The sequence below is a fragment of the Mixophyes fleayi genome, chromosome 7 (genome assembly GCF_038048845.1).
Source record: "Mixophyes fleayi isolate aMixFle1 chromosome 7, aMixFle1.hap1, whole genome shotgun sequence".
In the NCBI taxonomy this organism is placed as follows: Eukaryota; Metazoa; Chordata; class Amphibia; order Anura; family Limnodynastidae; genus Mixophyes; species Mixophyes fleayi.
This window is the reverse complement of record NC_134408.1, coordinates 33,836,371-33,908,459: the sequence shown is the minus strand read 5'-3', so window position 1 is coordinate 33,908,459 and position 72,089 is coordinate 33,836,371. Positions and strand designations below refer to the sequence as shown.

Here is a 72,089-nt window from a genome sequence, read left to right as displayed (position 1 = left end):
CCTCCTATATCTAATTAACTTGATAATTGAAACTGGCAGGTCAGCATAGCAAGACAGCGATATCTCGGATACTGGCAATTGCCCCACTCATACTTTGCTGGAACCTGTATATTATTATATAGTACATGGATTTATTTTTGTCCTCAAAGCAAAATGAAAGCTTTGATTGTAGTACTTAAATAAGTAAAATCGTAATACACTGTCATATAATAAATTCATATGAATGGTGCATTTATTACTTTTCTTAGTGTTTCAACATTAGTGTACAGTATGTCAACTCTCTCCATGATGGATGTCTTCATTGTGGAGTAGTGACAAGATGGCGTCTATCATGGTCACTAATGTGACAGGACCTTTGTCAGTCTTACCAAAGAGTTTACAAGTAATAACCAATAATATGAAGGGTGAGAGGTGCATTTCCATGAGAAGTCTGTAAACCATGAAATATCCTTTTAAAAATCCATCATTGGAAACAAGGAAACTCTATGGCAGTGTTGGCTATCCTGTGACAGGTGTTGTGAAACTACAAGTCCCAGCATACCCTTCCAGCAATAAGCTGCTATATATTGGCAAAGCATGCTGGGACTTGTAGTTTCACAAACACCTGGAGTGTCAGAGGTTAGCCGACACTGCTCTATGGAAAAGGATATATTTCCTAGGCTTCCTATTGAATATCTCTACCTGTCCATTTGCGATGAATGCTGTTTTGGTCATAGAGAGCAAAATGCGTCATGGTGGACCATCAGTGATCTGGATAATAGTTATAAAAGAGCTTGGGGGAAGATTTACTAGGAAAAATCTCTTTTTTGGTGTTATTTTCGCTCAAATTTATTATCCTGCGGTTTGGAGGGTGAAAAGCCAAACCACATGTAATGTGTGGGGGATTGATGAGTCCTATATCGCATGCAGTTTAGTGTAAACCATCTGGTAAAACCTAATGTAAAAGATTGGGCCTTACCCTAGGTTATAAGAAAGGGTTTAAAAAAAAAAAGAAAACTCCCTCACTATCTATAATAGTGTCCCCTTTAATATTTTATTAATACATTTCTTTCTATTCTTAGTATGGAAAAAGAAAATCGGGCAGAGATACCTAAGGTGGTATTGTAGAAAGAAAACAAAGTTTCAGCAATTTGTCCTTTAGTAAACCTGTGGGTTTAAAAACCGCCAAAGTAAACTCACTTTAGTAAATTTCCCTCTTGGTATAGGACAGTGACGGCTAACCTGTGACACTCCAGGTGTTGTGAAACTACAAGCCCCAGCATACTTTGCCAGTAGATAACTAGCTGATAGCTAGCAGAGCATGCTGGGACTTGTAGTTCCACAACACCTGAAGTGTCACAGGTTAGCCATCACTGGTATAGGAGATCACTCAAAAGAGTGATGGCCAATCCCTTGATAAGCTTGAAAACAATTCTCATTCAGACAATACAACGGTAAGTATGTCTGTGGCAGAATTTTTATCTGAAAGAGTGGTTGTATGACAGAAGGCTACTGTGTGTAGGCATGATTTGCCTGTATGTATGTACGACACTGCAGAAGCCTTGTGGCGCCTTTTAAATAAAAGATAGTAATGATAATAATTTTATTTCAGCAGTACCTTATTCTACATACTACCTCATTGATGAGCAACAGGCAGCCCAGAGTGCCTTCACTTACATCCCTCTGCTTTCTCCAGCTTTAGGCTCCTGCTCTGACTGTTATTGCTAGATGATGCTCAGCATCTCATATAGCATTATCGGTGCAACTGCTTCTATAACACCTGACCGCACCCCACAAGACATCTAAGGAGGTCGAAGAAGGAGGGAAGTATAGATAGCACAACAGTATCTCCTTCCTACCATGTGAGAGACCGTGATTTCTGATTGCTGACTGACTGACGAACATGAAAAGTGCACTTTTTGGGCAGGGTCATATTAATTAGTGATAATTAGTTGTTAATTAATAGTCATTAGCTGTTAATTAGTAGTGGGTGGTCACTAATTGTCCTAGTGCGGGGTGGGTGGATGCTTGTGAGGGAGTCAGTGTCATGTGGAGAGTTTGAGTGACACATGGGAAAGTCTGAAGGGAATTTTGGACTATATGTGGGATCTTAAGGCACAAGGGGCGTTAGGAGACAAGGGGTGTTGCTTTCTTTAATTAAAGATATTGTTTTAACTATTAAAGAGAGGTAAGGGTAATGAGTGGTCCTTTTAAGTTTAGAGAGCCACACATGTGGCCCTTGAAGTTTATCAGGTTGTCTATTACTGTTCTAAGTGTGTCAACTTGTGTGTAGCCAAACACATTTAAGGGGCATATTCAATTGTTGCCGTTACACTGAAAATTACGGTAATAGTGCGCATAAATACCGTTATTACGATACCTTTCACGCTGATTTCAGCCCGCGGCTCAGGGAGCTGCGAGCTGAAATCCGACTTAGATTTACCGTACTAACGGTAATACTTTTTACGGCGCGGAAAACGGGAACAATTGAATATGCCCCTATGTGTTTACTCTATGCCCTCTCCAAAGTCAACATTTATGCTTTCACTGATTAAGGGTGTATTCGTACATCCATGTTAACATTAATCATTTGATGTTGAAAAATGTTTATTGTACATTTTAATACGTTTCTTCAAAAAAATACAAAGCTTAAAATAAAACATGCACACATGGCTGGGCTCTGTACTGTGTACTCCACATTTGTTTGATACACAAGATACCACAATATGTTTTGTGTGGGATCGCACACATGGGAATTCACAGTTACATTCACAGTGCAGCGCACAGCACTGAAGTGAGCATAGAATTTACTTGTGACCTCAATTCAGAAAGTAATAAACTAAATGTATTTGCTTATGTGTTCCTGTTCTATTCAAGTGTATTGAGCTTGAACTCTCATAGCCTAAGGAAACACAAACATACGTGTTGTAGGTGGCAACATTATTATATATTGTAAATATAACAATCTGTTCACTTACACTTGGGAGAAACCCTAAGAGTTAATAATAAGTATGTTAAGTAAAATGGCAAACAATGTGCAGTTTATGATCGTAAGCTTGAAAGCGTAGCAAAGGTGATCGTTTCTTCTGAGTCTCAATAGGTACTGGGCAGCTTGTTTGAATAAACAGGATGTGTCTTTTGTCAGCGTGCCATTGTAAATTTACCTTTGTACATTAAGTTCAAAAACAATTATAGTTCACAATAATTTGAAATCCATCGCTCCAGGTAGTAAAAAAAAAAAAGAAATATTGTTACAGACATTTTCTCTCATCAACGGTGATTTACAAAGTGCAGCACGATGGCTGTTTTGTGACATAACGCTCCTGCCTTTGTGTAAATTCCCCCATTATCACCTAGTGCAATAAAAACGACCATTCTGAGGTTGTCAGGGGTTCCTAAAGCCCAACCTTGCCTTTATAATTTTAAAGGGACACATTTTGTACCTTTGAGTTGCATTCTGAGGGAAAGCGCATTATTAGACTCACTAATAAAAACATTCACACACAAATGTCACATATGTAATAAGGACAGTCCTGATGTCCCCTCTCTTGAGTCAATGACAATGGATCAAAAAAAATCAGGAACAAGGTCAAAAACAGCCTGAGGTCAATATCATAACGTCCTAAAGACTAACTCTGAAGACCCTGGAATCGAAAATGTTCTCTTCTCAGGAGTCTAGATGCCCTCAGAACAGCCACAATAGCAATTGAATCATTACAAAAGTCAATGCAAATTGCTACCACGCCAATTGGATTGAGTGGAGCTGCCCAACTGATGGTCAGGATTCAGGCTGCGATGGATGTGACATAGCTGAACATGAGACGGATATACCAACAGATGTCAGCAAACAGATGCTAATGGTACAGCTGTCAAGACTTTCTCTGGACACCCCCACCTCAGCCAGGGCAGTCTTTCCGATTGGGCACGATGGGCAGGTGCCCGGAGGCTCAGCGGACAAGGGGGCCTGAGGCAGGACTCCTGGGAAAAAAAATTACCTTACCTTTTGCAGTCACCGATCCGGCTCCCTTCCTGGTGCCCTCTTCCGTGCTGCACTCGCAGTGAATGTCGGGCGTAATGACATCATCATGCCCGACATTCACTGCAAGCACAGCACGGAGGAGCGCAGCACGGAGGAGCGCAGAACATTGAAAGCGACGAAGAAGAGAAGGGGATCAGGCTCGGAGAACAAGGCAATTGAAAGGTAAGTTAAGGGGGATCTGATTTTTTTTTTTATAGATTTGCTTATTTTATTTTTTTTTACATGTATATATAGGGGCCCCGGTGTACTGCTTTGCCCGGACACCCATAATGTTGTTAAGATGGCCCTGACCTCAGCCAGGAACGGAGCGCTGGGTATTTGGCAGCCAAGTGAGTAACAGGAACACGAATGGTCAGACAGAACCAGGGATCAAAACCAGAATCGTAGTCAGACGTAGTCAGGGATCAGAACTAGAAAGCAGACACAGGATAATACAACACAAGAACCAGGATGCTACTACTAGAACCAAAATGTAATCACTGGCAAAGATAAAGTGTCAGGACAGGCCTTAAATAGTACAGACAAGAAATCAGGCTACTGCAGGTAACACACCTGCAATGCAGCTCAGCCTAATTGAAAGCAGAGAGCCCTCATACACATGGAAATTACATTTAACAGCAGAATCCTAACACAGGCAGGTAGCATACCTTGTTGCAGCTCAAACTAATTCAGCATCATCATCTATTTATGTAGCACAACTAATTCCACAGCACTGTACAGAGAACTCACATCAGTCCCTGTCCCATTGGAGCTTACAGTGTAAATTTCCTAACATACACAGACAGACAGAGAGAGACTAAGGTCAATTTGATAGCAACTAATTAACTTACTAGTATGTTTTTGGAATGTGGGAGGAAACCAGAGCACCTGGAGGAAACCCACGCAAACAGGGGAGAACATACAATCTCCACACAGATAAAACCATGGTCGGGAATCGATCTCATGACTCCAGTGAGGCAGAAGTGCTAACCACTAAGCCCCCATTCTGCCCAATGAAAGCAAGCAACTCTCACACACAGAGAAACAGCAACAGAAACAGATAACAGATGCAACATCCTAACACTTGGTACATGTGTCACATAGCCACACTTTTTCCAATTTAGCCACCAACTTGAGTGGTTAAATTGGACACTGTTGTTCAGCTTTGTATGGACAGTTTAGGTTTCATTCAGGAACATTTTACAACTGGAGGCAGCAGCTAAGTATTCAAGAAAATGGTTAGAGTCTGTGTTTTTGGGGCTGAGTACTGTAACTATCCTTTGTTTTGAATACTTTGCGTAAACGTGTTTTCAGTTTGTTTACAATGTTATTTGATAGTTCAATTGATAGGTCAATATTGACTCTGGTATAGATGTATGCAGTGTGCTTCTAAACACATGTTGCAAAAGTTGTGACATTCTTCCATGTCCAGGCTACAGCTGCTTTAACAAAATATCCTCTACTCCTCTTGCACTGGGCTTTGGCTCCTGAGATTATGACCACCTCCCATCTAGACCTGACTGAAGGCACATAAGGTAAGTATTCATATCACTTTTCTACGTGGTATCATTCTTTCCTGTCTGTGCCATTCCCTACGCCCTTCTTCTATGTGTTCCAGTCTATTTCCGTCCACTGTCTACGCCAGTCTCTCTGCCCTTCCCTTGTCTATGCCAGCCTGTCTGCCCTTCACCCTGTCTGCTCCAGGCTCTCTGTCCTTTCTTGTCTGTGCCAGCCTCTCTGCCCTTCACCCTGTCTGCTCCAGGCTCTCTGCCCTTTCTTGTCTGTGCCAGCCTCTCTGCCCTTCACCCTGTCTGCAACAGTCGCTCTTATAGTGTCTGCTCCAGCCTCTCTAGCCTTCCCTTTGTGTGTGCCAGCCTCTTTGCCCTTTCCCTGTCAGCACCAGCCTCTCCTCTATTGCCTGCAGCAGTGGTCCTCCCCTTCCTCCTTCTGCAAGCTTTCTGCTCTTCACCCTGTCTGTGCCAGCCTCTCTGCCCTTCCCCTGTAAGCACCAGCCTTTCTGACTTCATTGCCTGCAGAAGTAGTGTCACTGTCCTTTCTCTGTCTGTGCTAGTCTCCTCATGTGTGCCTTTCTCCCCTTCTTTGTATATGTGCCTCTGTCTCCCCATCTGTCTACTCTTTCCTCACCGTCTTCTACATTTTGCTGCCACCCATCCACTTTTCCCCTGGGCCCTTCACAAACCACCTTTCCTCTTGCTCTGCACCTTCTCCCACCTCCACCCTCAACTTCCACCTCCCCCTCTTCACCCCTTAACTTCATCTGCTACTGCTAAAGTTTATGATGTAGACCTGGTGGATGGCAATCAGAAGTGACGTGGATAAATGAAGGCACAACAGTATTCAACGCTACATAACCATGTAGCCATGTCTTCCGTAGGCTGACCACGCTCTCTCCCTAACAGTTGTTAATGCCCCTAACATAGCGCAACAATCCCTCGTTGGCAGCGGGCAACCGCTTCACGGTGGAATCCAACTTCTCCCCAAATAAGTTGCTCTATCTAGTCCTGGCAATCCCTGTAATGACCACATTCTCCAAGGGTTTGACTAGCGCCTGAGCGCTAGGACGCTGACAACACCCTTGCATCGCTGCACTTGTCGCAGGTGCGCTCTGCACTCACCCACAGCTGTAATCAGGACATACTTCCCTACACTCCATTCAGTCAAGATGGGAAGTATACCATAATGCACAAGCAGACATGCATGTATGGCCTAATATATTTAAGGGAAGCCACTTGTTAAAGGGTGGAGTATTCCTTTAACTTTTTAAAATGTGTTTCTTAAAGGATTGCTAAATCTAACGTGCAATATGAACCAATATGTACCTTGTAACTTTTATACATTTAAAACAACCTATATCCAAACAGCACACCTCCCAGCAATTGAAATGTCTAAACTGGAACACAGACACGCCCCCTCTGACAGATGTGTGGCAGTGTCACGTAAGGGACATTCGTGTCACAATGGTCATGGTCACAACCTCAAGGGTGCATCTAGATCGTCCATAGATCCCCAACCCCCGCTCTAAAATCATCCTGGGTTCTAGTGCAATCAACACCAGCTCACTATGGTGAGCAGGGACACACCACATTATGTTATTTAACTGTCAATGTATAAACCAAAAAGGTTTGGGCACAAGCACAGTGCTTGCTTTGTGTAGTGTCAGTGGGGCATCGGAGTTTTACCAACTCTACTTGTTTCTTAGTTTCAGTAAGTTTCCTGCTGGTTAGCAGCCATGTTAGATAGGATATTAACATTGTATATGTTTCTGCATATAGCTAAGTGCAAGTTATTGACCTCTGTTAACATAAATCAACTGCCTACCCATCGTGAGGGTCATCATTTTGTGAGCTTAACCAATATGTATGAGAATTACACTAATCAATTCACTAGTAATTAGTGATAGGAAAGGAACTAGGCACAAATGAATTCTCAGAAATATTGGTTATGCTGGCACAGTGGCTGCCTACAGTGTATTCAAGTGATGGGTTCTCTTTAAAGGTTCCGTACATTGTCCTACAATAGATTACTGACCGTGTGCAAAAGCATTCATCTCATATACTTGTACTTTTGATGAATTACTAAAACTGGCATATATATTTGTGAAAGTCAACAGCACAGAGAAGGTTAAGGTACAAGGTATGTGGGTCCAGGCCCTGCCTTGGGGGCCAGCAGTGTCAAATTTTAGATGAGGGAAGGAGACAGTGCAATAGTCCTGGTGCCACAAACTAAATGGCCCATAAGTTGGCTTTGAAACAGGGGCAAATGACTGTGCAGTCACACCCTCCTAGGCTCCGAACAGGCCAGGGAGGAAGGGGGGGCAAGTTGATCCCTCTTTATTTAAGGATATGTAACAAAGTGTCAGTTTTATACAAATAAGTTTATTTACTTTGGCACCATCCTTTGAGCTATAGGAAAACATCTTATGGTTATACAGATTTAGCTGAATTACAGCTCTCTTGATCCTAAACTATATAACAGTAACAGCTGTAGACCGGAGGACAATCCGCGCTTATACATGGCTGATCACGCTTTTCTGCAGCTCCTTACTCTGCCAGTTACAATGCAGAGTTCTGTCCAGCCCCCATAACAGCATTTTGGAGGTTTGGCAAGGAAAGAAAACCACATTTGCACATTGGATGCCTGATTTTCATAACATAATATTATAGACTATTATGGATGAATCACCAACAATAATATTCATTATCCAAACCTATAGTTAGGCAGATTTTACTTTAGAAAAGAATAAAGCCATTAATAGTAGTCCAGATTGGCAGGCGTAGATTCAGGGATTTTCACAAAAGGCACAAACAATCGGAGGGTTTGGAAAACGGAACATTTTGGGAAAAGGGCTGAGCCTCCCATTTTAGAAATGTGTCAAGCCAAACCGTTCCATAGCAACATATTATAATCAAAACATTGGCTTAAGCTTGATTTATAGAGCGTGGATATTTTTGTACTCGTCTGACCAGCCTGTAATGCATAAAAGAGGCCGCGGTCCCCGATATAACGTCACAAAAATGGTGCGGATTAGAAAATTGAATAGTGCTCCGATATCCAACTGCTTTTGTTTGAGGTACATACAGGAGAATGAACTGTAACACATTGATGCCTTATAATACCACATAACGGTACAGGCTCACCCCCATGTTTAATGGGTCTATAGCTGGCCTGGCCAACAGCACTGATATAAGGGTACTTTAGTGGACGAACTCTCCAGGAGAGTGAGAATCTGGGGTTCCTATGTGTATAGGAAAACACTTTGCTCCTCATGTGCACCCTCTTAGGCTCAACTACACCCTCTCACTACTCCTGGTACCAGCTTGTTGGTGATGATCATGAGGATGAATGTGAACACATCATAACACACCTCTTAGAATAAGATTTTTTTCCCCACTTTATTGAAGACAGTGAAGGACACAGTTTTGTTGCAGGAACCCTTTAAAGGGGAGGATTTTAAAGTCAAATATTATTACCTACTTTAAAGGGAAGCTTAACCATAAGCGGATTTGTTGCTCCACCTGTATAACGGGAGTGCACTGTTTTCCTCACAAGGGAATTTTTCACTAATCTTGGTTATGAAGAGGAAGATAATACATTAACAAAAAGCTTATACTCGCCTATCTAAGGTGAGAACATTCACGTGTAGATTATTTTACCTTTGTATATACATTTTGCACTACGCATGCATTTTTTTTCCTTTTTACGATACACAGATCACTGTGTGATTCTAGAACACATGTTACGAACAATTAGGTTTAGTCTAATAAAACAGGTGGTTCTAAAGCAGAAGGAAGTCAGACATTGACGTTTACACTTCTGCACAGTGCACTTATGTACATTTTTCTACCTCCCTGCTGCCACGGGTGCACAGCTGTCAAGCGCAAAGTAGGCGTGTACCAAGGAGTAAATGGATCAAGCGGAGAGTTTGCGTCGGGTTTGAAAATTAAAGGGGTTGCCTGTAGCAACCAATCAGATTCTAACTGCCATTTAGTAGAATGTACTAAATAAATAACTAGATTCTAATTGGCTGCTATAGGCAACATCTCCACTTTTCAAACCCACCGGAAACGCACAGATTGATACTTTTGCCTACACACAGAGGACCGTATTTGCGAAGTACATTTGATAGCAAAAGATACAGTGTGTCAAAGATACAGGTCACATAGACTGTTATACTACACCCACTTCGTACTTTGCTTACACCAGAACACTAAATATAATGTAAAGCATGTTAGGGTTTGGAATAAAATAGATGCTTAATTAGAGTTTATATTACACAACTTTCTGATAAAAGCATTCCTATGATTGAATTGTCTACTTGCCCTGCAATATATTGTGAGGGATTAGGAGGATCTCTTAGCACTCCAAATATTATCACTAAGGCTAATATGTAATTTATTGTATCATGTGCATTTTCATAAAACTCCATTTAGTAAAAGTATTTTTCCATTTTAGGTCTAGACTGGATGTCTATACTAGAGATTCCTAGTTAAAATGTAAAAATATGCCTATATTTCAGAGAGTTTAATAAGATGTATAATAGGGTATTGTTCATCCATCAGAACATTATGAAGATGTAGTTTGTTCAAGATTAGAACTAAGGACCTAAAATGTTCCGCTGGCATTATAATTTGTCGATAAACCTGTCCTGACCTAAAATTATCCCAACTAAATTCTCATGGGAAAAATGGCAACTCTGAGTGATTTTCAGCCAAAAACAGGTGACCCTGGATATTACACAGATGTTTTATTTGAAGATTACATTTTCTAAACCATTTAGAAATGATTAAGGTATTCAAGCATGACCGTGTAACAGCACGATTTTCTGGGAAAAGACGGCATCAGTAGATATGTTTTACATAGAAGAATCACGGGTGGGACACACAGACATCTATTCTCCGTCCCTGAGCAAGCTGCTATGTGCTGGTAACCAGTTTGCAGAGGCAGCTCATCATTTGCGCTACACGATTAAATGCACACCAGATGTGTATAGTATTCACCGGTGACCTTGTCACAAGCACAGGATATTTATGAAATATTTCCTGTCTTTGATCACCCTGCCGTCTGTACCAAATTCACATTTTGCCTCAGTTATATTTCCAAACACCTACCACAAATGAGATGGTATTGGGGGAGAGCTACTTTACATTCCATTTGATCCCATCAAAGCTGGGGGGACCTGCAACATTGTATATTTCATAGTACTGAAGTCATTTAGTAAAACCAAGAAAAAAAAAAAAGAAGCAGGGATTAAATTAAAACCAAGCAGAAAAATCATACTTTTCATGTGAACTTCGAGAAAGAACAAAATTTCTTAGAGGTTATGCTCCCGAAAGATGCCCCCAGAGTTATGCCTCCTTGTCACATCTCTGTCCAAAATCCAAGAAAAAAAATAATTTTTTTGGTCATAAGATCTCTAATGGGACTTCCAAAGGGAATAGAAATAACTTAATCTTCTCCGTGGATTTGACTCATTCTTGGCTCATGTCGACAGACCAAATCCCTAAGCTATGGCTTGTTTGGCTCTGTCTGAGACACTACTGAAATTTCTCACTCCACAAAAGCCTACACCTCACCCCTTCCATAGCCCTTTCATTTGAAGTCATATTAAATCCATATGACGACTCCTGTAGCATGCATAGCTAAAACGGCTTTGCCTATTAAATCGGCAGTTTGCAGGGGGGGCTAGAAGCTGCCCTTATACGACCTGGAACGTATGCTTGCTCTGTGTTACAAGCAAGGGCTTCTTGTCATCTACCCAGCTCCTCTTTTTAACCAAATTGCCAACACTATAATACACAAAACAGGCTCACTTATCAGTAAGGTGGCATTAGTATAAAGGGAAGACCACACTGTATCTAAATATCTCTAATTTAGAAGATATTATTATAAATTTTTATTTATAGGGCGCTACTAAGTGTCCGTAGCGCCGTACAGGGACAAACAAAGTTACAATACGAGGAGAGACAGCACAGTACAGTAAAACAATAAGCACAATAACTCTGAGAGCTCAAAGCACAGCTAAGGGTGGGTGAGGGGAAAGGGGAAGGTCCGCATACGACGGAGCCCAAGAAGGAAAGCACAGATGACAGGGAGACCCCCAGGGGGGAGAGGAGAAAGTGAGAGGGCACGTGGGGGGGGGGGGAGGGAAGAAGGTCCTAGAGGAGGAGGGCAAGGTAGCTGGAGAGCAGAGTTAAAAGTGGTGAAGACAGGAGGAGAGGGTGACCCTGCTCAAAGGAGCGTACAATCTAAGGGGTGGGGTAGACAGAGAGACACGAGGAGAGAAGGAGGAAAGGGTGATAAGGATAAGGGAAGGGGAATGAAGGGGGAAGAGGCATAAGAAAGGTAGGTAATTAAGTGGGAGACTGGAAGGCTTTAAGAAAAAGGTGGGTTTTTAAAGCCCGTTTGAAACTGGACAGATTAGGGGAAGTTCTGATGGAGGAAGGGAGCTTGTTCCAGTGGAGGGGGGCAGCGCGGGCGAAGTCTTGGATAGGTTTGCTTTATTTAATACATTAATTTTGAGTCAGCAGTGAAGTATATGAATAGTCTTCCAGGTTTACCCTTCAAGCTCCAGTCCAACAGTTACAATGGTCATCTGTTCAGACATGTTTGCTGCCTATCGGTCTTTAAAATGAAACTTGTGATCCCCAAATAATACCAAATTGGTATATTTGAGACAAAGAAGCATAAGTTAATAATTAGGAAGGAGTTGCAGCAGAGAAGAGGGAAGGAAGAAAATTATATATATATATATATAATCTCTATCTAGAAAAATATTTTGGAATGAACCGCTAATATACTGTTCAGGAAATTAGAAGATCTTTCTTCACGGTGATCAGTCCATACGGATATATTAGGTATTCAGTGAGGTCCTCCTTCAGAAGACTTTAATGTATTGTACATGCACTCCTGGAATTGATACTATATACACACACACACCGCTTTATAGTTCTAGGGGTAGATTTATCAGACCTTCTAAAATGAAAAAATGGAGGCGTTTCCCATGAAAACCAATCAGATTTAAGCTACCATATTCTAGAATATACTACATAAATGATAACTAGAACCTGATTGGTTGCTATGGGCAACACCTCCACTTGTTTTTATATTTGCTAAATCTACCCATTAGCTCCAATCTGTACTTTTCAGCCATATCTTTCCAGATATTTGTGTTGCCTAGGATACCACAGTACTATGTTGTATCCAGAGGCAGCTTTATGCCCTATCCAAGGTAACTGAAAATAAACTGCCTGAAATTATAAAGACATGCCTGAAAAGAAAAAAAAAGTTTCCAAAAACAAAAAAAATTAAAAAGAAAGTGCAAATGTACATAGTAAAAAAAATAAAAAATAAAAATTACAGAAGCAAGCAAACAAAAATCAAGCTAAGTATAAAAATAAATCACCATTTTGCTTTTCCACCTATAATGTAAGTTTTGATTTGTAATTTATTAGTTAAACTTACGTTTCTGTTACACTATATTTAACCTGTCATACCCACAAATAAAACACAATTTTTTTTTAATTCACTTGCCTACCGGAATGTCTGGAAGATTCCCAAATTTCAGGTTGAGCAGGCCTTTGACCCAGATACCACCCACTTCCCAGTAAAGTAGGAAGGATTTCAATGGCACGAATCACAACATTTTATAGCACCCTCCCCCCCCCCCCCCCCCACCACCTCTGCGCTTGCCACCTGACTTCCCCTACCGATTTTAAAAGTTGGAAAGTATAAATTAAATGCAAATGCATTATTTTCGATACACAAGCAAGAAAGATTTAGATGAATAAACCTGAAAGTATAAGATTTAATGCAGCCTAATGCACAAGAGCCAGTAACAAAATCACTTATATGATATTTTATTTTTGCTGTTTAAAACCTGTGCAATATCATAAAATGCACATTATTTAGAGAGAGGACTATCGCATAAGAAGCGTCCATAATGCTACAACCATACATTCGATCTACATCATTTTAATGGATATACAAAGCCTTTGTTTCATTAGATATTTTTAGACAATAAAACAAAATGAGCATTATTGGCATCCCATTAAAACATAAATATATAAATTACACTTTTATACAGGGTTCCATTGTTTTTCTGTTTACGCAGACAGAGACATTCATGTGCATTACATTATGATTTTTACACTTAATTGCAAAGGAGCAAAACACACAATTTAATACATGTTTTTCCAGTTTTGGCGCTGAATGTATCCTGGTGAATAAATGATTACAAGGTGCGGTCTGAACAAATTAGAGTTTAAAAAAAAACAAAGATCATGGCAGCATTTTCTATTACAATAACCTAAAACGTGGCAATACATAATGGGAATGTATTAAAAAATATAATTATATATATATATATATATATATATATATATATATACTACCAATGCCAAATTACATTCCTCCCTCATGTCATAAAACAATGTTATGAAATGGTAAACTCGATCTCTTGTAGACTCTCTGCTTCAAAGAGAACAGCCATTTTGAACTCATTAGTATTCCCCTCACATAGGTTTTGCTCCTGCATTATAAAGTTGTCTTGATTAAGTTTTCGATGGTATTCCTCCATAAAATATCTGGAGATATGACAAATTGTGCCACAAAATGCAAATTTTTCCTTCAAAGAATATTGTTCATTGGAAATTAAAAATGTGAAAAGCCTAGAACTCTAAATAAAGTTGCAGTTCTTTGAACTCTGGAAAAGGGTCTTCCTGTTTTTCACTGAAAATTGTTTCATCCAAATGCACATAAAATCGAATGAAGTATGACTAATTTATGGAGTACTAATTTATGACCAATTAGTTTGTAGAACTGTGGAGCAAAAGCCAACATAACCAGCTGCACACTGTAGGGTTTTGCTTGGAGAATGGACATGCAAACCGGCATAAGTATGTGTATACTAAATATTATATTTGGCAGCACTGATTTAAATAAAACTGCATTGCCATAGAAAAGATGGCATTGGCCTAAAGTCAAATTAACTTATTATTAAGTCAATACACCAAAGTACATTGCACGGACATGAAATTCAGAAAGATATTTGGGGTGGCAACCTGACCATCAATTAAACTTAATAGGATTATGTTTCGTTGATATACCCCAACTGATATAGATTATTTTGAATACATTTCTTGCTGCTTTCAAGGGGTGGAGGGGCTTGGGGGGAGAATCTAAAAATGATATTATTATATATTTATTGAAAGACATTGCTAACCTATATACTTGTGAGCTACAGCTATTAAAATTATTAAAATTAAAAAATAGCCTGGGCTCTCACATTCCCTTCCCTATTCAGTACAATGGAACTTGGCAGGCTGACAGGACCACTATATATTTTTACAACTTTGGGGGGAATTAAATTGGACGCGTTACGGGTAAAAGTAACGCGGCCTGTGTATTATTACTGTTTTTACGGTAATAATGCGCTTAATTGTCGATATTACGATAGTTTCAACAGCTTGAGCTGCGAACAGAAAGCCGGGTTATAACTACAGTAATAATGTTAATAGTTTTAATGTTGCACCAATCAGGGGGGGAATTGAATTCCCATTTGTGTTTCAAGAATGTTGCATCTTTCTACAAATCAACTAACCCTTCATGCTGCAATAAACTGATAAGTTCTTTTTAGATAAAACTCCACCCACTTTCTGCCCAAATCGTTGGGAGGTATGGTAAGGGAATGTGGATATTGGGGGGGGGGGGGGAGATAAACAAAATAAACATTGAGCTACCAAGATTAGTCTATAAGTGTGGTTAAAAAGTGAAAAGTGAATTGAGTTAATGTTGGAGATAGAACATTTAAAAAGTAAGCCCAAACAGAGGGCCAAATAACTAGGCAGCCATCCCTTGCAACCACAAATTGACCGATTGGGAAATCTCAGATATCTGTTAACTTTAAAGCAGCAGGAGGACATAGGATATCACAGGCCAAGTGCTAGAAACGCATAGGCAACAGATATTTAGCTATATTTGTATGATATGGTGCTACAAAAATATGACCACACAATACATTTTTTTTGGTTCAAGAAAACATAGTAGGCTTTTCGTACTCGTATAAAAATGTTAATTTCAGATAAAAATACAAACTTCAACTTTACAAAAAAAAAAACAAACAAAAAAAAACCAACAAAAAACACATTTCTGTTGAATACACATAAGCAAACATTTGTTTTTTTTACCAAAAATAAAGAATTTAGGATTTGTTCAAATACCTGTAGCAAAAATTTATCTTGCTACTATGACACTGTACAATGCACATACAAGAATAAAATGTCCTTTTCACACTTTCAGAATGCGAAAATGTAGTGTATGATAAAATAAAAAAATAAAAAAAAAATAAAATAAAAAAAATCGCAAAAAATAAAATAAAATAGAAAAATAAAATAAAATATTAGCATTATTAGGCAACTGGCACAAATCTGACGTTGCACAGATATCCCATGATTTATTAATATACAATATTTTATTTAAAACTTAAATTATGCAGATACAATGGGAACAAAGTTTGAAATATGGACTAGATATACCTTTATTTTCTTTTTTATTTGGATACAGTTCATTAGCTTTCATCCCACATGATGAAATACTATAAATTTTGTTTGGTATATGTGTTCTCAGCAGTTACTCACCATTCAATAAAAAGAAGCCAGACCTAAAGATCAAGTGGGATGGACGTTAACCGGAAACCAACACACACACACACACACGCATACACACATATATTCGCTCACCATAATTTCACAGATACGTTTTCCACTTTTGGAATAATTTATTCTAGGTATCAAAGCAGAAGTAGTTTTAAAGTCGGGGCATAGTTATATGAATACGTGCATTTTATACATGCATTTCAGGTGTAGTCTAACTCTTTCAAATATGTTGATTGAATTAAAGTGGACCTATCATGGTAAATACTCCTGGGCATTTACACTGCAGGGTATTTTTATGAGAGGTTTTACGCCCCATCAGCTGCTGTTTGTACCATTATTTTCTGCAGTGGCAAGCACCACGTTAAAGTGATTGCTGGATCGTCACTATTTATATAACAGTTGCGCACAGTGCTCAGTCAATAATTTTTTCTTCTTGTGTATTCAGCCTCATCATGAGTACACACACCCCTCACCTCAATTTTCCTGCCATTTATTGGCAGAGATTATGCACTAGATAAAACTTGGGCAACCAGAGGAGAGCTTCCGTTTGTTTACCTCTTCTCTAGATTGACAGAAGCACCATCCGTTCTAGCGCCGCCCTAAGTGGAATCTGGCTACATTAAATACAGGGGTGTAATTTTTTCCAAACTGATGCATATTGGAACACAAGAAAAAGCTACTACCTTCTTATAACAGGATTCCGTAAAAAGCTGCAGTTGGTAGGTCCTCTTTAATATATAATGTTTTGGGAGGAGATATGTATATATAAAAAAAAAAAAAAAAAAAAAAAAGAGCCAATTTTATAGTTTTGTTGACTTTTTTCTTTTTTTTTTTTATTAAAAAGAAAAAAATCAAAACGAGTGAAACATAAAATACTGAAGGAATACTTTTCCTGGACACACAGAGCCCGTAGAAAAATTAGTGACATATGTATTAAATTTTAAATATCACCGGACGCCTACACACACACACACACACTGAAGGCAGCCATTTTGTGGGCTGAACCAATATTCCTGAGAATGCTCCCTATTCACTCACTAGGTACCGGCAGTTCATGTGAAATGGTCACCCTTCGTGAATATTGCTCATAAAGAGTCTCATATATGTTCCAAGCCTCTAGTGAATAGATGGGTTGTTTTTTTAAAAAAAATATTTGTTCGCCCCACAAAATGGCTGCTTCCACTGTGTGTGTGAATGACAGGTGCTTTATAACCTTGTATTGGTTTCATTCAGCCCGATCATTTGTAGGGTATTCGTCTATGGCACGACATATGTCAGTGATGGCTAACCTGTGACAGTCCAGGTGTTGTGAAACTACAAGCCCCAGCATGCTTTGCCAGTAGATAACTAGCCGATAGCTGGCAAAGCATGCTGGGACTTGTAGTTTCACAACACCTGGAGTGTCACAGGTTAGCAAACACTGACATATGCAGTGCTTTCCAGATCCTACTAGCTTGGTAAACCGGACATTATTTATTTTTCTATTTCTGGCAAGCAAGCGCGTATACACACACGCACACAAACACACACACACACACACACACACACCCCCCAACACTATGAAGGTCACTGCTGCAACATGACACAAATCGTGATCAGATTCACAAACTGACCAATATTAGGGCAGGTAAGGTCCTAGAGCTAGGACTGTTCTGCCGTAATTAAATAACCCCCACGATGTGATAATTACTCTATGGAGTAAAATAAACAACGGAAAAATAAGTCCACTTAAGGCTTCCCAGGTTTTTTTTGTGAGGACGATAAACATCAAGGAGCAAGGATTTATTTTATCGAAAGCTTCTGCGTAGACACTTGTTCATCTGATACATTCTTGGCCTTTTATTGTGTGGCAGTGGTCCGTCAAGGAACCATCAATCTGCAACGACATTAGCAGGCACATCACTTGACATAAAGCACCACTGTTTTGATATGAAGTCTCTATTCACTTGCCATGTTCACCGTACTTTTGTTTGTTTTTTTTTTAAACATATCCTTCTTTCATCCAACCCGCCATCTTGTTTTGTTGCAGCGGTCATCTGACAGGGAAGCCTCTCTTCTCTGGAAGTGTGCTACAATACTTGCTTTGATGTCACAATAAACAAATGTATATTGTTCCTTTGTTCTCAGTGTCCTTTGAACCTTTTTTCCTTATTTTTTTTTGTGTTTTTAATCCGATCTTTCCACTCAAGAGAACAAAGAAAAAAAAACAAAACAAAAAACAAAATAAAAAAATAAAACAAAAAACAAAAAACAGTCTATGAAAGCACCATACGCAGAAGATTCAGGAATGTAACAAAGTGTACATCCAAGTCCCAGATGATTCCATGTAGCTTATTTTCACCTTACATCTGAAAGAAAAAAACAGAAGACAAAAAAAATAAAAAATAAAATAAGAAAAAAGTATGCTTTTAGTCCACAATGGGCAAAAATACTGTACTGTCATTTTGGAAATTGCAAGAGATAAAATCAGTTTGTCCACAAAATATAAATGCATTTTCACCTTTACATTGTTCAGTTTTTTTGTTTTTACAAAACTTTATATGCTATATTTTTTAATGTCTTAAAATTGACACACTGTATGTCAAAGGCTAAAGTAAAATTTTGACTATAGACTTAAAACTTACAAAACAAAAACCATTGCCATTAGCAATGTAAAGCAAATGACAATTTGAAACAAACAATATATAGCAGGTTAATGTTAGGTGCTCATGTTAACCCCATAATGCTATTGGTGGTGGTGGGTTGTAGCTGTCTACATTTCATCGAGGAGAAAACCTTTAAAATACTGTGCTATGCTAAAAGCTTAATTCTGTGTCTGAGTCCAGCTTCATACGTCTTTGAACATAAGGGAAATTACTGAGGATAGTTAATGAGGGGGGCAGCCCAGGAGAGAGCATAGTGCAACACAAAGACAAGCAAGTAGCTTATAGCGTTCTACAGGCTCTCTTCTGGTCGAAACAAGACGCAGAGAGACATGCACAAGGCACTATGTAATACATAAAAATATATGCCAACAGCCCCTCTCACCCAGTAACAAGTTCCGTTTTATGAGTGTTGATATGGGATAAATACTTGCCTACCGCTACAAATCTTTCCACAGTTCAAGGGCCAGATTCTCACACTGCTCATCGCATAGCTTAATGTAAATCCATATTTAATTTGGACTTTTGTTATTACTTCTGGCTTAATTAGCATCAAGATCAAATGAATAGGAATAAACCCCCCCCCAAAAACCTTTTATACCTATTAAGATTATGCGCCAAACTCTGTTTAATCACACAGATATATTTCCATACACTTTTGACTGGTAGTCCCTTTTTTTTTGCTCTAAAGCAAATATTTGAACGTTTAGCAACAGAAAGCATTCATTAAAAGATTTGTGCTCTAAAACCTGTGTCGTTTTGTTCAACAATCAGTTCCGCTACTGCTCAGGGAAATACAATGGTTGAAAGGCCAATTGAAGTCCCAAAACACACACAACCAAAAAACTCTTTGTTCTCAGTACAAATGTGTATGTAAGTATCCCCACTACACATAGCAAATTTACCTACCACATACATACCAAAACACCAAATGTCTCCAACGCCTTTTTATATTACAGCTACACTACCACCGACAATATATCTGGACAGCCTCTTCCCTCCTCTGACCAGAGCTCCAACTGCTTTCTAAAGCATAACCTGCAAATCAATTTTATTCACCATTGTAAAATGTCAATGGGGGAAGGAAATGGCAGGAGAGGAGGGGGAGGTTGGTGTTGAGATGACCAATGCACCAATCACAATCTCTCGTCTGTGGCTTGTGATTGGTCCTCCAGCTTGCAAACTCATCCCACCCTCCCCCACGGTTTCTACCCGTGGCTGTGGAAATAGAGCATTCAAAAGCTTACAATAATGATAACTGTGCTGTTATGTGCTACCCTACACAATGGATTCTTGCCAACAATTTCAATTCATAACACAATATGTACCCAATGTATTCATGTATGCCAATTTTACTAGATTACTACAGTATACTCTCTTCAGACCACCACCCTTAACAACGCTACCGTCATTTTCCACCAGACATTCTCTGCATAAAAGCATATTCAAATGTATTAATTCCATTACTTGCTTCTCATTGTAATGCCAACCTCACTGTAATGCCAATTGGTCTGTTTTTTTAATGTTCAAGAGGGCCAATCGACATCAGACTCAAGCAGCTCACTTGTCAACTTTAGCCATCAAGTGCCAATTGGACAGCTCTTTATCTACCCATGTGAAGAAAGATGTGCACCTAAAATGTGGTGTATATAAAATAAATATACTGTAGGTTTCCTTAGCCGTCATCGTCTTATCTTAAAACAGTTGTCCTTATGAAAATTCATTTTAAAAAGGTTAAAAAAAAAAATCTGCAAGCATTGTTTACAAGTAAAAACAAAATGTTTAGAAAGGATAATTAAAACTAGCCAACTGACCTTGCAAATATCATTTGTACACGGGTAAAAATAGGATCATGAAAACAGTAAAGGTGAGTTTCACAAGTATATATTTTGTGGACTGATGGAGCTGAATATTAAGGTAGAACCTTTTCAAACTTCCACCTATAATGTGGCACACATTTCTCCTGCAACAAGAAGATATTTAGACAATCTAGTCATGCACGGTGACCCCCAAAAATCATCCGCAACGATAAATTATGCAGGACACTCCAGATCAGAAAAGCTTAAGCACAAGAAATATAAAAAAAATAAAATAAAAATAAAAATAAACAAACACAAAACCAGGAGGCGAGATAGGGAGACAGCTGAGGAATGCGAGATGCTTACGGTGAGGTGTAGCTTGAAGAAAAAAATACCAGCAGGTAGAATTATCAAAGCCAATCATATATAATCTCTTTGCAGCCTTAAGGTGACAGTGTCAAGATTGAAACAAGTGATTGTGTTGATGTGATACACAGTTGATTAAGAAGTTGGGAAGTTTTTCATTGCTGGTGCTGTTATTTTTTAGCTTGGGGTTCCTACCTGCCGAGGAAAATTATTTCCAGCTGGGTATAAGGTAGGCTTTAGGTTTTTTTCGCTTCCGTTTTTTACCTGTTTCCCTAGGCCTTCCTGTTAATACAAGGGCAGGGCTGGTGAAAAGGCCTAAGGGAGCGTATTTCATTCAGTAATGAGACAAAAGAGATCCACTTAAAAGTGTTTTCCTGAAATAAAACTGGTTAGCTAACCGGCGAACTTGCAACATAGCAGAGACTAAATAAAGTTAGTTTTTCTTTAACAAAAAAAAAAACAAAAAAAGGCTCGTCATTGATATTTAAGAACTCTTGCACAAATAGTTTTCTCGCTTTGCTTAAATGACTGTAGAATACATACTAAATTAATATTTTTTTAAACTGGTCTAATAATGAGTTTAGTAGTACACGGTCTTCAAAACTAGGCTTAATTTAATGTTTATTTTTCTTGCACATATAAAAACAGTTATATTTAGCAATATTCAGTAAGTCAAGCATACCAGAGTATGATGAAACTATACATTAATGTACAGGAATAAAATATTTAAAATGCACAGGGTGGTATTACTCGACGTGTATTTTTTTGGGGGGAGAATTAAAATAATTATAGTTATGGGGTCCATCATGCTATTTGACAACTAAATAAAAGTTCATACAACTTTTTGCAAATATTTCATGAGTTTAGAACTGAAAGGGAGGAGGACTGCTTTGCAATCCAAGCAACCAAATGTTTTCTTTCATTTTGTAAACTGTATTTTGCATTGTATTGATTTTATTTACATACTTGCCCACTCTCCCGGAACGTCCGGGAGACTCCCGCATTTCGCAAGAGTCTCACGGACTCCCGGGAGAGTGTGGCAATCTCCCGCATCTGGCAGAATTCTGCCCACTTCCTAGTGAAGTGGGTAGAATTGGGGCCAAAACGCAGCGATTCGGCCGCGCCCCCTGCTGTCATTACGTCACAGGCAGTTTGGAGCCCCGCCCCCGTCACTCCCACCGCTCACGGAATCCAACTTCAACAAGTTGGCAAGTATGGTTTTATACACACACATTTGTGAATGTGAATTTTCATAGTCAGTCAATTTGTAGTTTAGGCAGTGGTCCTCTAAATATGGCATATGATAGTCAACCAATGGTACATTTGTAATCCGTATGGTCAGACATTATAGCTTCAATCCTTTTGCTTGTAGAATTGATTTTTTTTATATACAAGTGTTCTCCCTAGTATGCATAGAATGACCACCACAAGATGTGTTTGATTGACGCAAGTCAAACAATACCAATGTTAAGATAATGGAGCTGACTGTTCCTCAGCAGTGTGATAAATGGTGATAGCAGTCAGTACTGCTTACAGAAATAACCTGGACAAAAAAAAACAAACAAAAAAAAAAACCAGGTACTGAACAAGATAGACTATTGTGTTCCATAATTTCACAAACATAACATTATCTGAATGTAAGCAGAGCAATGCAAAACACAATTATAAAGCAATGCTTTATTAGCTATTGATATGATAACACAAAACTTTCAAAAGGAAATGGCAGAGAAAAGTCGAGTGAAAATAACTTCTAGCGCACCAAGCACTTTATTTTTTATTATATTATATCTTCCAACTAGCCAAATGTACATATAAAGAGAAGAAGGTATACTTCTATTTGAGTTGCAGGAATTTTCATACCTTCTACTTTCCATTTACTACTTGCAGAGGTTGCCTACATAGGCATTATTTTTTTTCTTCCTCTGACCCATAATCCCTTTTACTCCTCACAAGGCCCTCCTGTCAATCTTATTCATGTGTGACAATCCTCTCTATATGATAATATGGTGGTGTGGCTTAGTGAAAGCCGGAGTGTCTGACCTAATTTAGGGTGTAGTACGACAGAATTTTGAGCTGCCCAGGTTTGGAGGACTGAACATATGGCAGAAAAAAAGGCATATAATATTCCGGGGTTAACCAAATTTGCTGATAGCTCTCCCGAAGATCTAAAATAAAGCTGTGTCTAACAAATACAATTTCACTTCTCCTAGACGCAATTAAGCAAAAATAATTTTTTAGCCTGGACTGTCTTTAAAGCACACGTGTCACCTACACAGTTGCTATTTTGTTACTACAGCTGACGAGTTCCCTTAGGAATGTGTGAAATTAATGCCTGAGGGATGTAACTAGGTCCTAGTGAATTCAAGTAAATATTAATATTATATGGATGCATCCAGTGTGATTGGGCGAATGTGCATTTGAATGCTACCGATTGGATATTTTAGAATATTTTAAACCTTAGATATATGGAAATGTTTCCTGTAACCAGTACAAAGCCCATTTGAGGACATCAGTAGTAATGTAGGAATTACGATCTCTTACCAGTTTCCTCTTCTCGATAATCTGAATTAGAATTTGCTGTACAAGTGCATTCCAGGTGCTCCTCTAATCTCACAAGAACTTCTTTTAATTTGGGTTTTTTCCTTACATATTCGACTTTTGCCACCTGTAACAAACATAACCATCATTATTCAACGTTACTTGAAAACGTAACAATTTCCTCAATCAACTCTAAGTCAATGATAAATGACAACAAATCTCCAATATGCAAGTAAACATTTAAAGCATATACAAGTAAAACATTTAAAAATATTAAAAAAAAAAAAATATATATATATATATATATATATATATATATATATATATATATATATATATATATATATATATATATATATATATATATATATATATATATATATATATATATATATATATCTCTACTATATAAATGCCTAGTGGCGTGTGTGAAAAAAAAAACACCAAGCTGCAGCGCCACCTGCTGGGCAGAGTTATACACTGGCCTATATATTTTTTGAAGGAGAAGTGACGGTTAGGAGTGGTTGGTGGTTGCCGGGGGTGACAGTGGGGAGTTTTTAACACCTTAAGTAGCTTGATGAAGGATGTGGCGATGAAGATGAAGGATGAGGTGATGGAGAAAAATGATGAGGTGGTGACATGTGAACAAAACCACGTTAAAAAAGGGCGCTTGCGTCGAGAAGTAATGCTCTTCCCCTGAGGAGGCCTGGGCTAGGCCCAAATGCATGACAAGAACCTTTTTAACACCTTAAGTAGCTTGATTTGACTAGAATGCATGAGTATCATGCACGGGATAATATATATATATATATATATATATTTATTTTATTTATTTATTTTTAGTACACATATACACAGTATTTCAAAGCATCCAAAGGTGAGAACGATCCAATGATCTATTATTAATTGCATGAACATCTGTATTCCAAGATTAACGTTTCCAGGATGAATACAGAGAGGGTGCTGGAAAGTCATCTTAAATCCAACCCCAGCAGCCATTGTCCTACATACTCCTCTAAACCACCTATTGGTCTATCTATCTGTACTGGCTGTCAATCATTTTCTCCTGCTCATCTAACACAGCAATCGGTTTCTCAAAAAAGTCAAAACTCATAAGCCCTCTGTGCAGCCACACAATAACACGGTTGTCTCTGAATATCTCCAAGCAGTCATTATACAGGTCACCTGTCCCAAACATCTCTTCACACTTGACAGATCCTCACAAATATATTCTCAATATCATTAAATGTCACCACACATTACAGTTATTGCAAATCTAGACATGCCAAAAATTTGCCTTCAAAAACCATTTGGTGATCAAGTATAAACCCAAATCTTGCTATAGAAACCATTGTATTTAGTTAATCCCAAGACCAAAACATTAAACAGGTCAACAGAAGTTATTCTATATACAGACAAGCTAATATATTTCTATAAATATCCACGTATTAATTTGTGGAAGCTACCATTTAGCTACAAATATAAAATTATCCAAAAAGACTCTATAGCCACAGGTTTTCAGAGTGGAAAATTTAGTGTGGGGTCATACAGGCACTTTGAACACAAGTTATTTTCCAGCTAGAAAAGAGCTAACATTCATAGAGTTCAAGACTCCCGTGGTGGCATTGTGAAATGGGATCATCCCCCATCAAAAACGCAAAGATATCGCCGCATGCAGAATGGTCAAAGCTCATGAAGAAAAGGTTCCCTCCTATACTACAAAATACCACCTCTGGACAGATTGAGTCCAACATGGGAGTACCTCCTTTTACTCAAGTTTGCAAACCATATTGGTGTCATGCATTTAAAATCTGTGCACAGTGTGACAGAAGCATTAGTAAATGGCATATATGTGCCAAACTGTCTGTCTTATACACTTTCAAACCCCAAGAAGATTGCATATGTTTGGAAAATGCCTCCCAAAGAGTATCTTCAGTGTTAGGAAATTTTGGTAAGAGTCCCTGGGGTGTAAATGGAGAGAGAACGGTGGATGCCATTTACAAGGACAATTCCGGCTCTTCTGTTCTGCTAATCTAACAGCAGACTGGTTAATGGTTGCACCTGTGAGAGGTGTTTTAAAAAGCTGCTGCTAGGCAGTTTCCTCTGTCTCTCAGACCTGGGGCGGTGGTTGGATGCTGCAAACTGTGACCAGTATTTCCTGTATATTTTGTGTTTGTGTGGGACAAAAGGTCCCATACTTGAGAGAGGGTGTTCCTGTGTTTAGTTAGTGCTGTACATGCAAGGTATTTATTTTGAATGGTGTTTTTTTCTGTTTAATAAAATTGTCTGAGGCCAGTTGTACCAGAACCTTGGACTTGAGTGACTTCTCTGCTGCTGTATGCTACCATCTACCCAGGAGATCGTACCTGTTTCCCTAATCCGGTTACAATAGATAAAAACAAAAAAAAAAAGAGCTGTATCCAATCTCAACAAATCAGATGTTTGATTTGATTTTTAAACTGTTGTAAATAGCACCTTTCTGCACCTCTACGTGTGCACCAGCTTCTGCAAACATCTCAACTAAAGTTCTGCAAAGAGGTGGCAGCACTGTGAGCCGACATCCTGTGGGAGTGGGTGCTGTACTCGGATGTTGAATGTGAACTCATTTGCTCCATTATGTAAACCCATTGATAAAAACACTGGCTATTTCTTTTTCTTAAACGCTGACATCATTTCATGATAACAAAATTGGCAGCATGAATAACGCAAATCAGAAAGCAAATCATATTCACCCATTGTTGTTGTTCCTTTCAAATGTTGGTTGTAGAATAATATTGACCATGTGCTATGCCAGAATCCACCGGTATCAATAGATAAACATATTCTATTAAGGAACATTCTGCTACATGGCTCTGACCACACCAATTACAGTATTAGCCAAATGGTGCTACAGGTAAGCTGAAGGCAATCTATAGTTTAGACACAATCCTAGATGTAGTATGTACAATACACTCATCATCACCATTTATATAATGCCACTAATTCCGCAGCGCTGAGGAGAGAACGAGGAGAGAACGAGAACAATTTTTCAGCAGCCAATTAACCTACTAGTATGTTTTTGGAGTGTGGGAGGAAACCAGAGCACCCGAAGGAAACACACGCAAACACGGGGAGAACATACAAACTCCACACAGATAAGACCATGGTCGGGAATCGAACTCATGACCTCAGTGCTGTGAGGCAGAAGTGCTAATCACTAAGCCACCGTGCCGTGCTGCCAACTCTATAGCAGCGATGGGCAACAGGCGGCCCTAGGACCGCATACAGTCCTCCGAGCGATCACCTGCAGCCCCTTCCTGCTTTATTATCAGGAATGTTGATATATTATTGATTTACTCTCTTTGACTGAAAGTATTGTTTAAACTTGCTATTGCTGTTAAATGTTAGCAGCCCTTTTAAAGTGTATCTGGCTGCCTATCACTGCTCTACAGCAAAGTCAAAAATAAATAAATATGCTTTCCAGTAGGAAACATAGGGGTCAATTTATCCAACCTCTCTAAAGGAAAAGTTTAGTTGTTGCCCATACCAACCAGATTCTAGCTATCATTTTCTAGAATATCCTGGATAAATAACTAAAATCGGATTGGTTGCTATGGGCAACACCCCCACTTTTTCTTATAAGAAGGTTGGATAAATCAAACCTTGAAAAAGATCTATGCTTAGATTGAAACACGTTGGATATTTGGTATATATTGAACTACCTTTTGGAGCAACTATACAAGCAAGATTGGATCTAGAAAATATTGGATTCTTTTGTAATATGCGGCTGAAAGGAGAGATTCTGAAGAAAGAGGATACAAGATAAAAAATAAAAAAAAAGAACGTAAAAGACCCTTGATTGAAGTTAGCCACATTACCCTGAATAAGCCTAATCTTGACTGATCTTGGAAGCTAAGCAGGACTGGGTCCAGTCAATACTTGGATGGAGACCATCTGGATATATGATAGAGAGATGTGGTTGATTTATCAATATAAGAAGAAAGAGGATACAAGAGAAGAAAGAACATAAAGTCCCTTTATTGAAGTGGATTGTCGTCTGCCTGTTGATGTAAGCATAACACCTAGGGGGATCATAAAACACTTATCCTTTTAAGATATATGACACGGGAGTGCTTTAAAGATTTTATGGAACTATTTTAATTCACTACATTATATATGTTACATGTGTCTATGGGGAATTTTCCTATATGTTTTTCTGACATTTAGTTTGCACCTTGTATGACACAATTACTGAGCGCCATTGTATGTTCAAAATCTAACCCATGTTCTTGGTCAAAGTGTGGTGGGGCAGATTAGGGGTATAGAAACAAAAATTGGAAACAATAGGGATTGTCTTATGCCCTCTTCCCTGATCCTTTCAACAGTTCCAGGAAGGACAATCATTGATTGCACTGTTCTTTAACTTGATATTGCAAACGGCCACATTTACATTATTTGATCAATTTAAAGTGAAATAAACACACACACACACACACACACACACACACAGCTGAAAACATATTAAAATCATGAATACGAAATCTAGACAGGTCTGGAAAATATATGCACTAGTTTACAAAAATGTAATTATCTGCGGTTTACTACCATGAGAATCCCTCACTCATTATCCTTACTAACAGGTGAATAACAAAACTCAAAAAAAAAAAAAAGAAAACACAAAACAAATAAATGTAAAACAAAAAAATATATATTTTATTTAAAAAAAAGGTTTCCACAGTAGTCTGACAGAAAGTTTTTTCAAACCCAGCTTTCAGTCACTGCCCTTTTTGTCAACAGGACATGGAGCCTGCTTTCATTAGCCCTGCAAACAAAAGTACTATAGTCAGCACCTTAAAAAAAAAAAAAAAATTCAAACTTGAAGGCATTTTCCAAGGCTGTCAGATTTCCATTGAACAAGTCAAAGCTGTCTGTGACAAGTATGAATGCTTTGCAAGAAGGTCAACTTTGGGTCGAAGTAATATGTTTTAGTTTCTTTTATCGTGAGCTCCCTCTGTTAATGCTTTTCAAGACGCTGGGTAAATTTGACTCATCCAGCATGAAAGAACAGCTAATCTGTAAAACTCTACAAGATCAAATGATGATTAAGACCTAGGAGTGAAGATACAGACAGCAGTTCCAGCGGATCTGTAATTACCCAGCCAAGTTTAGGATTGTAGGCTCTGTCTGAATTAAGGACAGATCCTGGAAAGTCCCTTTTCCTAAACTGAGCAACACTGTCTCTATACATAAAGAGGAAAAAAAATCTATTTTACCAATGCTCAGTTTCTCTCTAGTGACCCTTATTCCCCAATACAGAACTATGAGTCATCTTTTTCCTAACGTTTAACCGATCACCATAAAAGGTGTTTTGTTCTAATAATTTGATGCGGTTTGATTTAGAAAAAAGATTTGTCTTTTTTTTTTTTTTTTTTTTTCTTCCTAGTCTTCCAAAGTCAGATTTATCTCTTGGCATTATTTATCCATTTAGATTGATCTATTATTTACTCTTGGAGTTAAAAAAGCAAAAAAAAAAATATAAAAATAAAATAAATAAATAAATAAATGGATATACAAATATGTACACACAGCCGTTTACAACATACTCAAGTATTTGTCAAGAGGAGAAAAGACGAACAAAGTTACAGGTCCAGCCACTAAATACAGCTGGTAACCTGCTGTGCCCACTTATAACACCCTCTAACCTCATCCAAATACCAATAGATAAAGCCCTTTTGTAGAAAGTTATCCTGCTGTTGGTAACTCCTAAGGGTAGCAGGTTGGGAGCAACAATACCAACACAGGAGATCTGGAGAGGGCCTTTGTGCAATTTCTTTTGACAGTTTCATTTTCCATCAGTGTTTGTCATTGCAAAGGACACAGAATTCACAACGCCGGCCAGTCCTCCGCACCCAGTTCTATAAATGTCATCTGGATATTGGCTGCTACTCTAGTATAAATTAGCCACAGAGTATATCTGAATTTAACATCAACAAAGGCACCAGGAAGCTGTACAGCGCTTTATCACAGGTCAGAAAACGTGCAAAATATAACATCTATCACATTCTCTGCAAAACACATCTGTCAAGTGACCTGCAAACCTCATTCTGTGCACATCAAAACAATACAGTACGTGGTTTGCCATAAGTAATACAAGTTGAATCCAGCTTGTGTCGCAGAAAGTCACGATCATTAAGTAGCTCAAGATCTTTGTACATTGCAAGAAGGACCGACTGCAACAGTTGTTAAAAAACATAAATACAATAATTGGCATTATAACCAGCTCGGTTACAGATGCTCTGTTGTCAGCAACCAACTGCTGAAAACTGCAGAGGACAGCAGTCAATAAAGATTAGTGAAGGCAGAAAAAATAATCTACATTTATTACAAGAGGAAGCATATCATTCATGCATTATGGTTATGATATGATCCATGATTTATGGTACAACTAGAGCTGTACCTAAGGGTAGGTAGAGGAGACACCATCCTTTCTGTGGTTAGCATTGCTGTCTAACAGTACCGGGTTCGTTCGGACCAGGGCCCTATCCGTGTGGAGTTTGGTTTTGGATCGTGAGTGGAAACCCCTGACAAAACACTGAGAAAACATTAATTGGCTTCTGGCAAAATTAACCCTAGAGGGGTGGGGGTGGGGGGGGGGGGGGATTTAGGGAAAATAGATTGTGGAATAAACATTGGAAGCCCCACTGGAGCAGGGACTGATGCAAAATGATTAAATAAGCTTGTAAACTGCTTTTTAATATATAGGAGCTACACAAATAACTGTTAAAAAAATTAAGTTTGAATTGGGAGGGGCACACAATTTATTAATTTCAATGCACCTCCCTTTTAAATCGTGTTGCCGGATTGCTCTCAGGACTCTTCCAGCAGCCCTTGCACTTGGCATGGACAAGCTCCTTCTTTTGTCCGGCTAGAAGGATGTATTTCACCCGACGTCTACATGAGGCGTTGTTGGGATTGGGTAGATCTCACATCAGTCTGTACCAATTGACCAGCTGCGCTGTCCAGTGCCATGGAAATACATTAGCCCTGTGAGTAGGGTTGGGAGCACTTATCTCTCCCATTAACAGCAATGCTGTCTGTGTAGAAGCTCGCCGGTACTCCTACTTCCAGAAAGAAGCAGTCTAAGCTTTAGCAACCTATTCAAATTAGTTGCCTTTAAATAAATTAAATGAAAAAGGGTGAAATGAAGGGGTGCACAATTTGGTATGTTTACCTTGGGTGTCAAAGGATCATCTCTGAGTGCTCTAGTCAACACCTAATGGCTTGGCAATAGCAAACGATAATGAAATGGGCTAGTATCCAACTGATTGGTTCTTCAGAATTAGGCTGCTCCCATAATGCATTGTTTGCAGTTACAGATGTGAAAACTAAAAGGGATTCAAGAAGGGTAAAGGGCACAGAGAAGGAAGTCATATAGGAGCTTTCTCCCACCTATGACTCACGGGAAATCTTTTTTTCCCCTAGACTATTCCATCAAATTGGGCAGTCATTCTGAGACTGGATATAGCTGATCACTTCAATATAATTACTTAACCCATACAGTATAAATTACCATAAAACAAAGTTAAAAATAAATAAATGACAAATCATAGAAAGAATGCATAAAAGTCTACAGTCTAAGCAAAAGGAGGACAGTTCTTTAGGGGACTAGAATTAGCTCTTTACAAAAAAAAAAAATCTTCAATGACTATTTTAGCTTACACAGTTAAGACAAATTATTTTGCTACATCATAGGCTTTGAAACAAATTTCATCAAGTCATGTTTCAAATAGCATTGTAAAACTGCTTCCTTTAATTTACATTCAGTGTGGGGTAAAAAAAGGATAATGATACCCGCCTAGAACATACTGTACTTAAAAGGGGATGCCCAATAATGACAAGTCCCACGTGGCTTAATATTACACCCCCTTTACATGTATTCAAGGGTCCAGGAATGCTTATGTGCACATATCTCCAGGCACTGCTGCCTGGAGAACTTGCAAGGAGGGAGCACGCAATTGGATGCACCCAAATCTCTGTTGCTATGCCTCCCCTAATATAAATATAATACTTCCACAAAAAATATACATAATATATAAAATGCATGATAAACAATTAATTCTCTGTAACTTGGCAGAATCAAAGAAACAAAACAAATTATAATTTTTTTTCCTTTAAAAGCTGCATCAAAATATTTACACTACAGAGTGTATGTTTTTCAACTATGCTGTGACAGTGTACATAATGAATTAATTTGCCAAGCCCTGTAAATACGGGTTTCCTTTAAACAGTGATGCAAGCATTCCACACATGTTGGGTTCTGCAACCCACATCTACAAACCAGGAACCATCAAAAGTCCAAGTTTCGAGAACAGGGCAACTAATCTGAAAACCAAAAAATGCCTTTGTGAAGTTAATCATAACCCAAGCTTTGCTGCTCATGAATGTACAATATGATGTGGTATTCTGACTCCATGAGACCCAACTGATGTGGAAATGATGTAGTACCAGAAATATAAATTAGAACGTTTCAAACATTAATCACAGCAGCCATCCAGAATGAAATCTGCATCAAAAGAGCAAGTTTGGCATCATCCCTTCTCATTAGACGTGCAGAGTCACAGACAGGGCATTTACAGAATGAATCATCGCTGGACGGTAGGATGTGCGAGGACATGGAGAGCTAGGGAAATATTCAGAGTCTGGAAAGGTCGATGAGCTAAGTTTGGGTGGCATATAGACCATCTGTAGGGGTAGGAGGAGTAAATATAAAAGCAAGATGTCTGATATGAGCTCATCAGACACACTCCAAAGACAACAAAAAGTTCATTAGAAGGCTTATTTAACAACTTAGTATGATATAGTGTGTGTGTGTGTGTGTGTGTGTGTGTGTGTGTGTGTGTTATACACACACACACAAACAAAATACCTTACTCATAATACAGACGTACGTTCTATACTGACAATGCACAAATGTTGGGGGTAAATTTATCAAGCTGCAGGTTTCAAAAAGTGGAGATGTTACCTATAGCAACCAGATTCTAAATGTCATTTTGTAGAATGTTCTAAATAAGTAACTAGAATCTTATTGGTTGCTATAGGCAAGATCTCCACTTCTTCAAACCCGCAGCTTGATAAATTTACCCCCAGATGTCTACAGACCAAACGGGTTCTTTTGCCATTTTCTTCCAAAGGATTTCAGTATCCGTTCTATATTTAGCTTATCAGTTCATTAGGAACTGATGCCAGCACCGAGGTGTGATGACGTACAGCAAACAGAATGGCAGCCTCATCAACGTATAGGGGAAAGGTCCACTGTAAACACAATGATCCCCCCACCCAAGGAGTGCACAGTATATTACTGCAAAACATGCTGCTCTTTGAAAATTATTGCACCTTGCTCTATTTACGACGCATGGGTCATCCTGGAAAAACGTCAAGCTGCACATAACATTACAATGATTCACAGTCGGAATCACTGGAGATATGAAGATAAAAGGTTATTTCGTATATTCTGTAATATTCTTTGAAACATCCTAATGCATCCCCTGCTCCCTACAAGGGCAGCAGCGTTTATTTATAATACGTCTGTTTAGATATTTAAAGTTACTGAGGGACTCTGTAATTAGACGTTGAAGGAAAAATGAAGGATGTCAACGCCGAGTGGAATATTTAGCTAGATGCCCTTGTCTGGTCAGCAAGTGTTATCATTTATTGATCTCTGGATGTGTGTGCGTGCCTACAGCCAGCTTTCTGTGCTATGATCTCAGTACCTTGTCCCTCTGTTGAAAGAAAAGGCCTCTATTTTAATAAAAAAAAGGAAGTCTTTATAAAACTAGACATTGTGCAAACAGTCGAAAAAGCTCAAATACATTCCAGGAATACTGAGAGCGGTCCACCAGTGTTTAACACTTTCCACCACATCCTGTGTGACCCTCCCGAACAATTTGCTAAATGACGCCACACAAAGCCATCCAAGTACCAAGTCCAGATTTAGAAAACGCTGCTTGTCAACTACACACAGCCCCCCACAAAGGAGGGAGGCATTGCGGTGTAACAGTACACTGTGCTCCATTGTCTAAAATCGGGGGGTGAAGGGGTGAGCTTCCAATTTCAAGTGTAAAATGCCTTTTCTCCTCACATACACTCTGACCTTCTGTCCTTTAACTTTACCAGGATAAATTAGCGGTAGATTGTTCCATTTCCACATATCTGCTCCACCACACACAGATAGATATTAGACGGAGGGCTATTTATCACCAAAAACGTAATTATTCCAAGGTTCGAAAAGCTTCACCTCCAAAAGAATAGCATTAAACAGCCACTAGAGAGTCAGTTAAACAAGTTTATATACTGCAGTAGGGATTTTAAAACAATGAGGGAATTGTTCTGTCAAAACCACGGGAATGCATTTTAAAAAAATACAACAATGAGCAACAAAATAAAAATACAGTTTAAATAATACTGCTGAAAACTAGTATTTTATATAGCAGAAACACATTGGGCTAGATTTACTAAGCTGCGGGTTTGAAAAAGTGGGGATATTGCCTATAGCAACCAATCAGATTCTAGCTATCATTTTGTAGAAGGTAGTAAAGAAATGAAAGCTAGAATCTGATTGGTTGCTATAGGCAACATCCCCACTTTTTCAAACCCGCAGCTTAGTAAATCTAGCCCATTGTGCCTCAACACTAAATAAAAGTTTAATAACTTGACCTTACCCTTTACCTAGTTGACAGAAAGTCCTACCTGGCTCTTATTTTCTACATACACTCTTCACAAGAACGTATCTAACAGCGGCGTGCTCTTCAATGTTTCCTTAGTTGCATGGGGCAACCTTTTCAAATAATGGGAACACAATATACAGATACTGCCTCTATACAATGGCTCACATCTGTAATCACTGGGACTTCCAGAGAGAAAAGCTTTCCTTACCAGGAGCATAAATTCATAGATGTTAGGTGCGTGATCTATGTACCCAGTTTCCCACAACTTGAAAAGCAGGGCTTCCTCTCAACTATAGCTTACCATGGTGGAGGTTTAGCTACGGTTCAGTGTGAACATGTAAGAGAAGTTGTCATAGGGCGCAATAATCCCCGAAAGCTGCATTTCTTGTACAGCTCACAAGCAGTTTGACAACAACAAACATGGAGCAGGTAGACACATTAATAATCCATTTATGTTAAAGAACCTTTACGGTCTAAGCATTTTATACAATATAGATCATTAGATGTACCATTTTCCTTTAAACCAATAAACAGGCAGCATAACTAAGGCACCAATCCAGTATAGGAAGCAAGACAACCAGCATGAGGAAGGTACCGATATAGCAAACCAACATGGCTAGCAAGGTTATAAGCAATGGAAAAGTACCTGTATATCAAGCCAACATAGACGGCAAGACAACTAGCAAGGGAAAGCTACAAAGCTATACTAAACCAACATGAATGTCAAAGCAACCAGAACACAGCAAGCCAACATAGACTGAGAAAATAATACGAGTGAATACGCCAAATAAGCATTGATGCCAAGGGTTCTAGACTAACCAAGGTACTAGAACATATTGTAGAAGGCAATGTTACTAGCAACAAGGAGGCTCTAAGACACCAAATGGACATAGACAGAAAGACTACCAGAAAGGACCAAAGATTAGCACAATTACTCAACACACATGGCAAGGCTGCCATTACGGGCATCAAGCCACTATCAAGGCACCAAGCCATCAATGCACCAAACCAACAGTTGGCCCAGTTAATACACTACTTTTAATATTACAAAACGTGGGAAATAGAATATGAAGGCAAAGCTGGTTTGCTTACCTTAACACTCCGGTGGTGTATCCTTGATGGTTGGCATTTAACACTGCTGGTATTACAGCAGCCTGTGCAACGTTTCACCTCCACACAAGGCGGCCATATCAGAAAGTTTGCAGATGTTGGGTCAATTTGGCTACGAGGTATCTCGTAAATAACAGTCCTTGTTTTGCAGACCGCAGGGACAGCTTCCTCTGTAAGAATGAATAAATAATGGATGAATAGAAATATAAATGTAATAAAAATAAAATCTGCTAAAAAAAAAAATGCATCATTTTATTATAATGCAGTGTAAAAAGAAAAAACATTAACAGCTAATTTATGAATAAATTATGTCAGTTGCACCATACTGCTTTATTGGAAAGAGAGATTAGCATAAAATTGGTCATTTAAAGGATCACTAAACTACAAAATTGTTAATTTTCAAATTGACCCTTGAAGGTAAAATATATTGCTTGGTGCCCATTCCATTAGTGACAGGTGAAGTCGCACTAAAATCTTTAGGAGATGTCTCTAAAGGGATCTGTGACAGGTCAAAAAGCTGAGAAAGCAGTCATTTCAGCTGCTGTGACATCACTTCCCTGCACATGAATCAACAAACCCGCACATTTTGCATTTCTGAAAAGTTTCAGCCACTCTGTGGAAATCATTTATGAACTGCAAAGCGTCCACTGCACAGAGCAAAATCAGTTTGGGCATCTTGTTTGTACAAACGCACCTAGATTTCCAATGAGACACATGGGTTTGTGAGGCAAGATATTTGCAGGGAAGCAGAAGCTTGGACAGATAGAAGGGAGGAGTTGGGCAGAGTGAGGGGCACACAGACATTTGCACTCATCATCATCACTTATTTATATAGCGCCACTGATTCCGCAGCGCTGTACAGAGAACTCATTCACATCAGTCCCTGCCCCATTGGAGCTTACAGTCTAAATTCCCTAACATACACACACATACATAGACTAGGATCAATTTGATAGCAGCCAATTAACCTACCAGTATGTTTTTGGAGTGTGGGAGGAAACCGGAGCACCCGGAGGAAATCTCACGCAAACACTGGGAGAACATACAAACTCCTCACAGATAAGGTCATGGTTGGGAATTAAACTCATGAACCCAGCGTTGTGAGGCAGAAGTGCTAACCACTTAGCCACCGTGCTGCCCACTCAACAAATGGACTTTAATTCTGCAGCAGCCCAGAACTGGTGGTCTTGGGGTTTTTCATCCTATACTTTCAATGGGACCTATTTTGCAATTCCATGTTGCATTTCAGTGGAGAAACGAGTTTCTAGGAGTGCGTTAAGCAATGTATTAACAAGCTTTACACACACACACACACACCAAATTGCCACATGTAACGGACAGTCAAGATGTCCCTTCTCTCTCATGACTAATTTTTGCCATAAATAAAATTTAACTAAGCAGTATTTTAGAAGGAAAAAAAAAAGGAAAACTTAATCCAATGAAAGTGTGGTACTATGAGATTATTCCACCTCTTTGCTTAGCTAAGCGCACTTTTAGCTTGAAGATGCATCTCCCAATAGAGAAGGCATTCACCTTGAAGTGCGCCAGGTTCTACGCTACTGCAGAACCACGGTAATTTGCGGTACGCACTGAGCGCGCATGATAAGCGAGGCACAGCATCTGCTCTGTCTGAACAGGACAACCTGCTGCAAAGGAGTCAGTGAGAAATTTGAACACATTTAGTGAAGTATAAACACTCCAGTTATTTCAAGTATATTATTCAGCTCAGCCTTTGATAGGGTAATATTAAACAGTGGCTTTACTTGATCTTTAAAGTGTAACTAGAGCCTGTGTCACAACAACTGTCCCGGAGTCATCCGGCATGTCTGACAGTAACAGATGAGTAATCTATAAAGATTTAGATTGATTCCACAATCTCTTTGCTGATGCTGTGTGCATGGGTGCAATTCACCCTTATAATAAAATAATGTTTACTTAGCTTCAGTTTACTTTTGGATATCTTCCTATAAAATTAATTTTACCAATATATATTAAAAAAAAAAAAAAAGGGAGGTCTATTGGCAAATGGGTTTAATAAGCACCAGAAAGCCATGTAGTCATTTACTAAATAGTAATAACTAACATCAATAGGACAGCCTGAGTAAAAGCTTAATTGCAGTGAAAAGTTATCCACATACAAACCATTAAAGAACATACTTATCTACTTTTGGGAACTCCCATCCAGGAGATCCTGGAGGGACGATCCAAAGGGCAAGATGGTGCAAATCAGGACTCGCCTGGCAAGGTCGGATAACGCAAATTGCATCATCAGCCATACAACAAGGCGACTTGTTTATCGACAGGTGGCGATTGAAATGTGCATTTCATTTGTAGTTGTCTGCAGGTGCACCTACGTTGTTATCTTCTACGCTTTGGCGCAGGATATCGTTAAATGAAGGGAAGCGTTGAAGCCAAAGCAAATATTGAGCTTTGAAACAAACAACTTCACAAAAATGATCCTATCTGCAAAACATAACTCCGTTTACAGAAACTGCACAACATACCATGTTGTGATGCAATTTTATTTTAATGCAGGGAAAGCACCTCCTGCTTTGGCGTCAAGCACCCAAATACTGGGCAGCTGTATTTTTATACTGTGAATTAGAGCCAGGATGAGCACCCCTCCCAACTGTGAATCTGTCCACACATCTTTACCTTTGCTCCCCTGCAGCGCAACTTGGTTTTATCAAGGTGCAAAACTGCACCATCTAGCTGGATTTACTTGTCACTCTGAATGAGCCCTGTTATGTGCAATATACAACAGCTTTGTTTATTTTTAGGCTTCCCTTGTGCTTTTAACCCCGATCTCGCTCCACACACTTCCCAAGCAACAATGAATCACCAACACACCTGCTAGCAATCCCAGTCATATAATTTGTCAGCATTGTCGTACTAAATATACTCTAAGTGTGGAGGCCGAGTCTATGTGGGGTGTGATAAGAATTCTTCCTGAATTAATCAAGGGTGTCACACCAGACAAGCTAAACAATGATTCGTTAACACAAATAATAAAAGCCAGATTATCTCCAGAGATAAGTGAAAGTCTTGAACAGTAAAAATATTATGAATGGCATAGTTGCCAGTTGTCTCCAGTTTCCATGGGCAGTGCCAGGTTGGAAAGATTTACCCTTTGAAATGTCCCGATACTTCAATATTGACCAACAACACATTAAGATTCCTTTATCTTCATGGTAGATGCAATTCTTACTGGGTATTTTTATTCTGTAGACTGTAAGCTCTCACAAGCATGGCCCGTTCTACCTCTGTACCCCACAGGTGCGGGCTGGCAACATGCAGCCCGGGGGGCGAACAGGTGGCCGCATCACATGACACACGATGCGGCCGCCTGTGCGTTGACGCAGTTGCATCGCGTGTCCGTGAATGCAATATTGAGGTAATATTGCATCCACGGGGGTAGGGGGGTGGGGGGAGGGCGGCCAGCCCGAACAGCAGCCACTCTAACCAGTCCGGGGGACCGATGCCCTCCTGCCCCCTGGCCCAGCCCGCCCCTGGTACCCCGTATGCAACTTGTCAATCAGTCTTGTATGTACCGGCAGGAGACATGTTAGAGGCTGCCAATGCTGCATGTCAGCAGTCAGCGCTCAGCATCAGGGCGCTGCGGGTACATTAAAACTCATTCAGTGTTTTATGTGCCCCCTTACCACTGGCACCCTAAGCCTTGGTTTGCCTAATGGCAGCACCAGGCCTGAATTTAGATGTACACGTTTGGCAGTTAAGTGCCCTGGAAACTATTTTAAAACATTGGCAAGTATAGGAGATCATAAAGGATGCAAATTACTGCTCAGCCTAACACTGCCAAGTGACTTCACTAAGACATGAGGCCTAAAGGACCTAATCAGATTTAACCTATCTTGTAGAATCGGCTGTCCATGTCACACTAATATTGCAGTTTCAGGAACTCCCCTATGCCTCTAAACTTCGAGCGCATTGTCTGCAACCGCCTCACCTGTCACCTCTCAGACAATTCCCTCCTTGACCCTCTCCAATCTGGCTTCCGCCCCCTCTACTCCACTGAAACCGCCCTCACCAATGTAACTAATGATCTCCTCTCTGCTAAATCTAGTGGTCACTTCTCCCTCCTCATCCTCCTGGACCTATCCGCAGCCTTTCACACCATAGACCACCCCCTCCTCTTGCAGACCCTTCACTCTCTCGGTCTCTCTGGCTCTGTCCTCACTTGGTTCACCTCTTACCTCGCCAGCCGCTCTTTCTCTGTTTTCATCTCCGGATCACCCCCCCCCCCCCTCCTCCCTCCCTGTAGGAGTCCCTCAGGGCTCTGTTCTTGGCCCTCTACTCTTCTCACTCTATACTACCTCCCTAGGTGCTCTCATCACTTCATTCGGTCTTCAGTATCACCTATATGCCGATGATATTCAACTTTACATCTCTTCTCCTGATCTTTCCCCCCCACCCCTCCTCTCTCGTGTATCAGACTGCCTCTCTGCCATCTCCTCTTGGATGTCCTCATGCTTTCTCAAAATTAACATTACTAAAACCGAACTCATTGTTTTCCCTCCGTCTAAGTCCCCATCCCATCTGGATCTCTCCATCACTGTCAACAATTCCACTATCTCTTCTGTCCCCCAACTCCGCTGCCTAGGAGTCACCCTCGACTCCTCTCTCTCTTTTGCCCCCCACATTCAATCCTTTGCCCAATCCTGTCGCTTCCAACTTCGCAACATCGCCCGCATCCGGACCTTCCTATCTCATGAGGAAACCAAAACTATTATCCATGCGCTTATCATTTCCCAGCTTGACTACTGCAACCTTCTCCTCACATGCCTCCCCCGCTCTCACCTTGCTCCCCTTCGTTCTATACTCAATGCGGCTGAAAGGCTTATCTTCCTTTCTCGCCGCTCCTCTTCTGCCTCCCCTCTCTGCCTTGCCCTACACTGGCTCCCCTTCCGCTATAAAATCCTTTTTAAGCTTCTTACCCTCACCTACAAGGCTCTCTCCCACTCTACTGCCCCCTATATCTCCAATCTCCTCTCCATCCACACACCCACCCGGTCCCTGCGTTCGGCCAATGACTGTCACCTCTCCTCTGATCATCTCATCCCATTCCAGAATTCAAGACTTCTCCCGAGCTGCCCCCCTGCACTGGAATGACCTCCCACGCTCCATCCATTTGTCCTCTAACTTGTACTCCTTCAAACGGGCACTCAAAACTCATCTCTTACTCAAAACCTACCAGCTTTCCACTTAACCCTCTCTCCATGCTCGCTCTCATCACCTCGCTCCTCCTCAGACTCCGTTTGAGCTAGTCATCTGTTGGCCCTCCCTTTAGGATGTAAGCTCGTATGAGCAGAGCCCACCTTCCTCCTGTCTCCCTACCTTCTCTTCTGCTTCAACTTCAATATATTTGCTTTGCCTGGAGCCTCTGAAGTCTTGGTACTACTTGTTTATTGTTCTGTACGGTTATTCCCTGTACTGTCCACCATTGTTTGTACTGTGTACGTCGCTGCGGAAACCTTGTGGCGCCTTATAAATAAAACAATAATAATAATAATAATAATAATAATAATAATAATAATAATAATAATAGATGTAAATTGAAAAGCCTGATGTAAAGCAACATAATAATGCAGTTATTGGCTCATGACCATTGAAGCAAAGTTACCCAAATCCCAAAGCCAGTTTATATGGTGCCTCATTTAAGTGACCCATCATATATTAAGATGGCGTAGAGATGTAACTGGCTCCTGAATTTTACATATACACATATATATATATATATATATATATATATATATATATATATATATATATATACACATATACACACACACACACACACAATCTCTTTTGGAACTATACGTAACATTGCATAATATAACACTCCGTGGTTCTCTTATTAGACCAGATTTACTAAACCAGATTTCGTAATGTACACAAGTTATGAGAACCAGGGTACGGATGTCATACAACCTTTCATAGCAAACTCGCTCTAAAGTCTTGATTGTGACAGATTGAGACAGGAGATTAGAGTCATATATCATGATACACTAGCGATGTTAATAATATACGTATCCAAATCCTGTAAAATCGCACTTGTATAAATAGGAAGCTCTGATTTTGTTACTTCAGTGTTCATTAGTAAAATGTTGCATTATAAGGAATAAAGCACCATGGATAAAAGGTACATAGCCACAGAAACCTTAAGTAATACAATTAACTAATAATAAACATGTCATAACTGCCCACTATACTTCATGCATTACTACGACCTGAAAGTTACTTGTGTGGGGTTTAATACACATGCCCAGCCTGCAATTCAATTCTCCTAACTCACCGATGCTTCGCTTCCTGCGAATAGGTACAGACCTCTTCTCTTGTACATGTCGGTTGTGATGAAAGTTGTGTGTCTGTGTTTTTAAGTTTCCTCCTGAAAACTCATCAGTTCCTACAAGAGAGGGGGAAAGAGTGAAGGCATTTAGACTTGATGGACAAATTGTCTGTTTAGTCCAAGATCCTCTAAAAACAGTATACAGGTATATTTACATAGCAAACAATAGGGAGGTTATCAAAAGTCTACACAGCCTTATTGAAATTGCAGGCATTTGTGATGTAAAGTATGAACTCAAGATAAAATACATGACATGATTTTCCACATTTAATGAGACCTTGCAACCAACAAAATCCAAGTGAAAAACAAACAAGTTTTAGGAAAAAGCAAAAATTAACCCAGTTTGCATAAGTGTGCACACCCCTACACTGAAATTTGATATCAAATTTTATTAAAAAAAAAAACGAAGAAACCAACAACTTACTGTTATGTCTGCTCACCACTATGTACCCCCCTCCTTTTCTTGTCCCCCTCCTTTTTTCTGTACCCCTCCCCCCATACCAAAAAACCTCTAATAAAAATTATTTTAATTCTGACTTAGGCAGTTGTTGGTTTCTATCATCAAAGTCAACTATGATGCAAGTAGACGTTTTATCACAAACTCAGTTTGTTATGGTTCCTTTAGCTATGTCAAATGCGGTCATTCATTATACAGCCATCATTGTTTGTAGGCTAGTGTTTGTTGCATACAATCTGCTATTTTTGCAGGCAACTTATTTCTCCTGAATTATTTGTACATAAAAAGCTTCGATCACATGGTCATTGCCTCTGTATTCAAAATATCTTATTCTCTTAATCTCTTCTAAGCTAAATGCACTTTGGGTGAGGGAGACTTTGCCAGTAGTTAATTTAGAATAGTTTGGTGGCACGGGACCAAATAGTTTCACTAAAAAAAAATTATGCACTGATGTACTGAATGTTTAGAGAATGGATAAAATATATGACCATTATGTTCTGTCTTGTTCTGTAATGTATCTGAAAAAAGCAACTTGATCATTACCAACAAAATGGTAAAAATGGAGAGGTGCCAAGCAAAAAAAACAGGGGACAGAAATAAAATAAAAAATGAAGGTGATCCTACGTGAAGTGACTGTATTGGCATTCGTTTTAACATCTGCCAAAAAACGCAATTAGATTTTAAAAAGCCCGGAATGAAGCTGCCTTGAATTGATCTATTAGGCTCTGTAGACATAACATGATTGAATTCACAACTCCTCATGTAGACCAACAGAGAATGAAAAATGCCCATTATTTTCATGTTGATCTAATCAAACAGCACTAAAAAAAATTTTTAAACAGAGATAAAAAAAACAAAATATTTAGAGGCCAGATCCACTACTACTCACATTCACCATCTGTGTATGCTCTACAATGACTCATAAATTATATGAAACCTTTATGAATCCTATTACTCTACAATAAAAAAGGTTAATGTTCCACAAACGGCTGCAGGTCGGAAAAATTGTGCAACACGGCGAAGAAAGGCTTCTATCTGGACCATGGAAACAAACAGGGAGCTAAACTGGTACAATTATAGTGTGCCAAATACCATCCAGACAAGAGCACCTGTTTAAGGGCCCAGATATGCCAAAACTATGTATTTAGCTACCTAGAATATGGGGAAATGAACTTGTACACCAGACAGTCTAAAAAGAGTAAAAGAAGAAATAAAAAAAAACGGGTTATTTTAAGTAGTCCTTAATTCTCTTCTGCAATTATGCTCTGGATATAGCACATCCCGACCAAATCTCTTCCTGTCGTTTCATTTTAGCAGCGGATAAAAGTGTCACTTGTTTCCTCGGCTGGTGTTCAAGTTGTTGCATAATAAGGCTTTAATACCAGGTTACGTGGTTTGACATAACTTTGGCGGGTCAGGCCTTACTGAAGACTATTCCAGATCATGTATTTGCCCCGATTTTGGCTGGAAATACAACAACTGTTGTTCTGCCTTCTATTAAAGCACAATTTGTGATTAGCATGTATGCGTCTTTCACGAACACCAATACTACTTTATATGGTTCACAGTAGCGGACCTGAATTTTCCCTAAAGTAGCCTAACTTTCGGTATGCCCACAGATAGCAGATTTGTTTCTTCATTTTCATCAGAGGTTGGTTTGTCAGATACACAGCTTCACCACTAGGAGGCAACGTTAATATCAGCACTGCGAGGGGAACAATTCTCAGAAGAAATGTCAATTGTCGCAGCTTTACAAGTATTCCAAAATAAGGGGTTTCCTGCATGCCCAGAACACCAGGAGGCATTATACGGTTATACAGGGTCTTACATATATTTTAGGAAATAAAAGATAGCTAGAAGTCGCTGGTAAGTTTAAATATGTAACATAATACCAGTTCTTAGTATATCCACAGGATACTTCTTCATGAATAAGTCAAGCAAGTGAAGTTGGAGATGGTAGACATACAACTCTCTCATTCATGATAGTTATGTTAAAGTGCACTCATCACTGACAAACAGTCAGCCATCTTGTGGGCTGAACCATTATTCAAGAGGAAAAAAAATCCTATTTATTTACGAAGAACTAGCAATACCACGGAGGCATGAGACGTTTTGTGTCTCATGTCTCAGTTTTATCACACGAAAAGTTCTGACAGATTTATTATAAGCCAGCTAGCATAAATGGTTGCACTGAATTTCAAATATAAAATTACAAATTGAATGTAGCGCATACAAAAAAGTGTCCCTCTTAATGGGTGATATGTTACTACCCGGATATAAAAATGGGACAATGAAACTAGCGGTTCGGGCAAAGGAAGCAGATATTTTAAACAATGGCTATAGATTGTTAATGGCAGAAAGACCAACAGAAGAACTAATGGCTGCTGAATTTGGTACTATGTAACAGAACAGATATTAACACTAAATGTACACGAGAGGATGAGGTGACAGGAATAGTGTTCACAACGTAAACATTTCACTTAAAAAAAAGGAAAAAAAGTGTACTCCTAAATAGAAGAGGGGAAGAGCATTTAAAAATTGTTAAAACTGGCGACCTCAAATTCATTATGGAAATACAAGGAATGTAGCAAAATATGGAAAGGAGGAAACCAGGTGATGAAAACCTGAAGCTGAAAGATGGATTGCTTGAGATAGCAAGTCTAATCTTAAAATGTTTTCAAGTATCTAAGCAGCAAGAAAGATTCAACTCATAATATTAAGACACAAGAAGATAAAACTAGGACAAATAGCTGTAGAAGTTACAGAGAAACTCTCATCTGTATTCACAAAGCAGGCAACATGTTGTGTGTAGCAATAGCCGTTGTACACAATTGAATGTTACTTGTCTATCACTGGAGAAAGTGTAGTTAAACTAAATACGATTAAGATAGATAGAGCACCTGGGCCAGATGGCATCCACCAGCTTGTGCTAATGAAACTAGGTTTAGCCCATACATAAACACTCTCCCGGAATGTACAGGAGACTGACGAATTCTGGGTAGGTCTCCCGGGCGAGTAGGCCATTCTCCCACATCTGCCCACTTCCTAGTGAAGTGAGCAGTATTTGGAGCCTCCATGACAAATACGATTAGATTTATGAGGAAAATTTCAACCTGTTTCTTCTTAGAGTGATCTATACTGTTCCACAGAACAGCGAGATACAAAATGGATAAGAGTATAAAAACCAGTAAACAATAATAGGACTAGGGGAAAAAATAAGTAAATAGGTTGAGGACTGTTTTAAGGCAAAAAAAAAAAAAAAAAAAAAGAGTATTTATAACTAACATTCATACTGGACTAAAGTTACGGATTGTGCACCAGAGGGATCAGTATTGATTAGTTTTGTCCCTTTTCAATCTTTATATAAATAACTTTGCTGGTGGCACAGAACGTACGATGCCAGTGGCAAAAAAGCTATGAAAAGCACAGAGCAGGAAAGTAACTTGTTGGGAAAAAAAACATAACAAACGGGCCACAAAAAAGCAAACTAAATATAAAGTAGACAAGTGTATAGTTGTGCACATAGGCTGTGTTACTAACTTGCAATGCAATACAATTGGGGAAAACTGAAAAGGAAGACGAGCACAGAGGCTTAGTGGTTAGCACTTCTGCCTCACAGCACTGGGGTCATGAGTTTGATTCCAAATCATGGCCTTATCTGTGTGGAGTTTGCATGTTATCCTCGTGTTTGTGTGGGTTTCCTCCCGGTGCTCGGGTTTCCTCCCACACTCCAAAAACATACTGGTAGGTTAATTGACTGCTATCAAATCGTTCTCTCTCGTTCTCTCCGGAATTAGTGGCACTATATAAATGGTGATGATGAGTGTGTTGTGCTCACAATATGTAGTTGTACACACTACAGCTAGGATTGTGTCTAAACTATAGATTGCCTCACAGCACTGGGGTCATGAGTTTGATTCCAGACCATGGCCTTATCTGTGTGGAGTTTGCATGTTATCCTCGTGTTTGTGTGGGTTTCATCCGGTTACCTCCAACACTCTAAAAACATACTAGTAGGTTAACAGGCTGCTATCAATATTGACCCTAGTCTCTGTGCGACAGGGAATTTAGACTGGAAGTTCCAATGGGGCAGGGACTGATGTGAATAAAAAAAGATTCTCTGTACTGCGCTGTGGAATTAGTGGCGATATATAAATGGTGATGATGGCTAATAGTTGACAGAAAGCAGCACACAGTGCCAGTCAGTGGTAACATAACTAATATATATATATATATATATATATATATATATATATATATATATAGATCTGAGATCAATTCGAAGATGTATCTAATAAATTTTCACCAGGAACCATAGAGAGCAATGGGAGGGACATTATTTTCAAATGTCAAAGTGAAGATTTCACTGTCATCACAGGAAAGGGTTCTTTCCAGTAAGAGCGATTAAGCAGTGGAATTACTAATCACGGCAAATACTCATGGCAAATTCACTAACTGCATTTAAAAACAGATCGAATGCCTGCTTTGCAAGAAAGTGTATCTGTGGCTGAAATATATATATAAAAAAATAAATAAAACATGGGGTAGGTTGATCGAGGGAATTTATCAGATTACACAACATCGAAGTCCAAAACGTTGCCACAATTAATTGGAAGTTCACCAGTATTTTTCTCCTTTCAAGATAAAAGCTCCTTTTATCTTAAAGATGCACAATCAGCTCTGTCTGGGGCTCCGGAGCTTCATTACCTGCTCAAAGCTAAGCAGCATAAGGGAGGTTGTCAAGCAGAAAGCCCAGCCTATATAAATAGACCAGCAATTATGCCCTGAGTAAAGGATGTTTGAATGAGGCAAGGAGATTTCTGCGTTGTACAACTCTGCTAGACAATTGTTTGGATGCAGAGGAAATTAGCCTTGCAGTCTTGTTACAACAGGCTCTCTGATCCCCTACAACCCATGTTTTAAAAACACCCTACAAATAATTGCTTTTTATTATTTATGACTACGGCCAAAGTTAGGAAGTCCCAACGAGACTCCCAAAGCAACGCAGAGAAAATTGCTGAAGACGTGCACTGAACAGAAGCTGCCAAACACAAATTCTATCAAAGAGTCTTCCCTATTCACCAGAGAGACGATCATAACACAGCTATTGTCAACTAGCTTTTCACCATCAGGAATAATCGTTCTTCCTGGTTTATAACGCTCAAAAAAAACATCCCTGTCAACAGGTAGAAAGCTACAAAAAAAATCAAACCACATATCTGGTGCCGCATAATCCCAGATAATTGAAATAATGATTGCATTATTCCCCTAAGGCGTTATAAGGGATATTTTGTGATGATGTTACAAAAACACTGGGTGTTTTTCAAAATGCAAATTACAAACAGTTTTGCAACACTACAGGTGCAAAAATATTTCTAAAAAGCATAGTTGTCTGTTTTAAAAACATTCCATATGTCAGAGCTACAGGTTGATTTTGTTGTACAGTAGAGAATAATGTACCATCGCTGTAAACTATAACGACCATGTGCCAAATTCCAAGGTGGATTAAACTGTCCTCATACACTACAGTAAAAAGGTAGATTATTTCTTGTACAAATTGCTTCTCATGAGTGCTAAAGCCATTACATCAGTAAACCTATTTTTTTTACATACGTCCATATATATATATATATAAATGTAACATTTGCATTATAAAAACATATATAGAGCAGAAAAACATGTATTATAAGAATGTCTGCGTGTGATGGTAAGGAGATTCCAGAACCCGCAAATCCTTTGATATCTTAATGCACTCTTGTAGATAAATATCTTGCTGTTAATAAAGTTTTACATTTTTGATAGAATGTAGGCATAAAATAATTCTAACTACTTTCTATTGGCGGTTTGAATTCTCCAAAAAGTTCCAGAACACAAATATTATTTTTAACTATTGGTTAGGAAAAGGAGCCAATGACAAGCAGGACTGGATTTCAAGGTTATATACACTGTGTTGTACTAAACGCGGGAAAATGTAAAGATGATGTTTTCGTGTTGGCAATTGAGCATTGTGTTTTGATCCCATCAGCAACAGATGGGTTGCAAAATACGCTGTGGCAAGGCGACCACGGAAATAATTATAATCACAAACTATCCCATCAGTCTCTTTTCTCCAGGGAGCGGGCAATGAATATGAACACAGGTCACCTTTTATACTACTATCTCGCAATGTTTAGGCCTCCTCTCCCAAGAGCGTAAAGCCACACCCACTCATTATATGCCCTGTTAGTTTATCAATAGCTCAGCTGCTGTTTATTGGTCTGGAATCTGACCTTTCTTCCTCTTGTTTAACCATTTGCGGAGGGGAGTAAAAAAAGGGGACGTAGGGTAACACCCATAAATCAGAGGTGAGAAGGTAAAAAGGGAATTGAATTTACCTACGGAATCAATCTCCAGGAGGCGCTGTAGATCACTGATGCTGTGGATTTCGCTGTGAGCCAGTCTCTCGATCAGTTCCTGAGGGATCTCTGCTTCCTTAATGGAGCCAGGGAAGAAACACATTTAAAATACAGTTCACAGACACTTCCCAATGATAATCCACTCCCACTACAAAATGTACAGGCTGACGTGCTGGATCCTCCCTTAGTACATACTGCAGGGGAAAAATACTTGCATGAGTTAGCAACTCCAGCACAGATTCACCACCTCTAGCTAAGGTACACCCAATGCTGTCTACACCATGGGACAACAGGGCTTGAAGCCGCTTGTCCCTTCACATATGTGAAGGTGACAAAATAATTATCTTCAATGTCACAAAGGGAAAGTTGTGCAGCTTTCCTGCCAGAGTCACAATGACAAAACAAACGTCAACATCGCCCAGTTACGTCTTACGTCTTATTTGTTCCTTATCAGAGAATGCCTGGCTTTACCTGTGCTCTGCAGTTCACATTTCCTTGGTGTACAAAGTTGTCATTGCATGTCATGTGCCTGCCCAGTTTACTGGGCTCTTTAAATCCCTCTGTAATCAGTCAGTCGGACAGCTCAGAAGGCAAACTGTACCCAGCTAGACATGGAAAAAAGTGTCTGCGATTTCTCTAAGAAAGCATGTTAGCAGTCTAGAAACTAAGGTGCACATGGGAAGGAAAAATCACATACAAATCCAATCTATGGCCGGCAGTCAGTCACAAACATAATTTACAATACAGAAATATAAATCTGCTATTCCAGGTAGAGGGATACAGAAACCTGCCATACTAGACCACACAGATTGTAAGCTCCCTGGCCAACACCCCCCAAATACACGTTTTTGGGGTTTGTTTGTTTTATTTTTTTATTTTATTTTTATTTTTTAAGTTTAATATTGACAGTTCAAAATATTCCTTTATACAAGCTCAAGCACAAAGATGTGCATTAAGGATAAGTCCGCTTTTATCACCCATTCCATTAACTGCGCTGAGGTGGCCAAAGCTTGTAGCTAGGCTGGACCTGCAGTAGACAAGTACCATTATAGGAACAGAAATTATTGGTGGCTTTGAAGGACACCACATCAAGCAGTATATAAATCAAAACTCTTTGAACAAAAAACCCACAGTCAGGTAACTGCTCCAATTTAGCCATAAACTCAACAACAGAGGATTTTTTTTTTACCCCCCCGTCATGGTGGTGGGGGAGAGGCGGTATTACGGTGAGTCGAATGCTGCCTCTACTTCAAACTGCAGTCTGATCTAGATTCTCACTCAAGATACATGACAGACAGTTCCCCTTTAACACTCCATCAAAAAGGTGGACAAAAATAAAAAAGTCTTACAGAGTAATAACACCCTGCCATTATACATAATACCACCAAAGGCGCCAGGATTTGCCTTTTTCTCTTTAAGAAGCCTGGGGATAAAGATTTCACCGTCTACAACACAGCCTTGAAACTTTATCATCTCTGTTTCAGTTCTCACACATGCTATGGCATGATTGAGTCTGCACCCCCTCTACTAAAAGTCATTATTAACCCCATCTGTGCTGGAGGGCACACATCCTGCAAGTTATCCCTGGCTTTACAAGCAATACAGCACATGCTTAATACTTTTAAAAAACAGACACACGTGCACGTCCATTAACATATGGTGTCTATATAAGAAGATCATTTAAGGTTCCATGGTAACTTTTCTATAAAAAATTTTAGGGTCTATGCAATTGTTATTAAGAAGTCAAAAAATCTCAAAGTTTGCTTGGGAGCAGTAAACCCAACACATTCAAAAAGTGAAATGTACAATGAAATCTGTGGTTTGCCACTTCTTGTCCTTGAACTTGGGCATATTATACAAAATGATCTAATCAAGACAAAATACTCTTAAAAAGACTCTCCTAAAAAGGACTTCCATCAATTCCCAAACACTTTTCATGCAAAAAAAAAAGAGCCACCTGAAAAATAAAAAAATAAATAAAAAAGAAATCTATATCTTAAAAGCAAAGGCTGTTGACCTGCTGACAGAATCCTACTCCATCTCCCTATGCCTTGGGCAATATATTTTCCTGTGCCCTGAGAAATCTTGATAAGAACACACAGCTTCCCAATCACAACATAAGAAACACATTATCAATATATATGGGGTTTTTTTTGAACACCATAAACTGCAGTGCGATTTTCACTATGCATTTCCCAGTGGGTCCAAGATCAAACAAATCCACATTAATTATAGCTTTTTTTAACTTTTGTACTAGGAAGCAGTATACACTAGGCAGATGTGCTCAGCAAAAAAAAAATATATCACATTTAAGCACATGTGTAGGGCCTCCGGCACAGTGTAGCTTGAAGAGGGGGGGAAATAGGAACATTTAGAAGTGCAATGTGCTTGAACAAGCCCTAATCTTGTCAAGGCATGGAGTGAGAGAATGTGGTTCTGTGCACTGTATAGAACAGACTGGTGTGATTTTAATTATTAAGGCCACTGTTGGAGGCCGGTGCAGAGAAACCAGCGCTGGAACCTCTTGGGAGAGGCAGCTGTCATTTACTATAAGGCGTTATGAAGCTGCATGGGACTTAGGTGAACGCCCGCAGCTACTGCAGAACCGCCTGGGAAACGGAGCTGTCAGTCATTGTCCTGAGTCACCAACTCGCACAAGTAGAGGAGATTGACAGCAAGAAGCGCTTCAGTATCGCAGGTCTTTCAATTCCACGGTTAAATGCATTAGTACTATACGTCTTTCCAGCCCTGCCCATCAACACACAGTGGAAGTGTGAAGGCTGTTTATTATTATAGAATGCAATATAGGATATTATTGATACAATACAGTTTACAATGTATCCCTGCATACATATGGAATGCAGCTATATATAGCATATGGGCATAACCCAGACCTACCTCGCAGAATGAAGGAGACAGGTAGCAGACGCCTAGAAGCAAAATCCAAGCCCAGCTCGTCATTGCGTCCTGCTGCACTTATTACTGAATGACAATGCAACGTCTTGATGTAGGAGCTGCAGAACTGCTCCTCTGACTGGGGGAGTCAGTACCATCCCTTAGAGGGGGATCAACACCCCACGAAATGTGTTAGATCTGCTGGACGTTCTAGGGGGGTTGGGTGGGTTTTTCCAGCACCAACCTGCTCTCTCTCCCCTCTTCCTTTTCTTTTGCAGATGGTTGTCTTTTAAGAGGCAATGAGGCGCAGGGTCTGCATGTTTGTGCTGTGATCAGACCAACATAAAACCCAAAGAGGCAGCTCCAGATCGCCAGTAAACGCCCATCACCTGTCTGCTTGGAGCTCCTCAGTACCCCCTCCCCTCCCAATCATGCAACATTAAAAAAAAAAAAAAAAAAAATGCACAAAGGCAGCGATCACGTCTGTGCTGGGGGAAGAAGCAAAAAGAAACCAAGTTTCCAAACACTACAATCTTTTCAGGTCTTCTTGGCTGAGATAAATGCAGCGCGCAGGTCTCTGGAGTTCCACTTGGATGGAAAATGGTTTAAATCCCTCGGCGAGGAAGCAGCCGGGTACACGAGTAACTCCTGTGGATGTCAACTGCTCACAGCTCTCTGCTGTTGGGAGAGTGAAATAATCTGGAGCAGGAGATTATACCATTGCCAACCTCCCTGGCGGCGCCGCCCCCTTGTACTAAGATACACAGCACAGCCAAGTTGTGCGCAGGTTCTCTGCCAGTACTGCGTGCTACTAACTGAGGAATGGGGAGATTGGGGGTGCTCCTGCCTTCTTGCTCTGTGTAGGATCCGACTGAAGACTGGGGACATCAGGGATGCTCCTGACTGCTTGTATCTACTGCTGGCCATTGAGCAAGAGGGGAATCAGATCTATCTATTATATATATATATATATATATATATATATATATGTGTGTGTGTATATCATATCTATCGCATATTTCTCTATCTAATCTCCTCTCATATCTGCCTATCTCTTATATAGTATACCATTGCACCGTCCCCTCTCCTTTGTGCTAAGTAAAACAAGCACAATCCGCAAAGTTGTGCGTCTGTTCTCTCCACCAGCATTTCGATATATATATATATATATATATATATATATATATATATCATATCTATCTATGTCACATATATCTCATATCTATCTCACATATATCTCATATCTATCTATGTCACATATATCTCATATCTATCTATCGCACATATATCTCATATCTGTCTATTGCACATATATCTCATATCTATCTATCTCACATATATCTCTTATCTATCTAGCTCACATATACCTCATATCTGTCTATCGCACATATATCTCATATCTATGTCACATATATCTCATATCTATCTATCTCACATATATCTCATATCTATCTATCGCACATATATCTCATATCTATCTATCGCACATATATCTCATATCTATCTATCGCACATATATCTCATATCTATCTATCGCACATATATCTCATATCTATCTATCGCACATATAACTCATCTCACATCTATCTCATCTTAATCTCATCTCATATCTATCAATCTATCATATCAAATATATCTATCTATATTATATCAAATATATTTATCTCATATCTATCTATCTCTCATATCTATCTATATATTATACCATATGCAGGTGCATCATGAAAAGCAATAATACTACAAACCCCACTATGGCCCTTCAGATACAATCATAACATTTTTCTATTGTAGTTTTTTTAAAAAAATAAATAAAACAGAACCCGCAGACACATAAGTAATGTGTTTGCTCAATAAAACTACTTGCTGTTTGTTTTTTTCAAAGTAAAGTACAGTAGGACATGTACAAGATCCGGTTCATGTTATTTCTGTCAATCTCTGTGCAGCTGAGTTTAAATTCTTGGAAAATAGTTATTACAAATGCCCTGTAACAAAAACTGTAACTGTCCTATTAAAACACTGACCGTCAGTTAGCTTGGCACCTTGCACATTCAGTACAGCCACTGGGAAATCTATCCGGGCACCAAGGGTGACAGATTCTGATGCCTTCTTCTACATAGATAACCATCTATTAGTTGGTACATCTATAGTGCACATATAAACATGTAGCACAGGATCTGTTCACTAGAGGTGTTCAGAAGATTGCCATACTAAAATGTGTCAATTAGTGCATATGATATCTGAGCAATCTTTGCTCAGTTACAAAGTCTACAACATGGTAAGAGACATAAACAGCCTGTTATGTCAGACCTGTGTTTTCTTATATTGCCATCATTGTGGAGGGCACCAGTTATCAGTTATTAGCAGACACAGGTGTAGGATGAAAGGTTTGTGCAGTGTAGCTGATGATGAGCACACACATGGTACTATCATTTGTCAAATTACCAAACTGAACCACATTTTACAATGTCTGCACTGCAAGAGTTAGGCTGTTGCTGGCCACAAACGCTGCAAGTTGAGCTAGTTGGGGCATTGCATTCTGACCAGATCTGTGAGCAATATAGTCACACACAGACAACATATTTCAATAATCCAATCGGAGTGCTGTAGAAATGGTCTGTACAATCTAAATTGTAAGGATTGACCATTAACTTTACATGACTCTCAATGGGGGTTATTTTGCTGTCAGATTTTACCAGTTAGATTTTGACCATTTAGCACAGGACCACACACCGTACAATATTTGGCCAAGTTGATCATAGACCAAATTTTCTGATTGGATCAGCGCAGCCCATTATCGTCTACTTCGTTCTCTATGTGAAAGTTTAATGCAACCTGCAATATTTAGCAAGACCTGTACACATTCTCCTACTCATGGATCTCAATATGTAAAGGAGCTCTTCATAAGAACAGAACATGGATCTTATATTGTACCTTAGCACAACTAATCTATTAGATTGGGTCAAATAATCCCACTTCCTACCCCAAAAAAAAATACTGAAATCAGGATATGGTGGTGATATATGAATTGAGAATCCCTGCCTTATACTGTTGTGTGGTCTATGTGTTTTAGTTATTAAACCAGAAATTCAGCAGTGCATTATAGGAACCACTGGAAGCGGCCTTAGGTTCTTTAGAGTGAGAATGAAGCATTTTACAAGACACATTCCACCTTGTGTAAAATGTGCCAAGAGGTTGGTATATACTTTCTAGAGTGAAATAAAATTGTATTGTGATAATGGCACAGGAAATCAATCCCCCTGTCTCAGGAAAGGCCATTAGGTCATACTTAGAAGAGCTAACGGGAGCCAGTTCTTATCTGTATGGGCTCTCTTCCAAATGAAATTAAAGTTCAGATTTTTTGAATGGGATTCTATTTCCAGCTAGACACATGTAAACATATACCCAGTGTTCTCGGAGAGAGCAAAGAGCCTGAGACAGTCTAGGATAAAATAAAATAACTACTATGGAAAATTGAATATCGGTAAATCACACACAGCCACTGACTTGTTTGAAAGCACTGTGAATACTTCAGTAATTATCTTCAGAGACCAGGCAGGTGCTCTTTCACCCATCCACTGCTAGAGGGACCTGTGTATAGGGCCGTGCATAAAGCTGATCCTGAATGGCAGGGATTACAGTCTACAAAAGTCTTCAAGTGTAACTGTCTCTTAAAGATAATGAAAGAAATCATGTTTGTAGGCTACATGAATATTCTTGAAGACATAGCCCTAAAGCCCCTCAGTGACAGTGGCAGATTACAACAGGGTCATATTTGGTAGGGGCCTAGGACAGTGAGGTGGGAGGGGGCAGACTTTCCCATTCAAACTCAGAGGTGCAAATTTGGCCTTGCCGAGAGATAAAACAAGCTTCGGGTAAGGGGCTTTGCAAATATCTTAATGAACTGGAGGAGATGTCCTGCTCTGAAATGTTGTTTATTACCCTGACTTGGATTATGAAGCATGCTGAATAATTAGTAATAAATAATTCTGAGAATTTAGCGAGTGATCAATGGGGAGTGTCTAGCCAGTCCGCTGTCATACCTTATAGGGCCCATGGCTTAAGCACCTCCCAGGGTAGTCTTAATTCGACAATGCTCAGTGATGTCACATGTAGGGACTGAGGAGCTGCTTTATCAAGAATGTTGGTTAAGGCTACAAAATTGCTGCTTGTACTGTGTGTAGCTGAGGTATGCACTGTAACCTGTGATTCTCCGAGTGTAATCAAAGTAATAGACAATCTAAAGAAAAGGTACATTCATAAGAATCCAGGAAAACACCAGTTATGTCCAACCATCCGCTAAGAACAGAAAACTTGCACAGCTTTCCACTCCTTGATTAACTAGTCATTCTAGATATGTGGATTCTTCAGCAATATAACAATATTGCTATACCACATATATACCTATATACATATATTCATATACCTAAGTGATTTGAATCCTGTACTGCATGCTTTTTCATTAACAACCTGTAATGCAGATGTCAGGTGTATGGCTTAATTGTGAGTCCTAAACACGACAAATCCGCACTTTATTGTGCACATGTACATTTACAGAATTAGATGTTTTCACACAACCTATATAGCCCTTATTTAACAAGGCCTTACACTTTTTCCTATCATAAATAGACTGCATACTATATTGTGCTGATTCTTTACTTATCAGGAATCCTGCTCAATAGATAATTTACATGTTTCATATACTTCATTCCACTAGCGCCCTCTGGTGGAATGAAGAGAACACACAACACATTTTGTGCAGTAGAACTTCCATACTACATGCTATGTAACTGCTTTATCTTTTTATGTTTGCTCTTTATGTTTTCATTATACAGCATTTAGCCTTTGCTATTACTATCATGATGGAGGCATTAGTCCAGTATTTAAAATGAACCTGTGTTAGCTGGTGAAGAACATGGTAAATATCTTATAACTACATGGGTGGGAGCCAAATTTTATAAAAACAATAATAATGTTGCACAATAAGATCTTTGGAGGTTGTTAGGGTAACAAATAGAAAGACTTGTCTGTGTCAGGCATCCCTGAAGTCTACATTCGGTTGAAGTGGAAATTTATATCATACTTACCTACTTTTGACTGGCTCCCTCCGGGAGATCACTGATGAGGAGTGTGAAGGGAGGGTGGAAGGGGGCGGAGCTTCATGATTCACGTAATTTAGTGCCCGCCTCCAGAGACGTATGCCTGTTTGGGGTCTTTTTACAGTGGTAAAAAGACCCAAAGCAGGGGGCAAAAATGCCACGAATCGCGGCGTTCCGCCCCCCTTCCGTCCATACACTCCTCCATGCCGGCAGATGCGGGAGAATTGCCAGCTCTCCCGGTATTCCGGAAGACCTACCCGGAATTCGTGAGTCTCCCGGACATTCCGGGAGAGTTGGCATGTATGATTTATATTGATATTTCACAATGAACGCATCATCATCACCAGTTATTTATATAGCGCCACTAATTCCGCAGCGCTGTACAGAGAACTCACTGAAATCAGTCCCTGCCCCATTGGAGCTTACAGTGCTGCCTGGCAGTAGGAGAAGTGGTGGTATGGCATACCACCATATATCAGCCCACATCGACCACGGCATGTCCCTGTGTTTGCATGGGTTTCCTCTGGGGGCTCCGGTTTCCTCCCACACTCCAAAAACATACTGGTAGGTTAATTGGCTGCTAACAAAATTGACCCAAGTCTCTCCCTCTCTGTCTGGCTGTCTGTGTGTGTGTGTGTGTGTCTGTGTGTGTGTGTTAGGGAATTTAGACTATAAGCCCCAATGGGGCAGGGACTGATGTGAGTGAGTTCTCTGTACAGCGTTGCGGAATTAGTGGCACTATATAAATAAATGATAATAATAATAATATTTATCTTAATGGGGTTTACATTACGGACATTAACTCCTGTACAGGTGAATATAACATATTATCATATCACTTCCATATTCACAATCCTCTGTTATGTTCAAAACACCCCCTATAGTTTGACTTTATACTGCAGTCTTCATCCAGCCACTTAACAGGTACAGTTATAATACAGTAGCTTATTTCAGGGAGCAGCAGATAAAACCAAGAGACAGACCTAGACACTTATCTTCTTAATCACTCAAATTAAGAATGTTCAAATTACCCATTACTGAGTAATGCTCTTACAAATTCAAAAGTAACAAGAGGCATATTCATTCCCAAATAAAGCGATATCCCCTAGAGGGGTAACGGGGGGGGAGGGGGGCATTCTAACTTTAAATCGCCACTTGGTATAGATGCAGCAACCTGACAAGAAATTGAACTCATTGTGATTTAAAATAAGGCAGTCCTTTATAGCAGGTACAAAAACAATGGCTACCTATCACAAGTACATTGCATTTAGCTCAAAAGCAAAATCCAATAGCATTTAAGTGGATTAACTAGAACACTAGCTAGAAGTGATAACTATCACCCAAACAGACAATAGCCTGTAAACGCACAGCCAAGACTCCATCCTTTCATCTTAGCTTCCACCTCTGTTCTGAAGGAGAATTTCAAAAGGGAATAGTTTTCTGAGAGCCCTGGAGGGCTGAGATTCAGCTGGCTGGGGCATGCTTGCAGAAGAGGAACCTGTGCTTTTAATGTGCACTCCTCAACTGCATGCAAGTTCCCACAAACACAGACATAGCCTTTCAACTGTGTGTGATGTCACTTACACTTGCAGGGTGGTCTTGGAGGAGGGAAAAGAAAAAAACACAGAATATTTTGGAAAGACATGAAAGGAAGGTTAAGATGGGACCCAGTAATGCAGGCTTGAATGCAAAATGCTTCACGATAAAGAGTCATAAATGTTATTATTACATAATGGCTTTGTCCCACTTTAACTTAAAAAAAAAGTGTGTAATTCAGATATTATATGGAGACAGCGTACAGTAGTCCAAATATAGCAGTTGGCAAGACATAAGGAAAATGTTTATAAGATGATCTTCTTAATTGAGAAAAATGCACATAGCTAATACACATTAAGGTAGACCAGTGGTGGGCAATAGGCGGCCCTCGAGTCCTCATCTGCGGTCCCAGCGCCTCCTGCAATTATTGTCAGATTTGTTTGTTGTAGCTTGTAACACTTGATTAAAATGGCTGCTGATATGGGATTACAGATAGGTGTCTCTTTCTTTTATTAAATGTATTGTTATTATTCATACTTGCCGACTTTTCCTCGTTGGCTTCAGGGAGATCCCGGGGGAGGTGGATGGGCGGGGCTTGATGAATCACATCATTTTGGCCCTGCCCCCTAAATGATTGTCACAATTTTGTCAATTACAGCAGGGGCTAAGAATGATGATGCAATATTTGCGTCATTAAGCCCCCCTGACACTTATCTATTATGGGGGCGAGAATTGGGAGGTTGCCCTGCTTTCCCAGGAGGTCTCCCAGGACATTCCGGGAGAGTAGGCAACTATGCGTTAAAGAAAAGCAGCTAATGAATCTCTAGAGACTGAAGTGTCTTTCACATTTCTGTCTCCATTACTGAAGTCATGTTGTCTTACCTGTCAGTCTTTGATTAAATCTTGGTCTCCATGAAAATGGCCACCTCCATAGGCATCAATACATGGACATAGGACACAATTTCTGAACTGTGTCATCATGCCACAGATGGCGAAGCCAACCACATCTTGTACTGGCTCAGCATCAGGGAGAATGCCAGACACTTCAGGGAGTGAGGGAGATCACCCCTATTTCAGGGAATCTCCCTGACATTCAGGGAGAGTTGGCAAGTATGTTATTACTGAGATTAAGGGTAATGTGTAGCCCTTTTAAAGGATAGAGTGGGCAATGTGCGGCCCCCGAAGTGGATCCGGTTGGCCATCACTGAAGTAGGCCAATCACCTGCACACAGTGGAGGCTGCCACTGAGTGGGCAGAGCAATTATTCTTCAGAATGCAGCCTGTCAGTTCCTGCTTCAGTGATGTCACCAGTTTCTAGTACAATAGCTCGGTATTGGTTCATCAACAAAATGGCTGCCTCAAAAGAGTGCAGATGATTGGTCCACTTTAATGTGCAATAGACATGTGTGATTTTTGAGGTGATTAAAAGGGCATCTTATGAATTACTTGTGGATTGTTTTATTTATATTTTTTTGAGTTCACAGCGCTGTGGATTCTGTGGTCGTCTTATAAATAAATTATGATGATGGTGATAAACACAACTTAAGGACAATGCCAGAACTGTTTTTCATTTTTGTCAGGTTAATATGAAGGAGCTTATGCAGTGTTACCACAGCGTCTCTCATCCATTACAGGCAAAAAGCAACCGGGAAACTGCTGAAGGCAAGAAAATAGAAAGTAATTATATATCTTCTCTAACATACGCCCCCTCCCCTAACATGCACACTCTTCATGTTAAAAATTGTTTAGGGTTGAAAACCAACTTAAACTTTATATTCAGACCCTGACTGACACCTGAAATATTTAGTATTTGGATCATAAACACATCACAAGGCTTTAGGTATGGGCCATGTTTACTAAGTAGGATTATATTTTGGGAAAAAAATAGGGGTAATGCAATTCAATGAGTCGTGGGGGTATATTTACTAAACAGTGGGTTTGCAAAAGTGGAGATGTTACCTATAGCAACCAATCATATTCTAGCTATCATTTACTTAGTACATTCTATAAAATGACAGCTAGAATCTGATTGGTTGCTATAGGCAACATCCCCACTTTTTCAAACCCGCACCTTAGTAAATCTAGCCCATAGTGTTACATGTGCAACATGACCCGGAGCCTCTGGGAGCTTTGTAGTGCCACTCTGGGTGTTGCCCTTTAGCCAAGGGGTTAAGAACAGCCAACAATGTTAAGTGTAATTTTATGTTCAGATTCTTGCAACTTAACTGCATGCAATTACTTGTAAGTAGATTTAAGTGGTAATTTAGTGAGGCTGATTAGTGCAGTGATTAGTACATTTGCATAATGTAAATAGCAAAGCAATTTGCTGCAATCTGGTGTGGAGTCTTTCTCCCGGCAGAAGAAGTGAGCTGAATGTTCTGAGGCAGGGGTGAGAGCAGTAATTGTACTCATTGGTCGTTATCTTTCTAGAGGGTTTAGATCTAGATTAGTTTTGTCTTGTGGGCATATCGCAGAGACAAGTAAGTAGATGTTACGCTTCGAACTACGTCATGTATAACTCCTGTCATCGCTCTGAAGGATGAAAGTGAATAGATGCTAAACTGACACACTTCCATGATATATATTTTACAAAAGGGTGTTTTTTTACCAAGTGGCTTTATTTTGTAAGATGATTTCTATTTGAAACCTACAAGCAAGCTCTGTGCAATAAACCAAAAGAAAATAAGCGCAACCCACGTAGCTTATCGCCAAAGGTACATTTCAGATGTTGTTTGTGAGTGATACACTTTGTAGAGGTACAGGGTACGTATCTGCGCCTTAGTACACTTTTTGGTAAGACACAGCAGTGTCCCAACGCGGTCAGCGACGTGGGCGTCCTCTATAGGGGTAGATACTACAAATTGCCCCTGTTCCTTAGTCCCTAGGATAGTGATGGACATCTTGATACACTACAGGAGCCACAGTGGCCCTCTAACCTTCATAACGGACACACGTTACCCATAATCTCAGTAATGAGTTAAAACAATATGTTTAATCAAAGGAAGAAACACCTATCTATAATAACATATAATGTAAGATAAAGAACTGTCACAAGCTATGACAAATCTGGTACTTAAGCAGGAAGGAGCTGGGGGCCGCAGGTGAAGGCTTGGAGGGCCGCATGTGGCCCTAGGTCCGCCTGTTGCCCATCGCTGCCCTAGTGTAAAGATTAAAAGGCAGTTTGACGGCTTAATTAACAGCAACGTTCCTGAGAACATCACGGCTGCGCATTTTTACTGTTACTATGGTAAAACTATCCGCTCATGTTTCCTTGCACCTCTATGGGGCGCGAGTTCAAATAAGCGAATATCTCTGTAAAAATATCCGCCGCAGAGTGTCTCCGGAATGACTGTGAACCACTTTGCGGCTAATTGACTCTCCCACTTACAGTCTCAGTGACCTTGTGGCCTTGTAGCTGTTACTTTGCACAACAATTCTACAAATCAAAAGTATTTTCTTTGCAAGACTTCAAACATGAAGACACACTGGAATCCTCTGCCTCAGGTATCTCCTTCCACAGGCATGTCAAAAATGTACTCTTACTGTTCTATGGACAATATAAGGTGAACGCTCTGAACCAATCATTTCCTCTGATATTCTCTCTGACCTTAGTCCTGCCTATGACAACCTGATTTGGATAGAGTCCTTCTGGTCACTAAAAGCTCATTTGAGACTTGTCACTCAGTGGGTGAGAATAGTTTCTGTGCCCTATCCAACCTAGTAGTTCCAGACAACGGAGACTGATGTTCCCTCTCACTCTCCCTAGGAGAGTGAGAGGTTCTGGGGGCTATATTTATTATTTACTAAATTGCGAGTTTGAAAAGTGGAGATGTTGTCTATAGCAACCAATCAGATTCTAGCTGTCATTTTGTAGAATGTACTAAATAAATGATAACTAGAATCTGATTGGTTGCTATAGGCAACATCTCCACTTTTTCAAACCTGCAGTTTAGTAAATATACCCCTGGAATGGAGACAGGTTAGTATGAGGAAAGCAAGGAATACATTTCTCACCAGTAACAAATACACATTAGTGACGGTGCATACATATGTTTGCTTCCTATTAGAAACCCTATACTAAGTGTAACAGATGGGATCAACTACCTCACAGGTTTGCTCTTTAAAAACAAATAAAACCAGCTGTACTCTTTCCATCATTCAGTCCATTGCTGTGTGTATGTGGATATATGATGCTCACTTTACATGTCATGTTAAATTACACTCTTATCTTGTATTAAAGTATGTTACAGTAACATGATATCATCCTCTTCATATACAGTATATACCATGAATATTGTAGCTATAGCTTGCACTCTGTATTTTATAATGTATGTATCATAAAATTTAATGATCTGCAATGTCCTTATAATATACACATGGGGGTAAATGTATCAAGCAGTTTGAAAAAGTGGAGACATTGCCTATAGCAACCAATCAGATTCTAGGGTCTGATTCATTAAGGATCTTAACTTAAGAAACTTCTTATTTCAGTCTCCTGGACAAAACCATGTTACAATGCAAGGGGTGAAAATTAGTTTTCTGTTTTGCACATACCGCATATACTCGTGTATAAGCCGAGTTTTTCAGCATACTTTTGTATGCTGGAAAAGGGCACTCGGCTTATACACGGGTGAACTTACCTGGTGTCCGGTCCCTCGGCTTCAACTTCTGCATATGCGTTCCAACACAGGAAGTTCGGCATTTGGAACGCAAACTTGCGTTCCAAATGCCGAACTTCCTGTTGTTGGAACGCATATGCGTTCCACTGCCGGGTAAGTGAAAAAATCTCTCTCTCTCTCTCTCTCTCTCTCTCTCTCTCTCTCTCTCGATCTCTCTCTCTCTCTCTCTCCTTTTTTTTTAAAATTTACAGTGCAATTACATAATGAACAAACAATACAGCCACCATGTTCATACATTTATATCCCTACCCCTTATATACCCCTTTATTTAGGTTAGGTTGTACCCAATGCCAATGATTTTATAATCATTTATGAATGTTCCTTGTCATCTACTGTTATTTATGGTTTAGCTAAAAATGAAATTTTATTTAGGTTTTTAAATTAGCGCTCTTTTCCACCCTAGGCTTATACTCAAGTCAATAAGTTTCCCAGTTTTATGTAGTAAAATTAGGTGCCTCGGCTTATATTCGGGTCGACTTATACTAATTTTCACCCCTTGCATTGTAACATGGTTTTGTCCAGGAGACTGAAATAATAAGTTTCTTAAGTTAAGATCCTTAATGAATCAGGCTACTAGTTATCATTTTGTAGAATGTACTAAATAAAAGATAACTAGAATCTGATTGGTTGCTATAGGCAACATCTCCACTTTTTCAAACCCGCAGATTGATAAATTTACCCCACGATGTTAATAAACTCATGTAAATAATACATGTGTCACTGGTCAGCTCCTCAGTGTTCTTTAGAAAATGTATATGTTATAACGTGATCCCTACTATAAATTATTATAGTTATTTGAAGACACCATGGATTTCCACGGTCTGTATAAAAGCACTCTACGGTTTTGTATGGTCATGGAATAAAGAACAATTCGGAAATATTTTGAATGATGAAGTTCCAGTGAGAACCTAAACCAATAAATACTACTACCCTATGCCACAGTAGCTTTTGTGTTCTTCCTATTATATTCATCTGCTCAAAGTGGAGAACAAACTATGAGCTTTAAATATCCAGTGTATTTGGAGGCTGTGGTAATATGATACTAGAGACCTCTATAGAAAAGCTTAATGTATATTTATGAGTTTAGTGCTTTGGTAGGAGATTAGACATTAATGTCATCGATAAGAATCTCTGAGTTCAGAATTAAGATCCTGGGAGAAAACATGAATTTTGTTATCCCACATAAGACTACATTGGTGTCTCACAGAAGTACTATACATATATATCTATACATATATATTGTATATAACACCAGTTGTTTTCTAAATGGGCTGCTATACAGTGGTGCGCCATACTGCCACTTCTCGCCCCCCTTTCTGGGCTAATGCCACTGCAGTGCTTAGGAACTGTCAAGAAATATAATCTAACAAGTAACTACAATACAAAAGTGGTAAAAGACCATATTTTTTCACTATCTGCTGTGAGATACATGACTATATAAATTTAATTTTTCAGGGGTACACATAATATATTTTATTGTTTATATGAAAGCCAAAATGCAAGTATGTTGTATGAACATGTGTATTTCAAATGTATGAGGGGGTCAAGGGCAAAAATATGATACTAGTGTGTTAGGTACTAAATATTGTCTTCAATCTCCCATGCACAGAGCTAACACCTGCAGAGAAGATAACACAGAATGGCGTTTGAAGTGGGAAAGGGCAGATGAGGCAATCTCTAAGCTGATAGCTGTGTCGGTCACCTATAGCAACCAAAGTAAACAAAATTACTCTGCAAGAGAGAGGTATCAATACATCTTCTAACATAAAGCACAGAGGCACTTAGTTGTATTGGCAAATATATATGTTTGAACGTAATATATTTTATAGGACACACTTATTTGAAAGTGGAGTTATCCTTTAATCATCCTTTAGTCAGTAGATACGTTTTCACTGTGTCAGCCTTTATTTTCTAAAACCCTTCTACAAATTTTCTCACAGTCCTTTCTGTGTTGTTACTTGCTGGTTATGTAGGCTGAGGATTTATGATTGTGGATCTGTTATTATTATAATACAGAGGAACTTCAATAAAGCTGAATATACAAAAATAATGCATAGAATGCACATGTATTTCTAAGTGAGAGAAAACACATTTTCTTAAATCAAACTGTATGTTATATTATTAATCAAGTGATCCTATAAGCAATCATTAGATAGTGCTGCCCGTGGTACAGACCCATGCCATGTGTACTATTTTCATAATGTAGAATACATGAATTATTTAACTCCTTCACTGTAGGATTTGGAAAATGAATACATACATACATACATAATGAATAAGGCAGACATAGTCTACCTGTGGCTTGCCAGCTGTTGTGGAACTACAAATCCCAGTATGCTCTGTCAGTCAGTGGCTGGGAAGGGAAGTTAGGATTTCCAGTTTTATATTAACTGCTGAGGCACAGGACATTTACCTCTGACATAAAGTATTTCTAAAGTATTTCTATTTTTTATTTTGGTGTCTAAACGAGTTTTGTTTAATGAAGAGGGTACAAGGTAGCAGTTAGGGGGCGATATAGAGTTGACCGTAAAAAATGCCTGTTTGCATGTGGGCATATATGAGCTTGCACACATGTTTCTATGCCTGTATTTAAAGTTACATACCATACTTGCCAACCTTTGGAAACTTAATTCCGGGAGATCCCAGGCAGGGGGACGTGGTTGGAGGGCGGGAGGGGCGGGACACGTCGAATCGCGTCATTTTGGCCCCACCCCCCGGGCCAAAATGCCTTTTTGTTGCGGGGCCAAAATGACCGTGAATCGCGTCATTTTGAGGAGGAAGTTGTTGTATGCGGGATACTTGCCTGCTCTCCCGGGAGTCCAGGAGACCTACCCGAATTTCGGGAGAGTTGGCAAGTATGTTTCTTAAGATACGCACAGCTTTAAATCTGATGTTTAGATGCATCTGGAGCTAATATACAGTAATTATCATCATCAGCTTGAAAACCTCACCTTATGTAGGCTCAGAATTTACACTTAGTAAGGGGCATATTTCTTACTGTAAATGGGCATGATGAAAGGGGGGGTGCTTTATGTTACAAATTCGGCATTGTACTGGAATATATTACATTTCCAATATCTCGTATTTTAATATTTCATTTTTAAGATAGAAGATTTTTTTGTTTTGTAACTCTATACCCAGTCACTAATAAACTGCTTAGTAATCTGTAAGTCAATAACAGCAATGAACCTAAATATAGTCTCCTAAAATATATATCTGCTAGACTGAACAGTAACCATTCAGAGCAGTAGAAGGGTCAAAGGTCTAGACTGACATGTATCCAATCACAGCATTAGACCGTTCACAAGGCTAGACTAACCTGTAACCTATCAGAGATATTAGAACATTCACAGGGCTATGATAAGCTGAACCAATCAGAGCATTTGCACAGGTCTAGCTTAACCTGTAGCCTGTGAGAGCATTAAAATGTTTAAAACAGCCAAATACCACAGAAACATCAACAAAATATATGTGCGAAGCACATCTTTATATGTACTAAAGTTCATGCATCCATTTCCCCTAAAAAATATCCTTCTTCTGAATGCTGTATTTGGAGCAAGCCTAGAATGTCTGAGGAGGGATGACAATCAATCAGAAACACTGGACAACTCTCACACAACAGCATTTGTGCTGTAGAAATTATGCATCTAGCTCTTGTGTGATATTTAGCCAACATTTCTCATTAACTATTATGTGCTTGTAAATGACTGAATGCTGCATTTCATTGGCCAGAAAAACATTCAGAAATGCTAGTGTAATATATAACATATTGCGCTTGGTCTTCACCTCACCATATCCTTAATGTTATTAATATTTAGATACATAGATTGGTGAATCTATGGCCTAGAACCTCCCATATCAAACTTTTCTACAGAAGGACATACAGGAGTTGTAGTATGAACTATGGTGGAGGGCCAGGCCCAGTGCTTCCATTAGGTAACTGAGCTGTCTAGGGCATAGTTGCCGATTCTGTGACTCTGCCCTCCAGGAGAAGAGGTCACGTGATAGGGGTAGGAGGGGGTGTGGTGATGTATTTGTGTCACCATAGCCACACCCCCTCTATGAAATGCCTAAATTTACGGCATTGAATAGCAGAGGGCGGGGCTTAATGACGCAATTATGGCCGTCCCGTCCCCCCAATATTCATTGCCGTGAATTTCTGCATTTTTTACGATCCGGGGGGGTTGCCCACTTTTCCAGGAGGTCCGGGAGGACTCCCTGAAATTCGTGAGCCTCCCAGAGAGTAGACAAGTATGGTCTAGGGCGCTGGGACCTTGTGGGTGCCATTAATCCAGGTTTTAACATCAAGAATGTCTGCAAGACACATTTTCCTTCAATGTCATACTGGCGGCTCCTGTTGTGCAGCGGCCGCCATCAGTGACAGCTTCTAGCTTACCGCCGCCATTTTCTTCTCTGCAGTGCATACTGTGTTGCATGAATAAAGTTCCTTGTAGGCCACACCACCCCTCTCCTTCTCTCCTTTCTAGGCGAGCTCCCTCCTCTCTCAGATAAGGAAAGGTCTAAGAGCTGCTTGTACCGTCATTGAAGGCTATAGTGTGAATCCCCTGCAGCTGCTGCTGTTCATTGGGCAGAAAAAGTCACAAAAGAAGGCCAGTAGGAGAAGAAAATAGGTGTTTAACGAAAAGGAACTAATTATTAAAATCTGTTAAGAAAAGGAGAAACTAGGAAGGAAGGGGGATCCAGGGGCAAAAACTCAAAATAGGGCATTGGGGGGGGAAGGGGGGTGTTAGGCTGAAGCTTTGTCTAGGATGCCTAGAGGGGGGGAGCAGCAATGACAGGTTGCCCAACCTCCCAGGCCCCTGCCCCCCTCAGACCCCCGTTCTTCTCTCAAAAGGAGAGAACAGCATTGATGGGCCCCTACCCATATTTTGTTATGGGGCACAGCAATGCATAGTTCTGTCGCTGCTAAGATGGAATTCTACAAATTCATGTTACCTTTCTAAGTACAGGAGAGGCCCTAAGCCAAATGCACTTAAAATCATGTGTGTGTCTATCCTGTCATGTACTTACCAATTTGGGGTTTAGTCTCCTGCATAGCCAGCCAATAATATCCATGGGGAGGTTCCATAATCTCCCCTATATATTCTCCTTCTCAATGCATGCTGGGTCTCTTGGCTTCCTCCATCGTATACCCACCTCCCATCCGGCTATGTTATTGTTTCTTGTTGCACTAACCTTTTCTTTCTTACACAGAGGAGGTACAGTTGGCAGGAGAGCATCATAGTCAGCTACTATTAAGCTTATGGTGTTACTGATGATTTATTAGGGGTTACTACTCCCTTCGAAGTACCATGACTCTTGGTCCTTTAGTGTGGAGGACCCCTTGGCGTGCTTTGTGCGGGCATGTCAGTGTCGAGTCCAGAGGGGGCGTAGTCACTCTGTTTCCAGAAGTCTTAACGCCAGTCAATCGTAAAGGATATCCTCCTGGGACCAGTGGGTAATGGTCTAACCGTACACTATTCGGCTGTGCATTTAGTTTGGCTGACTGCCTTGCTCTCGCCGCCATCTTTCAGCATTCATTTAATCACTCAAAATAAAAACTGTGACCCTTGCCAAATCTAAATATGTGTCCGCATGGTAACTATATGGTAAACACACTTATAGTAAATGAACATCACAAGTAGGTTGGGTGCATGAAAAAGAGAGACATCAACACTATGCAATGTATGCTCTAATTTTAGGTAGTTCTAACCCATCCCACTTCATCCCCTGCTTGTCTGTATCCCCCCTGTTTTGAATAGTGTTGACAATATGTGCTTAGGCCCTAGTCGAAAGCACATAAAAAAGTGGTGTAGTTTAATAATTGCTGGAGATGCATGGGTTACTTACTGTCTTGATGCAATGATCATAAAGCTACCAATGTGGCAGTAAATGTCTTATAACTAAAATATATATATATGCAACCCTTATAAGGGAAATGTGCATTACTGGTAAATGTGTTGCTGGTACTGTCAGAACATATACATGTATGTAAAAGGTGATATAAACCAGATCATAACATCAAACACATTTAAATGCACCCTCCAGACACCGCTAAAGAAAACAAATAAGTGTAATCAGGCAGGCAAGCTGGAGCTTGCTCCCCAAACTAAAACATATGACCCAGGGACATGTATAATCCACCAGCAATTAGAGAAAGCTCCATAATTCTAATATGATTCTTAGAAAGGGATTCAGGGAGTCTTCAGTACAGAGAGGTCTTTAATTTGTGGCCTTGGACTTCAGGGGTAAAGCCAAAATGCGGTTGAGCAAAGTACTAGAGGGGAAGAGACATCTGTCTGTGGATGAAAAGAGCAGGATAGGTCAGCGTTACTGGTCTCTGGATATTTGTGTTAATGTATTTCAGATCTCAGATCCCACTTTCACTCATCACAGCACTTGTGCTCTCTCTGGAAGACCATAGGGGTGACATTTCTCATGCAATCCACTCAGCAAACTGATAGAGCCTTTCTGAGGCACCGTGTGACAAGTGCAGGCAGTTGAGGCATCTCTTCAGATGACTTAAAGAGGTGTCAAGCCTGTCTCTGCTTGCTCTCTGTCCTCAGTATCTTACTGCTAATCAGAGACCACCATAATTGAGATTAGTTGCTGATCCACAGTCCTCAAGGGCAAGAATCTAAGCAGTATTTAAGTACAAGAGCCCCCTACCTAAGGATGTTGTTTTTCCTCACCCTGCGTGCATAGCTAAGGAGGTCTCTTCTCTTGAAGCATCCAGACACTAGATGGACGTCCCTTGAATTATTTTCCCTGCAATACAGTTATCTCTGTGAGCACATAAGAATATTCTATACAATCTCTGTGCAATGTTGGGTGGTTTTAAATAAATAGGCAAATTCCCTATAGGCCAATTGGCATTATGGGCCTGAGTCATTAAGGGAAAGTAAGGCAAAAAAGGGAGTAAATGTTCTCAGTGATAAAACCATGTTATAATGCAAGAGGTGAAAATTAGTTTATTGTTTTGCAGATAAGTTAAATACTCTCAGTTTTTTCATGTAGCACACAAATACTTGATAGCTTTATTATTGCACTGAAATTTAAAGTTGATCTAGGACATGCCCTATCCCAACTATAAATGTGTCCGCACATTTTAAATTTACCTCCCCCTCCAATGCAACATGGTTTTGCCCAGGTGCAAAGTTACTCCTTTTATTTGTTGTGTTTTCCTTAATGACTCAGGCTCTCTATATGGTCTGGTTTTTTTCCACAACAGCCAGTTATAAATTAATTTGTACCCCTTGCATTGTAACATGGTTTTGCCAAGGTTCAAAGTTACTCATTTTTTTGTCTTACTTTCCTTAATGAATCAGACCCTTTGAGTTTATTTTGCACTTTTAAGTCTCCCCTTATGATTATGATGGCCACAAGTGATATTATAATTGTTACTTATCTTTGCAAATTTTCTTAAACTATATGTCTGTTCTACACGCCCACCCCAAATACAAGGGGAGGGGAGGAGAGTGTATATATTGTTGCCTATCAAGTAGTACCGGAATTTGCAAGTTCACCTTGTTTATATATTTTTTTGACATTTTGCGCTGTCCAGCGTACTTCACAGCATTAGTACCTTTTTTTTCACTAGCCTAAAAGCTGTCTGTCCTTTACCTAAATGATGCCCCCTCTAGTGGCTGACTATGTCTCAATGGTGGCTGGCTACACCCACTCTGACTGCAGGTCACACCCCTCCAGCGATGCAACAATGTATTGCGGTGGCGAACACATTATTTCCTGGGCCACTACTGTTGTATTTCCCGGTGGGCCCTTAATTTTCCAGGCCGATGCTGCTGGTAACCCAGGTTAACATATGAGAAATAGCATGTACTACAGTCTAATATATTACATTTTAGCAAGCAATGGTGGAAATAGCCTCATAGGTGGGAATTCAATTGGCCGCATTACTCTCGAAAGTAACGTGGCCTGTGCACTATTACTGGTTACTATGGTAATAGTGCGCGTTGTTACCGTTAGTACGGTAATTTTTACCGCTGAGCAGAAATCCGGGTTAGCCACAGGCAGAAACCAGGTTAAAATTACCATATGAACGGTAATAGTGCGCAGGCCGCGTTACGTCTCTAGAGTAACGCAGCCAATTGAATGCCCCCCCATAGACTCTTATTTCCCAGGATTATAATTCATGAGACTTACCCTCTTACGTCACAGATTGCCATTGTAATCATTTGGACTATGTGTTTGTCCTAAAACACGTGTTTTACCGAAAACTTCTCGTAGCACAAATTGATCTCATGCCCGATCTGCAAGGTGAGCCACAGCCATTGTGACAATGTCTAAAGTCACTATTACAAGACGTTAGTTAATGTGTTTTTATGATATTTTTACAACCCACCCTCTGATCTTCATCTGATTCTTTACTGGTCTGTTTCACTTGACCACCTGTGAAGTTTGACACCAGTCACCTCACTTGTAATTGGGGTTACCAAGTTTTTCAGTTTACATTCCAGCTTAATAAAGACAGTGTTACACTGTAAGAAGTGTTATAAGTCACTTGTACATCTTTGTGGTCAGCATGAGATAAGTTCTCAGTATATAAGTGGCTGTCATGAGTCCTACTTAATTCTATTCTCTTTGTATTGTTTCCAAGACCTGTGCACAAAACTTGTTGACGTTTGTATTCCCCGAAACTTTTGAAGCGCTGTCAAGTTTACTTCATTTTTGGAACGGGTCCCATATCTTTGCACTTCTTCTTTTCTCTCTACACACAAATAGTTGTTTCCTACCACAGAATGAATGGGGAATCTTATCCTAATCTTCAAAAATAATACACTGCTCCAACCAATGTTTAATTCCCAGAAGGCTGGAGCGGCTCAGGCATATCATAAATGACATCATAGTTTAGTCTACACAAAACAATAATGTCAACAAAGAGTAATACCTCTCTGGGTTCACAAAACTCTAATCCGCTTATAAATTAACAGCTCTGCCCGGTAACTCCCAATGCATAAAGTTGGAGAAACAAAAAAAAAATATTTTTCTTTTTATACTTTTAAAAACTTTCCCAGCAGTGATATCAAGGGTATTCAACTGGAGGATTAATTGGCTGCATTCTAGTTTGCTGTAACAGTAGTGACTTAATAAAAATCTCATTAACCCATTATGAGAAACAGCAAACATTCAGAATGTTGTAATACTCACTTCCCGGGGCACAAATTTATCATCTCATTGTCATATTCTAAAGAAATTATATTTTTACACTGCATTTGAAAGGAGAAATTAATCAGTAAACACATTTAGAAGATACTATCATCATTATCATCAACATTTATTTATATAGCGCCAGCAGATTCCGTAGCGCTTTACAAT

General features: G+C 39.6%; 1 protein-coding gene across 4 annotated transcripts; it reads right to left on the bottom strand.

Moving 5' to 3' along the window:
• Positions 1 to 13,473: 13,473 nt before the first annotated feature.
• PDGFA (platelet derived growth factor subunit A) lies at positions 13,474 to 52,167 on the bottom strand. 4 transcript variants are annotated; one of them, XR_012678222.1, is made up of 8 exons: positions 51,446 to 52,167; positions 48,527 to 48,623; positions 41,642 to 41,752; positions 35,311 to 35,498; positions 23,519 to 23,642; positions 21,173 to 21,259; positions 20,627 to 20,775; positions 13,474 to 18,518 (listed from the first exon to the last, which is right to left on the bottom strand). XR_012678222.1 is itself a non-coding variant. In XM_075179645.1 (7 exons), exons 1-6 carry the CDS (start codon positions 51,506 to 51,508, stop codon positions 21,186 to 21,188), a joined length of 657 nt encoding a protein of 218 aa, XP_075035746.1. In that variant the 5' UTR covers positions 51,509 to 52,167; the 3' UTR covers positions 13,474 to 18,518; positions 21,173 to 21,185. The 4 variants fall into 4 exon arrangements, 2 of the variants coding, with proteins under 2 accessions (XP_075035746.1, XP_075035747.1); XR_012678223.1 differs by lacking the exon at positions 21,173 to 21,259; XM_075179645.1 differs by lacking the exon at positions 20,627 to 20,775.
• Positions 52,168 to 72,089: the final 19,922 nt, after the last annotated feature.

Excerpts from the sequence above, each read along its gene's own strand:
- PDGFA (XM_075179645.1), bottom strand. The coding sequence starts at position 51,508 with ATGACGAGCTGGGCTTGGATTTTGCTTCTAGGCGTCTGCTACCTGTCT. Across the intron at positions 41,753-48,526 it reads CCTGGAGATTGATTCCGTAG|GAACTGATGAGTTTTCAGGA; the intron begins GTAAATTCAATT and ends CCTCTCTTGTAG. Across the intron at positions 21,260-23,518 it reads TTATCGAGAAGAGGAAACTG|GAAGGCCTAGGGAAACAGGT; the intron begins GTAAGAGATCGT and ends TTGTATTAACAG.